The sequence below is a fragment of the Eubalaena glacialis genome, chromosome 1, assembly GCF_028564815.1.
Source record: "Eubalaena glacialis isolate mEubGla1 chromosome 1, mEubGla1.1.hap2.+ XY, whole genome shotgun sequence".
NCBI classification, from domain to species: domain Eukaryota; kingdom Metazoa; phylum Chordata; class Mammalia; order Artiodactyla; family Balaenidae; genus Eubalaena; species Eubalaena glacialis.
The window spans coordinates 37,023,586-37,095,674 of NC_083716.1; positions in this window are offsets into that span (position 1 = coordinate 37,023,586).

The window sequence follows — 72,089 nt, forward strand, 5'->3', positions numbered from 1 at the left end:
TCCCCTTTGGTAACCATAAATTTGTTTTCTATGTCTGTGAGTCTGTTTCTGTTTTGTATATAGATTCATTTGTATTATTTTTTAGATTCCACATGTAAGTGATTTATGATGTTTGTCTTTCTCTGACATTTCACTAAGCATAGAATTTTCTAGGTCCATCCATGTTGCTGCCAGTGGCAGTATTACATTCTTTTTCATGGCTGAGTAATATTCAATTGTATAAATATATACCACATCTTCTTAAACCAATTGTCTGTTGATGGGCAGTTGGGTTGTTTCCATGTCTTAGCAATTATGAATACTGCTGCTATGAATATTGGGGTGCATGTATCTTTTCAAATTAGAGTTTTCATCTTTTCCAGATATATGCCCAGGAGTAGGATTGCTAGATCATTTTCCATAGTGGCTGCACCGATTTACATTCCCACCAGCAGTGTGGGAGGGTTCCCTTTTCTCCACACTCTCTCCAGGGTTTATTATTTGTAGATGTTTTGAGGATGGCCATGCTGACCAGTGGGAGGTGATACCTCATTGTGGTTTTGATTTGCATTTCTCTAATAATTATTGATGTTGAGCATCTTTTCATGTGCCTATTGGCCATCTGTATGTCTTCTTTCAAGAGATGTCTATTTAGGTCTTCTGCCCATTTTCTTATTAAAGTAGAGTTGATTTACAATGCTGTGCCAATCTCTGCTGTACAGCAGTGTGACTCAGTTGTACACACAGAGACATTTTTTTGTATTATTTTTCATTACTGTTTATCCCAGGAGACCGTATATAGTTCCCTGTGCTATACAGTAGGACCTTGTTTGTCCATTCTAAATATAATAGTTTGCCTCTACCAACCCCAAACTCCCAGTCCATCCCTCTCTGTCCCCTACCCCTGTTCTGCCCATTTTTTTAATTGGGTTGGGTTGTTTTTTGTTTTTTTTTGATATTGAGTTGTATGAGCTGTTAGTATATTTTGGAAATTAATCCCTTGTTGGTCTCATCCTTTGCAAATATCTTCTCCCATTTCATAGGTCTTTTTGTTTTATTGATGGGTTCCTTTAATGCAAAAGCTTTTAAGTTGGATTAGTTGCCATTTGTTTATTTTTGCTTTTAATTCTTTTGCCATGGGAGACTGATCTAAGAAAATATTGCTATGATTTATGTCAGAGGTGGTTTTGCCTGTGTTCTCTTCTAGGAGTTTTATGGTGCCATGTCTTATATTTAGGTCTTTAAACCATTTTGAGTTTATTTTTGTATATGGTTTGAAGGAGTGTTCTAATTTTATTGATTTACATGCAGCTGTCCAGCTTCCCCAACACCATTTGCTGAAGAGACTGTCTTTTCTCCATTGTATATTCTTGTCTCCTTTGTCATAGATTAATTAACCATAGGTGTATGGCTTTATTCCTGGGTTCTTAATTCTGTTTCATTGATTTATATGTCTGTTTTTGTACTAATACCACACTGTTTTGATTACTGTAGCTTTGTAGTATTGTCTCCAGTCTGAGAGGGTTACGCCTCCAGCTTTATTTTTTCCCTCAGGATTGCTCTGGCAATTTTGGGTCTTTTGTGATTCCATATAAATTTTAGGATTATTTGTCCTAATTCTGTGAAAAATGGCATGGGTATTTTGATAAGGGATCACAGTAAATCTGTAGATTGCTTTGAGTAGTATGGTCATTTTAAAAATTCAAGAGCATGGGATTTACTTTCATTTCTTACAATCATAGTCAATTTCCTTTATCAATATTTTAAGAGTTTTCAGTGTATAGGTCTTTCACCTCCTTGGTTAAGATTTGGTTAAGATTGTTCCTAGGTATTTTATTATTTTTGACAGTTTTAAATGGGATTTTTTTAACTTTCTGATATTTAATTGTTAGTATAAAGAAATGCAACAGATATCTGTATATTAATCTTGTATCCTGCTACCTTGCTGAATTTATTTATTAGTTCTAATAGTTTTTGTGTGGAGTCTCTAGGGTTCTCTATATAGAGTATCATGTCATCTTCAAACAGTGACAGTTTTACCTCTTCCCTTCCAATTTGGATACCTTTTATTTCTTTTTCTTGTTAATGATTGCTGTGACTAGGACTTCCAATACTATGTTGAATAGAAGTGGTGAGAGTGGGCATCCTTGTCTTGTTCTAGATTTTAGTGGGAAGGCTTTCAGCTTTTCACCATTGAGTATTATATTGGCTGTGGGTTTGGCATAAATAGGTTTTATTATGTTGAGATATATTCCCTCTATACCCATATTATTGAGAGTTTTTATCATGAATGGATGTTGAATTTTACTGTTTTTTTTCTGTGTCTACTGAGAATGATCATATGTTTTTTGTCTTTTGTTAATGTGGTGTATCACGTTGATAGATCTGGGTATGTAGAACCATCCTTGCAACACTGGAATGAATCCAATTTGATCATGGTATATGATCCTTCTCACATATTGTTGGATTCAGTTTGCTAATATTTTGTTGAGGTTTTTTGCATCTGTATTCATCAAAGATATTGGTCTATAATTTTCTTTTTTTCTGTAGTATCTTCTGGTTTTGGTATCAGGGTGATGGTGGCTTCATAGAATGAATTTGGGAGTGTTCTCTCCTCTTCAATCTTTTGGAATAGTTTGAGAAGGATTGGTATAAGTTCTTTGTATATTTGGTAGAATTCCCCAGTGAAGCCACCCAGTCCTGGACTTTTGTTTGCAGGGAGTTTTTTGTTATTACAGATTCTATTTCACATCTAGTGACTGGTCTGTTCCAATTATCTATTTCTTCTTGACTCAATTTTGGCAGGTTGTATGTTTCTAGAAACTTGTCCATTTCTTCTAAGCTGTCCAAATTGTTGACATATAGCTGTTTATAGTATTCTTTTGTGATTTTTTTTATCTGCAGTATAGGTCGTTATTCCTCTTCTTTTATTTCTTATTTTCTTTATTTGGTTCCTCTCTCTCTTCTTCTTGGTGAGTCTGGCTAGAGGTTTGTTGATTTTCTTTATCTTTTCAAAAAACTAGCTCTTGGTTTTATCTATCTTTTCTATTGTTTTTTGATCTCTAGTTTATTTATTTCCTCTCTGATCTTTATTATTTCCTTCCTTCTGCTGACTTGGGGTTTTGTTTGTTCTTCTTTTTCTTTCAGGTGGTAGGTTAGGTTGTTTATTTTTCTTCATTCTTGAGGAAGGCCTGTATTGCTATGAACTTCCCTTTTAGAAGTGGCTTTGCTGCATCCCATAGATTTTGTAAAGTTGTGTTTTCATTGTCATTTGTCTCGAGGTATTTTCTGATTTCCTCTTTCGAGTCCGTCATTGACCCATTAATATTTTAGTAGCATGTTGTTTAGTCTCCATGTGATTTTTTTTTCTGTTTTTGTGTGTGTGTGTGTGTGTGTGTGTGTGTGTGTGTGGTTGATTTCTAGTTTGATGCCATTGTGGTTAGGAAAAAATGCTTGAAATAATTTCTATCCTCTTCAATTTGTTGAGGCTTATTTTGTGTCCTAGTATGTGGGCAATTCTAGAGAATGTTCCATGCACACTTGAAAAGAATGTGTATTCTGGCTTTTTTGAATGTAGTGTCCTTTAGATATCAACTAAGTCTCACTGTTCTATTGTGTCATTTAGGATCTCTTGCTTTATGTCTGGAAGATCTGTCTGTTGATATCAGTGGGGTGTTAAAATTCCCAACTGTTATTGTATTCTTGTCAATTTCAATTTCTCCCTTTATGTCTGTTAGTATTTGTTTTGTATATTTAGGTGCTCCTATATTGGGTGTAATATCATCCTCTTGTATTGATCCCTTTATCATTACATAGTGTCCTTTTGCTTTCTTTATGGCCTTTGTTTTAAAGTCTGTTTTGTCTGATATGAGTATTGCTACCTCTGCTTTTTTGTCATTTTCTTTGGCATGAAATATCTTTTTCCATCCTCTCACTTTCAATATATGTGTGTCTTTCACCCTAAAGTGAGTTTCTTGTAGGCAGCATATTGTATATTCTTGTTTTTTTAATCCAATCTGCCACTCGTGTTTTGATCAGAGCACTTAGTCCATTAACATTGAAGGTAATTATTGATATGCATGTATTTATTGCCAAACCTTGTTGTCCAGTTGATTTTATAGTTCTTTCTTCATTTGTTCTTTTTGTTTTTCCTTTCATGGTTTGATAGTTTTCTTTTGTATTATGCTTGAATTCCTTTCTTTTTGTTCTTTGTGAATCTACTGTATGTTTTTGATTTGTGGTTACCCTGGTTTTCATGTATATTAACCCATAACTATATCTATTTCTTTAGACTGATGGTCATATAAGTTCAAACGCATTCTAAAAGATCTACATTTTCTTTACTCCCTTCCCCCACATTTTGTGATTTTGATGTCCTATTTTACATCTTCGTGTTTACTTTCTGCTGTTAATTGTGGTTACAATCACTTTTACAAAAAAAAATTTATTGGCTTTTAATCTTTCTACTGACTTATTTGATACTCAATCTTTTTTATCTATTTGCCTTTCCTATTGTGATTTTTCCTTTCCTATAGATTCTTACTTCTTTTCTATTTAGAGAAGAAATAGAATATTTCTTTTAGGTTAGGTTTAGTACTGCTGTAATCTTTTAGTTTTTGCTTGTCTGAGAAATTCTTTCTCTCTCCTTCTATTCTAAATGATAATCTTGCTGGGTAGAATATCTTAGGTTGCAGGTTTTTCCTTTTCAGGACTTTGAATATATCATGCAACTCCCTTCTGCCCTGCAAAATTTCTGCAGAGAAATCAGCTGATAGCCTTATGGGAATTCCCTTGTAACTGACTCTTTGTTTTCTCTTACTGCCTTTAGAATATTTAACTTTTGCCTTTTAAATATAATATGTCACGGGACTTCCCTGGCCATCCAGTGGTCAAGACTTCGCCTTCCAATGCAGGGGGTGCAGGTTCGATCCCTGGTCGGGAGCTAAGATTCCACATGCCTTGCAGCCAAAAAACCAAAACATCAAACAGAAGCAATAGTGTAAGAAATTCAATAAAGAGTTTTAAAATGGTCCACATCAAAAAAAAAAAAAATATATATATATATATATATGATATGTCTCAGTGTGGGTCTGTTTGGGACCCTCTGTGTTTGCTGTACCTGGATATCTGTTTTCTTCAAGTCCATTTTTAATCCCTTTCTCTCTCTCATCTCCTTCTGGAACACCTATTATGCAGAGGTTGGCATGCTTTATATTATCTCATTAATCTTGTATGTTGCTTTCTTTTTTTTCCATTTGTCTTTCTGTTGTTCTGATTGGGTGCTTTCCATTATCCTATCTTCCAGATCACTTATTCGTTCTTCTCTGTTATTTAGTGTGCTATTCATTGCTTCTAGATTGGTTTTTATCTCAGTAATTGAGTTGTCTAATTTTGATTGGTTCCTAGAAAGATAGTTTCTAGTTCCTTGTTACACTGATCTGAATTTCTATCAAGAATTCTTAATTCCTTTAGCATTTTATTACTTCCTTTCTGAACTCAGGGTCTAGTAGACTGGCAAGGTCATTTTCATTATTCTTTTGGGGTATTTCTCTTGTTCTTTTAATTGGAAGTAGTTTCTCTGCTTTTTCATTTAACTTAACTATTCTTCCTAAATTCATAGAAACAGAGACAGTTATCTACTATGGTCTTAAAGTGTTGTTATTATGTGGGCGTGTCCCTGTATAGACTGTGTTAGTCCAATATTTTTATGCAAGGGCTGTTTTTGGTATGGATGCTGCCACATCTTTCCTCAGAGTATGATGGCTGTTATCCCCTTGATAGGGGATGTGATTGATGTTGTGGTGTCTAGAGCCTGCAATGGATATTGGGCGGGGCCTCCTCTTTGTTCCATGAGTGTCACAGCCCTGGCAGGGTCTGCTCTCCAGTTGTTGAAGTAGAAGCCCTGGGAGTCAGGTTCAATAAGGGTCCCTTAAGTGTGTGCTTAAGTGTGTGTTCTGTCCCCAAGGAGGTTAGTGCTGAAGCAAGTGATGCCCATATGGTCACAGTGAACCTGTGCAGGTATCCACAGTTCTGCCCAGAAGCAGCCCAAGGTCGCATCCCTTTCTCTACTGTGTTCATTCCAGACCTAGTTCTGGGCTGGCACCAGAGCCTGGGGCATGGTGCCTGCAGGAATCAAGGCGGTTTTGCTGTTGCCTGGGACCTGGGCTGCCTCTGTGTTAGGGCTTTCCCAGGACCTGTCTGCCCCAGATCCGTCTCCAAGCTGCAGTGTGAGGTAGGTGGAACCAGAGTGTTCCCATCAGGAAAGGAACCCCTGCATACTCCTCTCCAGGGGCTTTCCACTGGCCTTGTGCAAATCTGTGATGCTGTCGACTACCCGGTGTACATGCCAACAAAGTCCACAGGTGCTGGACCCACCCTCGGATCTCCCCTCTGCCCCAAGTCTGTGAGTGCTGATAATGGGCTCAGATGTCAGCCCTGCCCCAGCCATGTGCATGCTAACAAAGTCTGCCACCTCAGGAGCCGTGCCCTGCTCTAGGCACCTTGACAATGGGCTCTAAGGTTCGGCCCCGACCACAGGGTTTGTCTGCCCAATTTTCAGCACGTAGGTGCTGTGCGTATTAGCAGTCCCACAGGGCTCATGTTTTGGGCTAGGTGGCAGCCATCAGCACTGGTCTCTCTCTACCCTGATTGCTAGCAAGCTAGTGCACAGGCACTCCTCGTGGACAGAGTCCAGGCTCCTACAACCCCTCTATCTGTCCCAGGCTACAGGGAGGCTTCCCAGGATGAGGGCCTGCCTGTGGGGACCCTCCCTCCTTCACACATCCCTCCTAGGGATGCCAGTCCCATCCTGAAGCCTTTTTTTTTTGCCTACTTGGATACATGGCGGGGGGGCGGGGCGGTCTTTCTTGCAGCTTTGGTTGTATAAGAGATCTTCTGCCAGTTTCCAGCTGATTTTCTGTGAAAATTGTTCCACTTGTGGATGGATTTTTGATGTTTTTTGGGGGGAGGTAAGGTCCACATCCTCCTACTCTGCCATCTTGATCCCATCCACTGTTGAGTTTCTGTTGTTACCTGTACACTTGACTTATCCCTTCTCCTAAACTGCAAGCTCTTAGGAACCAAAGATTAAGTAGTCTTATAATTGAGCTTTGTTTTTTATTTTATACTAAAGCAGAGTGCTGATTAAGGCTTTATTTTGTATATCTTCCTGTTGCCCACCACCACTCCAAAATCTACTCCTCACCTTTCTCCATGCTGCCTTCTGACCCAGGGGACTGATCTGGATAGGCTACCTCAGCAGTTCTCAAAGTATAGTCCCCAAACCCCTGGGTTTCCTCAAGACTTTTTCAGGAGGTACACAGGTCAGAAATATTTTTATAAGAAAACTAAGACAGTACTTGCCTTTCTCAATTTGAATTGATGGTGCAAAAATCAAAGGTGGCTAAAACTTCTGGAGCCTTAGCAGGAATCAAGGCAGTGGCACCAACCAGCTGGTAGTCACTGTGTTCTTCACTAACCCAATTTTTTAAGAAATGCCAGTTTCATTTAAGAATGCCCATGACAAAACAGCAAAAAAACAGTATTAATTTCATTCAGTCTCACATCTTTTGCGTCCATGTCTTTTTAATATTCCATGTAATGAAATGGGAGTATGCATAAAGCATACTTCTGTGATATACCAAAGCATGATGGTTATTTCCAAGAAAAGCATCGACAGGGTTGTTTCAACTGCAGGCTGAATATCTGCTTTTCTCATGGAACACCATTTGGAAATAAGACTAACAGATAAACTGTAGTTATTCAGAATTGGCTTTTGGCAGGTATTTTCTTGAAAATAACACAAGTGAGTCTGTCATTTTGAGAAAGGCATATTTGTTGCCAATGATAAAACTTGAGCTTTTAAGCAAATATTAGAATTTTTGAAACATATCTGCTACAGTGAGATTGACAATTTCCCAAAGTTTAGAGATTTTTCAGATGAGATTGGTGGTGATGTTAACAAATGTTATTTTTTTTTGATATTGTATATTCAACTGTGTCAATATGTAGTAGATCTGCCTAATTCACTAAACCAATATTTTCCAAACGACCAAGGACCAAGGCATAAAACTACAAAATCATGCATGGGTAAAAGGTACATTCAAAGTGCAATATAGACCAATGGATTTTAATGTAACCAAATACAAAAAGTTCATTGTTATAATTTCAGATTCCACATTGCACTAACCTTTAAGAAACTACTTGCTGAGCTTTGGTGCATTATTAAAGAAGACTATACATGATTTTTGGAAAAGATACTTAAAAGACCCCTTTTCTAACTGCATGTAGTTATGAGGCTATACTTTCTTCATACACTTCAACCAAAATAATATGTCACCATATTTTGAATGCAGAAATCAATATGAAAATCCAGTTGTCCTCCATGAAGCCAAACATTAGCATTTCTCCAAAATGTAAAACAATGCCACATACTCACTAGTTTTTGAAACAAGGAGCTGTTTTTCATTGAAATGTTTCTTATATTAACATACAATGGGTTTATTATTTTGTAATTGAATTAATAATTTTTTTTAGTTTCTTAGCTTTCATTTCTAATATGGTAAGTATCAATGGATATAAGCTACATAAACAGAAGTTCTCAATAATTTTTAAGAGTGTAATGGAGTTCTGAGACCAAAAAGATTGAAAATTGGTAGGTTACATAAATGGATCCTCTTACCTCTGACTTCCAACTGGGTTTGACCAATGGGGATCCCCTGCAAGAGATCAGAGAATGAGGGAGAGAGAGGTAGGGATGTTTATTCCCCCAACTCTCTCCCTGCAGGGTCACTTGTGCTGCTTGTACCCCTCCTCCTAAGCCCTGTCTCACAACTCTGGCCTCTAGTTTGCACCCCAGTCCTTTGACCAGTGGTGGCAAAGGCTTTGCTGTTACCATTCCCAGGTCACAGTACTATTCCACTACCCCTGTGTTTCCCTACCCCATGTGTAAATAGCCTCTTGTTGAGTCTTAGCTGATAGAAACTGATTTAGGCATTTTTATCTTCTACCCACATAAATTGAAAAACATAAGTGAAATAAAAACTCTTTTTGAAATTTCTTCACAATGCAAACCTGATTCTTCCTAAGCACTGTCTGTGTAAGAGCCACTCATGTTCTTTTCCACCCCCTGTGCCATCAATGTCATGGCGAGTTCACATTTCTTAAAACAGTTATTCACATTTGTCTCCAGATTTTCTCCCAATGTGCTGACCCATTTTGCAAGTTTTTTGGTTTCTTTAATTGGGATATAGTTGCTTTACAATGTTGTTAGTTTCTGCTGTACAACAAAGTGAATCAGCTATATGTATACATATATCTCCTCCCTCACCCCCCCCATCCCACCCATCTAGGTCACCACAAACCAAGCTGAGCTCCCTGTGCTATACAGCAGGTTCCCACTAGCTATCTGTTTTACACATGGCAGGGCACATATGTCAATCCCAATCTCCCAATTCATCCCACCCTCCTCTCTCCACCGTGTCCACATGTCCATTCTCTACATCTGTGTCTCTATTCCTGTCCTGTAAACAGGTTCATCTGTACCATTTTTCTAGATTCCACATATGTCCATTAATATACCGGTATGTTGAACAGGGAACCCTCTTGCACTGTTAGTGGGAATGTAAATTGATACAGCCACTATGGAGAACAGTATGGAGGTTCCTTAAAAAACTAAAAATAGAACTACCATATGACCCAACAATCCCACTACTGGGCATATACCCTGAGAAAACCCTAATTCAAAAAGACACATGCACCCATTATGCAAGTTTTGATGCTGGCACTTTTGACTTTATGTGTATGCAGATTTTAACAAGCCACATCTCGACTGCTGCCCGGCCAGCATGATAATAAGACACCATTGTCTAATACATATCATAATTTTGGAGATATGAAAATGTGATAGTATATGTATCTTAGAAGTAATGAAATATGATCGTTTAATTCCATGCTCAGCCAGCAACCTCTAATTATTTGGCTTCATATGAAACTTTATCCACTCCCAAATCCTTCCATGATTGCAACCTTGGTTCACTCATTTCACAGGTGCTTTAGAAATGAAGATCAACTTGCAAAATTATACGGAATTTGGAAATTCCTGGCTCTAGGGAAAGAGGGAGATGACTAGTCCACAGCTGTCACCAACTTGTCCTTAGCATGTTTTTACAGGTGAGCAGGACTTTTCGGTTTGAGGCTATTTCACTCCCAGAGAAGATAGGACCCCTCTTCCCTGAGCTTTGAGGATGCCTGGTCCTTTCTGGTGAGATCTGGTGTGAGTCTCCTGTCCCAGGCACAGCTTGAGGCCGCTAAGTGGGTTGCTCAACCCTCAGGTATCCATACATAGGAATTCCTGGTCCCTCTCCACCGCAGCTATGCAGCCTAGTCCTAGGACAGACTCCACAGGGAGATTTTCTCTTTGAATTTTTCTCACTTTTTACCTCATTTTTTCTTCTGACTCTTTCCTCTTTTTTTTTTTTTTTTTGAAAAAACACTTGTCATTCTGGACAGCCCGTCCAACTGCTTGTCTTAATTAAATTTACTCTGTTTACCTCAGGCCTTCTCTTCATAATTAGTTTGCAATTTCTGCTTTCCGATAGCAGTCACCTTTTCTCCCTATTCCTCAAAATCTAAGATGCCAAATCCTTGTTTTCCAATTTTTGTCAGTACATTTCTGGTCCATCATAAAGCCATCATTCACAAAGCCCCATTTTTCATCAACACGCATAAACTCATTTTTCAGATAATGAAGAAAGGGATTGGCTACAGTGGGCATAGAATGCAACACGAAGCAACATAGTTCTTAACATTTAACACTGATCCAGGCAACAGGTATTATTATGCTGAGAACTGTGTGCGAGTTTATCATATAATCCTAAAAACAAACAACTAATAATAAACTCTGAAATTTGGAGAGGTTGCTAATTCATCCAAAGTGACATAGCTAATGGGTCCAGCAGCCCAGACTGTGTCTGTGTTTCTGGACACAGAGCCTAGGCTTTTTTACCTTATTTCCTGAACACCTGATTGACAAGACACTGTTCTAGGCACCGAGAGGGAGACAGAAAAGCAGGGAGAAAGTGATCCCTCCTCCCAAGCGGCTTATGTTCCAGCAGGGGAAAACAGACTATGTATAATAATACCAGTGCCTGGTAGAATGCAGTCTGCACCCAGTGAAATCCAAACCAAACACAGAGCCCAGAGAATTCCAACTGCAGAGACAGGAGGGCTTCGAGGAGAAATTGGCAATTGAACTGCACTTGAGTGATGGGTAGAATATAATGAGAAAGCTGTTAAAAGGAGCAGAAAGTAGGCTGAACGCCTAAGGGTCTAGGGGAGGGAAGAAAGGGAAGCTGGGAAAGAGTTATTTATTACCGCCTGTCACTATTTGTGATTCTGCTTCTTAGGTTCACGGTCAGTCCAAAGTCAAGCTCGGCGAGGACAGCCTGCCCCTCCCTGCAGCCAGTCAGGTAGGTCTGTGAGCTGCTGCCTGCCATTCCCCAAGCAGCGGCAGCTCTGCCCTGGTGCCGGAGGCTGTCAATGAATTCTTAAAAGGTTTCTCCTGTCTCCCTGCCTGCGATCCCCACTCTGGCTGTCATTTCGTTCTTCACACTTGCCTAGCCTGAAAGAGGTGGTCTGTGCTAACAATGGAATTATCACCACGGAATGACAGAACCGCAGGACCCTGCAGGATCACTGGGACCAGGGGTTATACAAAGAAAAACAAAACATCTGACAGCCTCTGGGCAAATCTGACCCCCACTGCTTGGTATGCCTCAGGTGGGGCAGGGGCTCTCCATTCCCCGAAGTCCCCACCTCTGCCTTTGTCTTACAGAGTTCCTTGGACCCCTGAAAGCACTGAGCTCTGATTTCTGAACTGATCAACACTTGACTTTTAAAAGAACAAATGCCCCCAAGCCCTGATCAAGGTAATACTGTTAGTTAACACCAAAGCTAACAATTAAAGCCCAGAATTTCCTCTCACTCCAGTGATTTTCCCAGCTATACCACACCTATCCACCTTGTAAGGGAAGCAGGGGCTTACAGGATTTGCAGAGAAATCTTGACACAATATTCAAATGGCCAGAGAGCTTACACAAGGAATCAACAAATATATACCTCTGTCCTTTTGCTTGTGTCGACTTGCCACCCTATAGACAGCAGCCACTTGTTTATTGATATCCAGCTATATTCCAAAAAAGATTTACGTTATCTTTCAAAGACATATATGTCAAGATAAGAAATTAGAGATAGATGATGATGAGAAAGCACGGGAATACAATAAGTAATGAAATGAGGCTGATATAAAATACCTTTCATGAAGCACTATTTGCCAGTTATAGGAAAGTGGCACATTTGCCTCCAAATTTTCTAACGGTTAAATTTTTTTGTCCATCATATGATTCTGCTTCCCAAAGATAAAATCAAACTATTTGCCAAGAAGAAAAGCAATAGTTTTTCATAAATAAAGTGAAAAATTTCACTGAAGGGGTCTGGCATTGTGTGATATAACAAACCAGGCCCTCAGCACCCTCCAAGAGATGTTTTTGTTTTTCATCTGGTGATCACACAGCATAGTTTACTTAGGTTACTCTGTGACTTCTAACTTCTGCACAACAAATTCCTGGGGAAACTTAAAGTTTTTGCAAAGGTAGTGCCCATATATTTATGCCATAAATAATTGTCTCACTCACTGATATATGAACAATGTTCAAATATGTATAGATATTATTATGATTGTAAAATACACTTAAATTTGGTACAGAATTCGTGGAGGCTTGTTTTCTCATGCTCTACTTGACAACAGACACTAGAAGTAAAACTATTATCATGTGGAAGTGGTGGGTGAGGGGCTCCACATGATTTCACAATACGCAAACGAACTCCATCTTCAAAGACACAACCCGTACAGTATAGTCCTTTACAGCCACCATCCATCCCGACTGGTCAGTGCATGTGCTGTACCAGGTGTCAAAGAGCAACGTTGTTTTTAATAAATACTAATTTTATTATCTCCTTTGTTAAGAGAAATTGAGAAGCACTCATTTGGAGGACTTAATAGATTGTCTGTCCTACAAGCCCTTCTCTACAAATATTTTTCTCTTGACTAAGTGTTTGAATAGAGCTCAAGAGAATTCAGATTTGTAATCCTTGACAATTACCTGGCTTGGGCACTTTTAACTTGAAGCTGAGTTACAGGATCAGTTGACATTCTTTTGTGAAATTTGAGAAGCCTAACAAGGATATACCATCTCACCTCCATTCTGCGAGGGGATTCAGGCAATATGTGGGAAGAAAGTTGAGTTTGTATTCATCTTTATATCTGCATCCCTCTACCTTAACCTCACAGACTAAAAAGCAATCTACATTCCAGAAGGCTCTAAATAGAATGGCCAAAATTGCTTAAGCCAGAATATGCCACAGCCAAATGACTGCTCCACCATTTAAAAATGTCATTCACGGAATGCCTAATTTTGAGGAATGTTATTTCCTGATATTTCTTACATGAGAAACATGGACCAAGGGCACTGAGGTGACTTGCTATGCAAAATTATTAAATATGAATTAATTAAAAAGTAATTCTCTGCAGAATAGTTTTCCTTTTAGGATACACAATCTGTAGTTTTTCTCTTCTGTAATCATTAGATGGCATGTTATAGGCTGTCTACTAAGCTGTCTCCTAGATCACAATATTGAAAACACAGCAGCCTTACATAAAAGAATGTTCATCCCAGTGTGTTATCAGATGATAAGAAACTAATTAAAATGAAGGGAAGTCAGGACATCGCCATGCTTTGTCTCACTGAAAAACCTTGCCTATTTGATTAAGGGGCACCCCTACTCACTTGGAGTCTTGTGGAATATTATTTTCAGATTCTTCATAAGCATCAGGAGGTGAGCATTGGGAGGGAGAGAGAGAGAGAAAGGTAGTTTGAATTGATTTAATCAATTTTTTGTTCACAACCAAAAGCTGACTGAAGGTCAATAAAAATGACAAATAATTCTATATTATTCCTGATAGAATCCTGTATGAAGTGATTATTATCCCCATAGAACAGCAGTGGCTAAATCCCACAGGCCCTTCATCTAAAATATTAGCTTGAGAAACTCATAGTTTCAAAAAGTTAAGTGGCCAGTATTTTGAACAGAATGTGTTTTAAGTAACAGGTTTTAGTTAGGAACTGTAATGTTTATCTTTTCAAAAAATGTAGTCTATTATACTTCGGTCGTAACCAAATTGTGCCATATCTATAAACAATCAAAGGCAAATAAATCAGCAAGAAACATGGTCCACCATTCAGCTTGTGCTCTGAACTTAGGCTGGTGCAGGCGGCATTTCCTAGGTGATTTATTTACTTTGAGCTTCATGCTCACAGGTACTGGGGAAGAAAAGTGCGTCAGCGATTAAGTAACTTTATTTTTCTTAACTATTTTTTTTTTTAATTGCAGTATAGTTGATTCACAATATAATAGTTTCAGGTATACACATAGTGATTCCAAGTTTTTATAGATAATACTCTAAAATATTGGCTATATTCCCTGTGCTGTACAGTATATATCCTTGTAGCTTATTTATTTTATACATAGTAGTTTGTACTTCTTAATCCTCTACCACTATCTTGCTCATCCCCACTTCTTTCTCTCCACTGGTAACCACTAGTTTGATCTCTGTGAGTCTGTTTCTGTTTTGATATATTCATTCATTTGCTTTATTTTTTAGATTCCACATATTAAATGATAACATCTAGTATTTGTCTTTCTCTGTCTGACTTATTTCACCAAGCACAGTACCCTCCAGGTCCATCCATGTTGTTGCAAATGGCAAAATTTCACTTTTTATGGCCATGTAGTATTCCACTGCATATGTATACACATCTTCTTTATCCAGTTATCTGTTGATGGGTACTTAGGTTGCTTCCATATCTTGGTTATTGTAAATAATGCTATGAACATTGGGATGCATGTATCTTTCTGAATTATTGTTTTTATTTTCTTTGGATATACACCTAGGAGTGGTATTGCTGGATCATAGGGTAGTTCTATTTTTAGTTTTTTGAGGAACCTCCATGCTGTTTTCTGTAATGGCTGCACCAAATTTCTTTCCCAGTGTACGAGGGTTCCTTTTTCTTCACATCCTCACCAACATTTGTTATTTGTGGTCTTTTTGATGATAGTCATTCTGCAGGTGTGAGGTGCATATCTCATTGTGGTTTTGATTTGCATTTCTCTAATAATTGGCGATGCTGAGCACCTTTTCGTGTGCATATTGGCCATCTGTATGTCTTCTTTGGAAAAATGTCTATTCAGGTCTTCAACCCATTTTTTAATCAGATTGTTTCTATTTTTCATATTGAGTTGTATGAGCTTTTTATATCGTTTGCATATTAACCCCTAATCTGTTATGTCATTTGCAAGTATTTTCTCCCATTCAGTAGGTTGTCTTTTCATTTTGTCCATGGTTTCCTTTGCTGTGCAAAAGCTTTTACGTTTAATTAGGTCCCATTTGTTTATTTTTGCTTTTGTTTCCTTGCCTTAGGAGGCAGTTCCAAAAAATTACTGCTATGACTTATGTCAGAGTGTTCTGCCTATATTTTACTCTAGGATTTTTATGGTTTCCAGTCTAACATGTAAGTATTTACTCCATTTTGAGTTTATTTTTATAGATGGTATAAGAAATTGTTTTAATTTCATTCTTTTACATGTAGCTGTTCAGTTTTTCCAACATCACTGATTGAAGAGACTGTCGTTTCTCCGTTGTATATTCTTGCCTCCTTTGTCACAACTGCATGGGCTTATTTCTGGGCCTTCTATTCTATTCCACTGATCTATGTGTCTATTTTTGTGCCAGTACCATAGGGTTTTGATTACTATAGTTTTTTTTAGTATACTCTGAAGTCTGGGAACATGATACCTCTGGCTCTGTTCTTCTTTCTCAAGACTGTTTTGGCTATTCAGAGTCTTTCGTGTTTCCATACAAATTTTAAAATTATTTGTTGTAGTTCTGTGAAAAATGCCGTTGGTATTTTGATAGATACTGCATTGAATCTGTAGACTGCCTTGGGTAGTATGGTCATTTTAAAAATATTAATTCTTCCAATCCATGAACACAGTATATCTCTCCATCTGTTTGTATCACTTCAATTTCTTTCATCAGTGTCTTATAGTTTTATAGTTTTCTAAGTACAGGTCTTTTACCTCCTTAGTTAGATTTATTCATAGGCATTTTATTCTTTTCGATGTGATTATAAATGGGATTGTTTCCTTAATTTCTCTTTCTGGTAGTTCATTATTAGTATAGAGATACAGTGGACTTCTGTATATTAATTTTATATCCTGCAACTTTACTGAATTCATTGATGAGCTCTAGTAGTTTTTGGTAGCATCTTTAGGATTTTCTATGTATAGTAATGATGTCATCTGCAAACACTGATTGTTGCTTGGACTGAGGTGTCCCGGTACTGGTGCCTAGAGACTGGTGGGCAGGGGTGGGTCTGGGTCCTGAGGCTAATAAGCTAGAGGGAGGATTCCAAAATGGTGGTTGTTAGCACCAGTGTCCTCCTGTTAGAAGAGCACTCAAAAAGGGCTACCACCAGTGTCTATGTCCCCAGGGTGAGTCCCAGTTGCCTCCTGCCTCTCTGGGAGATGCTCAAGATCGGCAGGTGGGTCTGACCCAGGCTCCTTTCAAATCACTGCTTCTGCCCTGGGTCCCAGAGCATGTGATATTTTGTGAGCCATTTAAGAGTGGAGTCTCTATTTCCCACAGCTCTCTGGGCCTCCCGAAAGTAAGCCTCATTGGCCATCAAAGCCAAACGTTCTGGGAGCTCTGCCTGCTGGTGCAGGAACCCCAGGCTGGGGAGCACGGCGTGGGGCTCAGACCCCTCGCTCCTTGGGGAGAACTTCTGCAATTGTAGTTATTCTCCCATTTGTGGGTTGCCCACCTAGGGGTATGGACCTTGACTATACTGCGGCTCTGCCACTCCAGCCTGTCTTGTTGTGGTTCCTTCTTTATTAGCTTCAGTTGTAGAAGGTCTTTTCTAGTAACTTCCAGTCTTTCTCATCAATAGTTTCTCTCTAAATAGTTGTAAGTTTGGAGTGCCTGTGAGAGGAAGTGAGCTCAGGATCTTCCCGCTCCGCCATCTTGAGAACTCGCCAAGTAACTTGCTTTAGATGGACCTCATAACTGCAATGTAGAACTTGCCTCTTCTGGGATATAGTCAATGGCTAAATTTCCAAGCAAAAGTACTCTTCCTATTCCTTGCTTCCCTTTGCTCTATCGAATATACAGCACTACCACAGTGAGATACCACTTCATACAATTAGCATGGCTAGTATCAAAAACAAAAAAAACCAGACAATAACAAGTGTTGGCAAGGATGTGGAAAAATTGGAACCCTCATGCACATCTGACGGTAACATAAAATGGCGCAAACTTCATGGAAAATAGTTTTATAGTCCCTCAAAAAGTTAAACATAGAATGACTGTATGATCCAGAAATTCCACTTCTGGATATATACCCAGAAGAATTGAAAGCAAGGACTTAAAAGATACTTGTACACCAATGTTTATAGCAACATTATTCACAACAGAAAAAGGCAATGACCCAACTGTCCATCAACAGATGAATGGATAAACAAACTGTAGCATATCATATAATGGAATATTATTTAGCCATAAAAAGAAATGAAATTCTGATACATACTATGACATGGCTGAACCTTGAGAACATGTTAAGTGAAATAAGCCAGACACAAAAGGACAAATATTGCATGATTCCACTTATATGTGGTACTTAAAATAGGCAAATTCAGAGAAACAGAAAGTAGAATAGAGGATACTAGGGCCTGGGAGAGGAGGGAATAGAGATATTGTTTAATGCGTACAGAGTGTCTGTATGGGAAAGTTCTGGAAATGGACACTAGTGATAGTTACATAATTTTGTGAAGTATTTAATGCCACCAAGTTGTACACTTAAAAATGGTTCAGGGCTTCCCTGGTGGTGCAGTGGTTGAGAATCCGCCTGCCAATGCAGGGGACACGGGTTCGAGCCCTGGTCTGGGAAGATCCCACATGCCGCGGAGCAACTGGGCCCGTGAGCCACAACTACTGAGCCTGCGCGTCTGGAGCCTGTGCTCCGCAACAAGAGAGGCCGCGATAGTGAGAGGCCCGCGCACCGCGATGAAGAGTGGCCCCCGCTCGCCGCAACTAGAGAAAGCCCTCGCACAGAAACGAAGACCCAACACAGCCAAAAATAAATAAATAAATATATAAATTAAAAAAAAAAAAAAAAGGTTCAAATGGTAAAGGTTGTTATGTATACTTTACCACAATTTTTTTTTTAGAAATACAGCACTAGAAGCCACTATGCCCATTCCTGACTCTCCCCCATGCCAGATATTGTACAAACCATGATTCTATTAGCCTTTGCTGCATCCTATCCTAGGACCACTGAAAGCATCCCATCCTAGGACCACTGAAAGCATCCCAAACTGTCTGTACTGGGCAACCCTGATAAATCCCCTGTGAGGACAAGTATGTCCCTGATAGGAAATACTGGGATGCCTCCCAGGTGATGGTTTCAGGAGGCCACTGCACTCCTGGGTCCTGCAGTTTTAAACAAGTTATTATGAAACAATGGCTTGAATTGTGTATTGGCAAGAATTGTATGACCCTTAAAATTCAATGGGTTTAATTACGTTATAAGAGAATTAGTACTATGAGTATACACCTGATAGAATAATTTAAATCTTTAAAGCATTTGAATGTTACTTGTTGAAAAAGTGGGCATTTGAAATAGAACCCCCACTGCCAGAAAAATTTGACCCTAAGGAAAAAGTTATCCATTAATAAAAGAAAGCTTCCATCAAGGAGCTACATTGGCCTAAGCAAAATGATGCTTTAAGCATATCTGGAAGGACAGGTAATGAGTGCCTGAATCTAAAGAAAACTTCTCTGCTATCATCCAATTTATCATCCAACTAGCAGTTAGAAACCAACCCCATCCCTCAGACAGGTGACTGCTCCACCACATCCCTGCCACAGATAAAACATTTCTATCCTCTCTGCCTTCCCCATTTCTCCTCATCCTGAGGTAAGGGGCAACGTCGAAATCCAGGAATCATAATAGCAAAGCACACAAAAGTGCAGTGGAACTACTGGCTACTGTGCTTTCCTTTGCCATGACAAAGGAGGTTTCCTGGTAAGACACTAGGTAAGTAAGAACCTAGTGACTCCCTCTAAGGTACAGAAACATCCTCGTGCAAATTAAAGTATTTACCACCCTAGTGATAACTCTGTATCTTCTACCTCTCTTGGCCACAGTGGTAGTTGAACCAGGAACAACTCTTCAGCACCTGCTGTGCTCTGAGGTGTCCCTTACTCCACGCATTAGCTTTTCTCAATGGGTTAGAAAATACCTGGAAGCAATAACATCACCAGTACTGGAGTAAGATGACCAGAAATCAACAATTCTTAGAACCAGGAGGACCTCTAAGCCTATGTGGTCTAACTCTTTCATTTTACAAATGAAGAAACTGAGGCAAGGAAAATTGAAAAGACCTGCCTGGGGTCATAGTTTTCATTAGTGATGGATAAGGGACTGACCTTGAGAGGTCCCCACTCTTCATTTGATGAACTCTCCTTAAGAATAGGTTTCTGTTGGAGACACGATAGAAGCCATCCAGTTCTGGAAGGTAGTCATGACGTGGGTAGGTTCATTTCATTTGAATAATGGCTCCAAGTAGAGAGAAAATATGTTTTTCTCTCTTCAAGCTATTTATTCTGAGTCACTGCTCAGGACGGTGGCCTCCCTCTGAATGATTCATGTCATGACAGCCACTACAGACTTGAAACTCTTAAAATGTCATTGGGCCTATGATGTATTGGATTTTACTTAAAACAGGGAAAACGCAAGTTGTTCAAAAGTGATATTTTTCTATCCCTCTGTGGCTGGGATTTGGTGAATAGCACATAAGAAATTCCAAATGGCAGCTTTCAGTTTTGGGGTTTTTTTTTCCCCCTACTAGCACAATTTGACTAGGGATACAGATTTGGCTTTCTAGTTCATTTTGTAAATTAGTAAAATAAATATGGTCACAATTGAGTTTGTGGCCTAGACTCCACCAGTTTACCAATGCTCTACGATTTGTTTCTTATCCCAATGGACAGCCTTCTCTACAAAGTCTCATATGTTACCAAGAAGAAAAAGACTAGATTCAAGTCCAAGTTTTACCTCTACCACCCCTGCAGCCTTAGAAGAACCATCAGCTTTTCTGTATCCTGGGTTTCTCATCCCTGAATTTTTGATAGCAATTCTGATCTTGGGCTACGTCATTAGGGATATTGTATAGGCTAGCTGAGATTAACACATTCACAATTAAAATCCCAATTTATTTCTGATCTGATTCTTGTACTTAGTCGCCAATACCAGAAATGTTGTCAGAACATGACCCTTAAATCTGGCCTTAGGTAACAATTTCTTTACTTATCAGGACACTGAGTTTTAAAAGTCAGAAGCCCATTTAAACATGGAAACTATGGTTGTGGCAGCCTTTTCTGCTGACTTCAGCTGACTCCCTCTGTCCCAAAAATAAATGTACTTTAATCAATACATTAGGCAGATCTCATTCAGTTGCAAGACACAGAAATCAAACTCATATTGACTGAAAGAAAAAGTATTTTATTGGCTTCCTAACGAAACTGTGTGCTGTGGAAGGTCATGGCAGCGAAGAAAGATGTGCAGGAATCAGGATCTTAGGCTCTATCTGAATTTCTACTTGGCTTCCTGATTGGCTTCATCTATAGACTCTCTGTGAGACAGTAGACGAGATGGCTACCAGTGGTCTCAGACCCAAATCCTCTGATGCGATAACCCATTAGGAAAAAAATATGTTTTCTTCCAATTTCAATCCTGGTGAAAAGTCACAGCTGGTTAGTCCTGGGTTCTGTTCCCACTCCTCTGGTGGTTATGAGGCAAGTGGAGGAGAAGAGGGACAGAGCAGGTTAGCAGAAGAAGGATTAAGGGAAAGTTTGTTGGACAAATACTTTAGCCACCACTGTCCACTGTATTCACAAAACTCATCAATCAATTAGCCACAACTACACAGTAGAAAAGATATTGCTGTCTTTCACAATTAGAAACAGACATTGCCACAGAGTTAGGTGAGCTTTTCTGAGCTTCAATAGGACTTTAAATACCAAAGCAAAGCCTGAACCCCCATCACAACTTCCTATCAATCAGTTATTCATTCATTCATTTATTATTTTATTCAACAAATATTTGTTAAGTGGCTACCATCTCCCAAGCATTGAGTTAGGTGCTGGCTGTGCATCAGTAAGCAGCATAGCCGTGATCTTCACCTTCATACAATTAAACAAGTAATCCCATTAAGTGAAATAAGTGGTCTGATAAGTAATGTACCTTATTCTACCAGACGATACTAAGGCGGTGCATAACATATTTTGGGGTTGAGGATGGAGGTGAAGTATTCAGGGAAGACTTCTTGGGAGAAATAACATTTAAAATGATATCTATATGATGAGTAACAGTTATCCAAGTCTGAGGGGCGGAGTGAAGTCCCTTTAAACATGCAAATGTCCCGTGTTAATAAGGTCATGACACGTGGAAAAATGAACGAGTTAAAGACAGCCAGCCTTTCTATTTCCATTCAGTAGCATTGTTTTCACTTACTTTCTTCTGAGAAGGATAAAACACCCCAGCACATTTCTACTCTACTGCTTTCCCTCCAGGTCCCTTTTTATTATCCCTAAAGCTAGAAGTGGCCCAAATGGGGAAATGCTGCAGTTTAGGAATCAGTGGAAGTGACCAAACAGGTTTCTTTTCCATTCACCTTCAACCCATAGTTTCAAGTAATGTCCTACTGCCTCTAAGTGTCACTGCTCCTCCTGTCCCATGAAATGGCCTCTGAGAATATGACAGACAGGCAATAACAGCTGGCATTTTCCCTAGAAATAGTTGGCCTTGCCTCAAATGTGATTTTTCCTCATGCAGCTTGATGCTCGTAAGAGCAGTTGACCTGCATCAGAATTATGTCCTTGCCTGTGTCTTCTTGTTAGATGTGAGATGGGCTGTTACTAAGCTCTGTCCAAGTAATGGGGGCCATGCATAAAAAATAAATAATTGAGCATGACTAAAATGAATAATTTATTATCAAGTATTAAATATTTGCATATTTAAGCTTGCTCCAAAAAATTGGCAGAGCACAAACCAGCAAAATGGCATTGCATAATATAGACCACAAAGCCCTGGAATGTGATTCTAGCAAAACACAAGGAAGTCAAAGCTCTGTGTGTACAGATTAGATAAACGCCTCAGCTCAGTGACTGGAGAACAAACAACATGCTTAGAATTTTTTTTAATGTAGCTTCTTTTCGTTCAGGATAATCGGACTTCTGACCAAGAATGGAGGCTTGGGAGAGGCAACTTATACCAACAGCAAGAAGCCAGGTTGGTTGTCAGAAGACCTGGGGCCTAGGCTCAGTTGCATCTCTGATGTGTTTCTGATGTCCTCTAGCCAGACACATAGCCATGCTTTGCTTCCACTTCATTTCTAAAATGGTGTAGCAGTAGATTCTCCACCTACCTAATGGACTATAAAAGGCACAAAGAAAACACAGAGATATCTGCCCTGGCTCCCATCCCACTGTAGGAACACAAGCAGCCTCTGAAGGCCCACATCTTCACCCTGGAGTTGGTGGTGGGCATGGGTTTGCTGTATGCTCTACGGCAATTCATCTTGAACTGGAATAGTTGTCCTTCTGACCTTTCGTCTGCCTGCTTCTCATATTGGAAAGAAGTATCAGAACCAGCAGCAAACAAAGGCCTAGGGCTCTAAATCAGTATTTCTTTTAAAGGAATTTCTAAGAGGGAAATACAGTTGAGAAAGGCTGTGTGGTCTCTTCTAATAACCTAGAAAGGCAGAAGTTGGAAAGTCAAGGAGTATTTATCAGGGTATCCTAGTATTGAGAGAAAAACTATCAGCTTAAAGAAAACCCCAGACTTCTGTTTTTTTCTTTTCAACATCAGCCTTTTTACAACACCCAGAAGAGAAAGCAGGCCACAGGCCAACATTTATATTGCCACTGTTCCTGTTTGGTTTCGTGAGAAGAAATTCTACTCAGAAGCGTGATCTGTCAACGACATCTGTCACACACTGGTTACCAGGCTGATTTGATTTCTCTCTCCTTTCTCATGCTTCCTACTAAAGCTGCCTTCTAGGTCAAAGAAGACGACCTTCTGAAATAATGAGGACCAAATTCTATCAATATCATATGATATTCACATGTCACTAATTTAAATGGCACCATTTTATTTATTATACTCTGCTAGGAGGCCTCACATCAGTTAAAATGGCTTCATAGAGATCATTTCAAAGGCCTTCTTTCCTTCAATATCTGATGAAATTCAATTATCCAAATCAAGTTGTGGTCTCATGGAGTGGAAATGTATGTCCTTCAGTAGGGTGAGTAACTGTTGGGGATATTGCAGTAGATCTAAGTGAAGAACAAGAAATGAGAGAGTGGAGGGCAGTGATGACAGGGAGTGGGGGTCTGTTCAAACCATGCAGAACCCTGGGGTGAGGTGGGGCAGAGTCAAGGTGGGAGGAGCCTCTTCCATGGGACCAGAGATCAACGGTCTGCCCTGTGAGTCCTTCAGAGTGAGACTGTCTCGTTGAGAGTGAGAGAGTCTCTCAGGCGCCTCTGTGTCAGCCTCTTAAAAGTGGCCAGCAAGATACAACTGAAGAATTGGAATGGGAGAAGTCAGAGTAGAAAAGGAGAGGTGAATGTGAGAAAGATGGGAAAGAAAGAAACTAACATCACTGATTTCTCCATCATGCCTTTCCTACCAGCTACAGGAGTTGAGAAGGAAGGCAAAAAAGTAAAAGGGAGACCTCTTGCAGAGAAGGACACCATTATATAAAGATACACTGGGATGATCTAAATAAAAAGGGATACAAAACACTGCCTGGCACGTTGTTACATGGTAGAAATGCCTATTATTGATTTCACTAGGATGGACCCAAGAGACCTGCTTGCAGCTATTCAAGTCTCTGGAAATAAGTGATTCAGTGTGAGCCACAAAGCATTAGAAAAATTGGATTTTGAAGAGTATTAAAAGAAAAAGAATGAGCCAGTGAGAGAGCATACTTTGAAAGCTAAGATTAAAAACATGTTTTTTTCTCTCCAGGGAGGAAACAATTGCTGTAGGAGGCATTGCGATTGTTTTCAAAGGCATTATGACGGACTGACAGTCTCAATAAAAGGAGTGGCAGACTTGAAGTCTGAACTTGGAAACGAAAAACTGAAAGGCAACAGTGGAAAATATTCGCCACATACTTTCATCTTAGGGGTCCAATATTAAAGCTTTATTAAGGACAGTAAATATATGCTAGAGCTGGGGCTTGAAGAAAATCTGAGTGCTTTGTACGGACAGGAAAAATGTTTCTGGTGTAAAAAATATTCCTTCATGTTTGTACAAAATTCCTTCTCTCCTTGACACTCTTAGATTCCGGCTATTGCACCATTTACCCTTTCTCATCTCCGATCCTCATGGTCTACTCACTATGTTCACTAAAGACCTTGCCTGTGGCTCATGATCTTTCTATCTGCCTCATGACTCCTCTATCATCCTGAACAACTTCAATCCCTCCAGACACCTACGAGGTAGACAAGTCTTTGGCCTTCTCAATTCTGGTGACTTTCAACTCCACCTCTATTCTGCCACACAGAACCATAAACACACCATGGCTTTTACCATCACTGGAATTTTCTACCTGTGAAATTTCAATCTTTCATTTACTCATTCATTTTACAAATGCCTATTGAATACCTTCCTTGTGCGACCATTGTGCTAGTCACTGTAAAAGTAGTTACAGTTAAAAAAGACAATATTTCTTCCTTTGTGGAACTTACAAACTAATGAAGGAGACAGAAAAACTAACAGGCAATTACAATAGAATGACATAAATGCTTTGCTGGCAAACCCACAGGAAGAACATCTGATCTGGATATAGGTTGTCATGCAAGTCTTCCTGTACAAGTGAAGTCTAAGCTGAAACTTTAAGAATGAGTATAAGCGCTAATTATTAGAGAAATGCAAATCAAAACTACAATGAGGTACCACCGTTAAAAAGTCTACAAATAACAAATGCTGAAGAGGGTGTGGAGAAAAGGGAACCCTCCTACACTGTTGGTGGGAATGTAAGTTGGTACAGTCACTATGGAAAACAGTATGGAGGTTCCTAAAAAAACTAAAAATGGAGCTACCATGTGATCTAGCAACCCCACTCTTGGGCGTATATCCAGACAAAACTCTAATACGAAAAGTGAAATGCACCCCTATGTTCAGAGCAGCACTATTCACAATAGCCAAGACATGGAAACAACCTAAATGTCCATTGACAGAGGAATGGATAAAGAAGAGATGGTACATATATACACAGGAATACTACTCAGCCATAAAACAGAATGAAATAATGCCATGTGCAGCAACATGGATAGACCTAGAGATTATCATACTAAGTGAAGTAAGACAGACAGAAAGAGAAATACCATATGAGACCACTTATACGTGGAATCTAAAATATGACACAAATGAATTTATCTATGAAACAGAAACAGACTCACAGATATAGAGAACAGAATTGTGGTTTCCAAGGGGGAGGGGGTGGAGGAGGGATGGATTGGGAGTTTGGGATTGACAGATGCAAGCTGTTATGTGTGGAATGGATGAACAACAAGGTCCTACTGTATAGCACAGGAAACTACTTTCAACATCCTGTAATAAACCATAATAAAAAAGAATATGAAAAAGAATATATATATGTATAATGGAATCGCTTCAGAAATTAATATGACATTGTAAATCAATTATACTTCAATAAAATAAAAGAAAAAAAAGAATGAGTATGAGGAGGCCAAGAGGAGGGACAGGATCCAGATCAAGATGGTGGAGTATGGCGATCCTGAGCTCACCTCTCCCCACAAACACATCAAAACTACAACATCTATCTCTGAAAATGACCTGAAGAACAGCAGAACAGATTTTTAAAACTAAGGATATAAAGAAAAGGCCACATCAAGACAGGTGGGAGGGACAGAGACATGGTCTATTCAGAACCCATACCCCTGCTGTAGCAATTCACAAGCAGAAGGGATATCACAACCATGGAGGTCCCCCCTGAGGTATGAGGGGTCCAAGCCTCATGTCAGGCTCCCCAGCTTGGGGGACCTGCACCAGGAAGATGAGCCCCCGTAATGTCTGGCTTTGAAAACCAGTGGGGCTTACATCCAGGAGAGCCAGAGGGCTGTGGGAAACTGAGACTGCACTCTTGAAGGATTCTTGCACAAACGCACTCATTCTAAGTCCCAATGCAGAGGCTGCAGCTGAGCCATACAAGCACCTGGGCCATGCAAGAAAATTTACTGACTAATTTTAGGGTGTGTGACAGAAGGATAGTGATCTGGTAGAACTTCTTCCAGAGACAGAAGCACTAGCAGGTGACATTTTCTTTTTTTTTTTTTAACTCTTCTTTCAGCTAGCTGGTCCTACACTGGCAGGTGCCATTTCTGTCATTCTCCATCAAATTAGCTAACACTGGACACCTTGTGTTCCCCTGAGAAATAACCGACTCAACCCAGCCAGCCCCTCCAAAGCGGCTCCCACCCTCCTCCACCCAGTGGGCAGCCCTGGCTGGCACTGGCACCTCTCCAAAGTGGCTCCTGCTCTGAGATTCACTTCAGATCTAATGACACACACAAGACTGAAAGTGAAATAATGGAAAAGATATTCCATGAAAATTAAAATTAAAAAAAATAGGCTGCAGTAGCAATAATTAACATCAGACAAAGTTGACTTTAAAACAAACACTATAACAAAACACATATATAAGTGCATTACATAATGATAAAGGAATCAATCCAACAATAAGATATAACACCTGTAAATATCTACGCATCAACCTAGGAGCACCTCAATACTTAAGAAAATATTAATAAACATAAAGAGAGATACTGACAAGAATACAATAATAGTAGGGGACTTTAACCCCACTAACATCAATGAACAGATCATCCAGATAAAAATCACTAAGAAAACATTGGCCTTGGGACTTCCCTGGTGGTCCAGTGGCTAAGACTCTGCGCTCCCAATGCAGGGGACCCAGGTTCGATCCCTGGTCAGGAAACTAGATCCTACATGCTGAAGCTAAGAGATCACACTATCCTGCGTGCCACAACTAAAAAAGGTCCTGCGTGCCACAACGAAGACTCGGTACAGCCAAATAGATATGTAAATATTTTAAAAAAAGAAAGAAAACATTGGCCTTAAATGAAATATTTGACTCAATGGATTTAATAAATATAAACAAAACCTTCCAGCCAAGACAGCAAAATACACATTATTTTTGACTGCACATGGAACATTATCCGGGATAGGTTACATATTATGCCACAAAACAAGTCTCACGGTAGGAGGGGCGCAATCAGAGTAAAATCAAATCCCATAACTGCTGGGTGGGTGACTCACAGACTGGCAAGCACTTATACCACAGAAGTCCACCCACTGGAGTGAAAGTTCTGAGCCCCACGTCAGGCTTCCCAACCTGGGGGTCCGGCAACGGGAGGAGGAATTCATAGAGAATCAGACTTTGAAGCCTAGTGGGAATTGATTGCAGGACTTCGACAGGACTGGGGGAAACAGAGAACCCACTCTTGGAGGGCGTACACAAAATAGTGTGTGCATCGGGACCCAGGGGAAGGAGCAGTGACCCTGGGGGAGACTGAACCAGACATAACTGCTGGTGTTGGGGGGTCTCCTGCAGAGGCGGGGGCTGGCTCTGTTTCACCGTGGGGACAAGGACACTGGCAGCGGAGGTTCTGGGAAGTACTCCTTGGCATGAGCCCTCCCAGAGTCTGCCATTAGCCCCACCAAAGAGCCCGGGTAGGCTCCAGTGTTGGGTTGCCTCAGGCAAAACAACCAACAGGGAGGGAACCCAGCCCCACCCAGCAACAGTCAAGTGGATTAAAGTTTTACAGAGCTCTGACCGCCACAGCAACAGTCAGCTCTACCCACCTCCAGAGCCTCCCATCAAGCCTCTTAGATAGCCTCAACCACCAGAGGGCAGACAGCAGAAGCAAGAAAAACTACAGTCCTGCAGCCTGTGGAACAGAAACCACATTTACAGAAAGATAGACAAGATGAAAAGGCAGAGGGCTATATACCAGATGAAGGAACAAGAAAAAACCCCAGAAAAACAACTAAATGAAGTAGAGATAGGCAACCTTCCAGAAAAAGAATTCAGAATAATGATAGTGAAGATGATCCAGGACCTTGGAATAAGAATGGAGGCAAAGATTGAGAAGATGCAAGAAATGATTAACAAAGACCTAGAAGAATTAAAGAACAAACAAACAGAGATGACCAATACAATAACTGAAATGAAAACTACACTAGAAGGAATCAATAGTAGAATAACTGAGGCAGAAGAACGGATAAGTGACCTGGAAGACAGAATGGTGGAATTCACTGCTGCGGAACAGACTAAAGAAAAAAGAATGAAAAGAAATGAAGACAGCCTAAGAGACCTCTGGGACAACATTAAACGCAACAACATTCGCATTATAGGGGTCCCAGAAGGAGAAGAGAGAGAGAAAGGACCAGAGAAAATATTTGAAGAGATTATAGTCGAAAACTTCCCTAACATGGGAAAGAAAATAGCCACCCAAGTCCAGGAAGCGCAGAGAGTCCCATACAGGATAAACCCAAGGAGAAGCACGCCGAGACACATAGTAATCAAAGTGGCAAAAATTAAAGACAAAGAAAAATTATTGAAAGCAGCAAGGGAAAAACGACAAATAACATACAAGGGAACTCCCATAAGGTTGACAGCTGATTTCTCAGCAGAAACTCTACAAGCCAGAAGGGAGTGGCATGATATACTTCAAGTGATGAAAGGGAAGAACCTACAACCAAGATTACTCTACCCGGCAAGGATCTCATTTAGATTTGATGGAGAAATCAAAAGCTTTACAGACAAGGAAAAGCTAAGAGAATTCAGCACCACCAAACCAGCTCTACAACAAATGTTAAAGGAACTTCTCTAAGTGGGAAACACAAGAGAAGAAAAGGACCTACAAAAACAAACGCAAAACAATTAAGAAAATGGTCATAGGAACATACATATCGATAATTACCTTAAACGTGAATGGATTAAATGCTCCAGCCAAAAGACACAGGCTTGCTGAATGGATACAAAAACAAGACCCATATATATGCTGTCTACAAGAGACCCACTTTAGACCTAGGGACACATACAGACTGAAAGTGAGGGGATGGAAAAAGATATTCCATGCAAATGGAAATCAAAAGAAAGCTGGAGTAGCTATACTCATATCAGATAAAATAGACTTTAAAATAAAGAATGTTACAAGAGACAAGGAAGGACACTACATAATGATAAAGGGATCAATCCAAGAAGAAGATATAACAATTATAAATATATATGCACCCAACATAGGAGCACCTCATTACATAAGGCAATTGCTAACAGCTATAAAAGAGGAAATTGATAGTAACACAATAATAGTGGGGGACTTTAACACCTCACTTACACCAATGGACAGATCATCCAAAATGAAAATTAATAAGGAAACAGAAGCTTTAAATGACACAATAGACCAGATAGATTTAATTGATATTTATAGGACATTCCATCCAAAAACAGCAGATTACACGTTCTTCTCAAGTGCGCATGGAACATTCTCCAGGATAGATCACATCTTGGGTCACAAATCAAGCCTCAGTAAATTTAAGAAAATTGAAATCATATCAAGCATCTTTACTGACCACAACGCTATGAGATTAGAAATGAATTACAGGGGAAAAAGCATAAAAAACACAAACACATGGAGGCTAAACAATACGTTACTAAATAACCAAGAGATTACTGAAGAAATCAAAGAGGAAATCAAAATATACCTAGAGACAAATGACAATGAAAACACGACGACCCAAAACCTATGGGATGCTGCAAAAGCAGTTCTAAGAGGGAAGTTTATAGCTATACAAGCCTACCTAAAGAAACAAGAAAAATCTCAAGTAAACGATCTAACCTTACACCTAAAGAAACTAGGGAAAGAAGAACAAACAAAACCCAAAGTTAGCAGAAGGAAAGAAATCATAAAGATCAGAGCGGAAATAAATGAAATAGAAACAAAGAAAACAATAGCAAAGATCAATAAAACTAAAAGCTGGTTCTTTGAGAAGATAAACAAAATTGATAAGCCATTAGCCAGACTCATCAAGAAAAAGAGGGAGAGGACTCAAATCAATAAAATCAGAAATGAAAAAGGAGAAGTTACAACAGACACCGCAGAAATACAAAGCATCCTAAGAGACTACTACAAGCAACTTTATGCCAATAAAATGGACAACCTGGAAGAAATGGGCAAATTCTTAGAAAGGTATAACCTTCCAAGACTGAACCAGGAAGAAGCAGAAAATATGAACAGACCAATCACAAGTAATGAAATTGAAACTGTGATTAAAAATCTTCCAATAAACAAAAGTCCAGGACCAGATGGCTTCACAGGTGAATTCTATCAAACATTTAGAGAAGAGCTAACACCTATCCTTCTCAAACTCTTCCAAAAAATTGCAGAGGAAGGAACACTCCCAAACTCATTCTATGAGGCCACCATCACCCTGATACCAAAACCAGACAAAGACACTACAAAAAAAGAAAATTACAGACCAATATCACTGATGAATATAGATGCAAAAATCCTCAACAAAATACTAGCAAACAGAATCCAACAACACATTAAAAGGATCATACACCACGATCAAGTGGGATTTATCCCAGGGATGCAAGGATTCTTCAATATACGCAAATCAATCAATGTGATACACCATATTAACAAATTGAAGAATAAAAACCATATGATCATCTCAATAGATGCAGAAAAAGCTTTTGACAAAATTCAACACCCATTTATGATAAAAACTCTCCAGAAAGTAGGCATAGAGGGAACCTACCTCAACATAATAAAGGCCATATATGACAAACCAACAGCAAACATCATTCTCAATGGTGAAAAACTGAAAGCATTTCCTCTAAGATCAGGAACGAGACAAGGATGTCCACTCTCACCACTATTATTCAACATAGTTCTGGAAGTCCTAGCCACGGCAATCAGAGAAGAAAAAGAAATAAAAGGAATACAAATTGGAAAAGAAGAAGTAAAACTGTCACTGTTTGCAGATGACATGATACTATACATAGAGAATCCTAAAACTGCCACCAGAAAACTGCTAGAGCTAATTAATGAATATGGTAAAGTTGCAGGATACAAAATTAATGCACAGAAATCTCTTGCATTCCTATACACTAATGATGAAAAATCTGAAAGAGAAATTATGGAAACACTCCCATTTACCATTGCAACAAAAAGAATAAAATACCTAGGAATAAACCTACCTAGGGAGACAAAAGACCTGTATGCAGAAAACTATAAGACACTGATGAAAGAAATTAAAGATGATACCAACAGATGGAGAGATATACCATGTTCTTGGACTGGAAGAATCAACATTGTGAAAATGACTATACTACCCAAAGCAATCTACAGATTCAATGCAATCCCTATCAAATTACCAATGGCATTTTTTACGGAGCTAGAAAAAATCATCTTAAAATTTGTATGGAGACACAAAAGACCCCGAATAGCCAAAGCAGTCTTGAGGGAAAAAAACGGAGCTGGAGGAATCAGACTCCCTGACTTCAGACTATACTACAAAGCTACAGTAATCAAGACAATATGGTACTGGCACAAAAACAGAAACATAGATCAATGGAACAAGATAGAAAGCCCAGAGATAAACCCACGCACCTATGGTCAACTAATCTATGACAAAGGAGGCAAAGATATACGATGGAGAAAAGACAGTCTCTTCAATAAGTGGTGCTGGGAAAACTGGACAGCTACATGTAAAAGAATGAAATTAGAATACTCCCTAACACCATACACAAAAATAAACTCAAAATGGATTACAGACCTAAATGTAAGACTGGACACTATAAAACTCTTAGAGGAAAACATAGGAAGAACACTCTTTGACATAAATCACAGCAAGATCTTTTTTGATCCACCTCCTAGAGTAATGGAAATAAAAACAAAAATAAACAAATGGGACCTAATGAAACTTCAAAGCTTTTGCACAGCAAAGGAAACCATAAACAAGACGAAAAGACAACCCTCAGAATGGGAGAAAATAATTGCAAACGAATCAACGGACAAAGGATTAATCTCCAAAATATATAAACAGCTCATTCAGCTCAATATTAAAGAAACAAACACCCCAATCCAAAAATGGGCAGAAGACCTAAATAGACATTTCTCCAAAGAAGACATACAGACGGCCAAGAAGCACATGAAAAGATGCTCAACATCACTAATTATTAGAGAAATGCAAATCAAAACTACAATGAGGTATCACCTCACACCAGTTAGAATGGGCATCATCAGAAAATCTACAAACAACAAATGCTGGAGAGGGTGTGGAGAAAAGGGAACCCTCTTGCACTGTTGGTGGGAATGTAAATTGATACAGCCACTATGGAGAACAATATGGAGGTTCCTTAAAAAACAAAAAATAGAATTACCATATGACCCAGCAATCCCACTACTGGGCATATACCCTGAGAAAACTGTAATTCAAAAAGACACATGCACCCGAATGTTCATTGCAGCACTATTTACAATAGCCAGGTCATGGAAGCAACCTAAATGCCCATCAACAGACAAATGGATAAAGAAGAAGTGGTACATATATACAATGGAATATTACTCAGCCATAAAAAGGAACGAAATTGAGTCATTTGTTGAGACGTGGATGAATCTATAGACTGTCATACAGAGTGAAGTAAGTCAGAAAGAGAACAACAAATATTGTATATTAACGCATGTATGTGGAACCTAGAAAAATGGTACAGATGAGCCGGTTTGCAGGGCAGAAGTTGAGACACAGATGTAGAGAACAGACATATGGACACCAAGGGGGGAAAACTGCGGTGGGGTGGGGATAGTGGTGTGCTGAATTGGGCGATTGGGATTGACATGTATACACTGATGTGTATAAAATTGATGACTAATAAGAACCTGCAGTATAAACAAACAAACAAAACAACTAATACTAAACTTTCATTGGGTTATTTGTATGGAAATATGTTAATATAAATGTTTCAGACATTACATGAAATTTCTAAAAATCTTATATGTTCTGGTATAATGTTATAAGTCATAATCCTAGTTATTACTTTAAAATGTATATCTCAGAAATAACTAATTTTCTTGTCAACTGCATTATTATGAACTTTCATCCAATCTTTAACCGTGGTCATTTTTAAGTCTTTTGTCATTTACAGACAGTTCTGGGTGTACTCTGATGCTTTTGTAAATATGTTCCTATAAAAGGGTTTCATCTTCAGGAAATTCATGGAAAAGACTCTGACAAGTACAGGTTTCTGGTACCTGACTGTACTGCTGAACTGAATGAATAAGCATTTTCAGAACTCTAATGAAAAACTGATGAGCTCATAAAAGTGCTAACAAAAGATCAAGATGAAAAAAAAAAATTAATTACATGGGACTGAGTGAACTGATGAGGATGAGTATAATTTTTGTGACTTTCTGGTTGAATTTAAAAAAAGAAAAAATCCCACAAGAACTCAGAGGCAAAGAATATACAAATCAATTTTCACTGCAAAGTAAAGGAGCTGTTGCAGTGGAGGATTACTGGACTGAATGTCAATATTATGACATAGTATGAGTGTGTTTCATGTTTGGTAATTGCAATCATTGTTGCTTTTGTTGTGGTCATCCATGTACAATGCTTGGTGTCAGTCTATTTATCTCTTATAAAAATAAAATACAGTGTGTGTGAAAAAAAAAAAAAAAGTCTCAATTCATTAAAAATATTGAGATCATATCAACCATCTCTTCCACCACAATGGTATGAGACTAGAAATCAAGTGCAAGAAGAAAACTGCAAAAACCACAAACACGTGGAGGCTTAACAACATGCTACTAAACAGCCAAAGGGTCAACAAAGAAATAAAAGAGCAAGTCATAAAATACCTTGAGACAAATTAAAATGGAAACAAAATGTTCCAAAATCTATGGTATGCAGCAAAAGCAATTCTAAGAGGGACGTTTATAGCATACAGGACTACCTCAAGAAACAAACAAAAATCTCAAATACATAATCTAACCTTACACCCAAAAGAACTGTAAAAAGATGAACAAGCAAAGCCCAAAATTAGTAGAAAGAAGGAAAAATAAAGATCAGAGCAGAAAGCAATGAAATAGAGACTAAAAAAGTAAATAAATAAAAATAAAAACAGAAAAGATCAATGAAAGTAAGAACTGGTTGTTTGAAGAGATAAACAAAATTGATAAACCTTTAAACAGCCTCATCAAGAAAAAAGAGAGGATCCAAATAAATAAAATCAGAAATGAAAGAGAAGTTATAACCAACACCACAGAAATACAGAGGATCAAAATACATCACAACAATTATATGCCAACAAATTCAACAACCTAGAAATGGATAAATTCCTAAAAACATACAATCTTCCAATACTGAAACAGGAAGAAATAGAAAAGCTGGACAGATCACTAGTAATGAAACTGATTCAGTAATCAAAAAACTCCCAACAAACAAAACTTTAAGACAAGATGGTTTTACATGTGAATTTTACCAAACATTTAAAGAAGATTTAATACTTATCTTTCACAAACTATTCCAAAAAATTGAAGAGGAAAGAATGCTTCCAAACTCATTCTACAAGGCCAACATCACCCTGACACCAATACCAGGTAAAGACACTAAAAAAAAAAAAATTATGGGCCAATATCCCTGATGAACATAGATGCAAAAATCCTCAACAAAATATTAGCAAACTAAATTCAACAATACATTAAAAGGATCATAAACTATGATCAAGTGGAATTTATTCCAGGTAGGCAAGCAAGAATGACTCAAAATCTACAAATTAATTAACATGATATACCACATTAACAACACAAAGAATAAAAATCATATGATTATCTCAATAGATGCAGAAGAAAACATTTGACAAAATTCAATATCCATTTATGATTAAAACTCTCAACAAAGTTCGGATACAGGAAACATACCTCGACATAATAAAGGTCATATATGACAAACCCACAGCTAATATCACACTCAATGGTGAAAAGCTGAAAGCATTTCCTCCATGATTAGGAACAAGACGAGGATGTCCACTCCCACTACTTTTATTCAGCATAGTATTGGAAGTCCTAGCCATGGCAATCAGAAGAAAAAGAGATAAAAGTCATCCAAACTGCAAAGAAGTTAAACTGTCACTATTTGCAGATGCCGTGGGGCAACTAAGCCTGTGTGCCACAACTACTGAGCTCACGTGCCTCAACTAAAGCCCACGTGCCACAAACTACAGAGCCCATGCACTCTGGAACCCGCACACCACAACTACAGAGCCCACGTGCCCTGGAGCCTGCACTCCACAACTAGAGAAGAGAAAACCCACACACCACAAGTAGAGAGAAGCCTGTGCACCACAATAAAGAGCCCGTGTGCCACAATCCTGCAAGCCTCAATGAAGATCCTGCATGCCGCAGCTAAGGCCCAACACAGGCAAAAATAAATATAAATAAATAAATAAATAATAAATAGATCTTTAAAAAAAAAAAAAGACTTATGCACCCCTATGTTCACTGCAGCATTATTCACAGTAGCCAAGTTATGGACACAACTTAAGTGCCCGTTAATAGATGAATGGATAAAGAAGATATGGTTGATGCACATGCATGAGCACATGCACACACACACACACACACACACACTGGAATATTACTCAGCCATAAAAAAGAATGAAGTCTTGCCATTTGCAACAACATGGATGGACATGGAGGGTATTATGCTAAGTGAAATAAGTCAGACAGAGAAAGACAAGTACCATATGATTTCACTTTTATGTGGAATCTAAAAAATGAAACAAATGAACAAACAAAACAAAAGAGAATGTGACTCATAGATGTGGAGAACAAATTGATGGTTACCAGAGGGGAAGGGGGTGGGAGGTTAGGCAAAATGGGTGAAGGAGTTTAAGAGGTACAAACTTACAGTTATAAAATAAACGTCACCAGGATGTAATGTACAGCATAGAGAATATAGTCAGTAATGTTACAATGACTTTTTGTGGTGATAGCCAATTACTAGACTTGTCGTAGTGATCAATTCACAATGTATATAAATCTCAAATCACTAGGTTGTACACCTGAAACTAATATAATATTGTATGTCAACTGTAAGTCAATTAAAAAATAAAAAGAAACCAAAAAATGAGTATGAGTTAGCCAAGCTAAGGTGGGTGATGTGTGAGAGAGGAACCCTGTTCCAGACGAAGGAAATAAACATTCAGAGGTAAAAGGAGTTACGACATATTTAGGATATTGAAAGTTGTTCAGAATGGCCAGACTTGGTAACTGATGGACTATATATGTTTGTTGAGGGACAGGATGTACTAAGATGTTGCCCAACTTTTGGTTGAACAGTTAGGTGAGTGTTCGTGTCATCTACTGAGGAGGGAATGGTAGAAGAAATGCAGAACTAGAGAAAAAGATAATAGTTTAATTTAGGATATGTTGAGCCCTATCAGTATGACATCCCTGTGGAGATGTTGACTCTTCCTCATCATCACGCCCCACCTCTACTCACCTCTACCTGCCAATACACAAGAACACACAAATACTTCATTACCAGCCTATGTCTTCTCAACAACTAAAACTCAGTTTAGATGGTACCATTTCTAGAAAATATACTATGATGACCACTGCACATGCATGCCATCCCATGTTTACCTCTGTTGTATCACACTGTGCTACAATTTGCTCTTTGCTTATCTGTCTCTGCTACTAGTCTGTAAATTCTCTAAGCAATGGAAAGGTTGTTGTTGGTGGTGGTGTTTTTCAAGCAGTAGCCTTAACAAATGTGATTTCTTTCTTTTATCATTCATATTTTAGTTTTATTTTTTAGCCCTTATGCTAGCGGGAATTCCTAAAGCTATGAGACAATTCATTTCTTTCCTTCTTATTCTAAATCTTCCTTCTTAATGCAATAGATACTAAATCATAACACATAATAGCTAATAGCACCACTTAAAAAACTATTTGACACAATTTTTGCCTTTCTTTTGCTTCACCATGTTTAACGGACACTAAATAGGTACTTGTTAAAGATTAATGAATGAATGATTACTTGCATAAACAAAGCAGAGTGAATAAACTATCATTTTAATAGCTTTTTAGGAGGGAGCTATCTTTGGGTAGGAAAAGTGAACCTGCACATTACACTTTGGAAGGCTGTACTGCAACAACGAATTAACTAAACTGCTGTCCAAATGAATCAAACAGGAATTGTGGGTTTCAGAATAGAGAGGAGGAGATAGAGTAAGAAGAAGAGGACACAGCTGAGGCATCTGGTGGGAGAAAGATGCCCAGTGAGAAAATTCTGAAGGTGGAGTGACTGGGTATTTTTTAAAAAATAGAACTATCTACTATATAATTTTGATTTATGGCACTGATATAGTGTACAATTTCTCTGTTTCCCATCCCATCTGTAGGTCTAGCTATCTTCAAATGCCTTATGTGAATTTGCACAAAAAAGGTTCATTCTTTCTCTGTATCAGCATGGCAGAGAAGTTTAAAAAAAAAAAAAAAAAAAAAAGTAAAGAGTTCACTGAGAACAAGACCTCAGATCCATAAAACACCAAGGGAAGGTGAGTCCTGAGGGATTCACCAGGTGTTGGATGCCTACCAGATATGGGTGAGCAGTTGAGGTAATTTTATTTAACTCTCTGAGATGGCTAGTTTTATGTGTCAGTTTAACTGGACCACAGAGTGACCAGATATCTAGTTAAACATTATTCTGGGTGTGCCTGTGAGGATGTTTCTGGATGAGATTAACATTTGAATAGACAGACTGTGTAAAGCAGATTGCCCTCCCCAATGTGGGTGGGCCCCATCCAATCTGTTGAAGGCCTGAATAGAACAAAATTGCTGAGTGAGACTCCATCTGGCTATCTTGTCTTCAAGCTGGAACATCAGTCTACTCCTGCCTTCGGACTTGACTAAAACTGAAGTTTACACCATTGGCTCTCCTGGATTTACAGCTTGCTGACTGCAGATCCAGGGACTTCTCAGCCTCCAAAACCACATGAGCCAATTCCTTATTTTTTATTAGGAATACATACCTATATCCTGTTTCCTTGGAGAACCCAGACTAATACATTCTTCCCCTTTTTAACCTCTGGAACGACAAAGGACCTACTCAGACAAATTTCCTAAGAACTGGCCATATTCAGACTGCCTGACTAAGCTGGGATCTCAGCTTGAATGAATGCAGAAGAGACACATGGGCCAATAAGAACACAGTAAGATACGACTCCAGGAACAGCTCAATGAATATAAAGAAGAAACTTTATGTTGCAAGAGGAAAATAAATAAAAGGAAACGGGGAAGAGTCTAGCGATGAAAAAGAGCTACCATGAGAAAAGTGTAGGAAGAAAATTGTTCTTGCAGAAGAAAACAGACAAAGGTACCTGCCTCAGTAGGAACAGCTCTGTCAAAAACCCAGGGAGAATGAATGCAAGTGAGGAGAAAAGATGCAAGGGGATTAATGTAGAGGGAGACCAAAGCCAAAGAGAACAACAGGCCCATTGCAGATGGAACTTGAGTCCAAAAGAATGTGGACTACCCCAACCTAAAAGAGGGCAAGAAGCACAGCAAGAGACAGAGAAGAAGAAAGCTTAGAGGAGTACTTGACAGAGTAAGAAAAATCACGTGAACTTGGGACAAAAGCACAATTCACAACAGGAACATGTAACAGATGTGCCAAAGGAACTCAAGGCACAGTATGTTCCTATAGGTCTCTGAGGGAAGATGATACTAATGTAGACTTTGTGAGAAAAACAAGATGGAACATGAAGAAGGGAATTTGCTGTTTCCAAAAGACTATATTGGAGGCTCTTCACTTCTTAATAACATGACTTTGTCACAGTTCTTCTAGTGGTACCAGAAAGTAATTGAAGCTGCCTTAAGAAAGGGAAGAAAAAGTTACTAGGAGGATACTGAGTAACACACCAAGCTCAAGGATAGCCAGACCTCAGGGGCTTTGGAAACAGGAAAGTTACCAAGAAAACCAGCCAGGCTTTCTCTCCATCCCTACTTCTGAGAGTTCACTTCCTTTCCCCAGCACAGAAGGTGGTGGAAGATGACTTTCTCACAGCTTTATGTCATTTCAAGACACCCACACAGGCTCACTCACAGAGAGAAAATATGACTGGACATCCAGATCAGGTGTTTTGGCAAAGGGACAGCGTCATGCAAATTGTCTACAAAGACCCTTCCCTACTGCTGGGGACAGTTCTCAGAGAAATGAAGTTGTTATGAGCTAAGAATCATCCTGAAGTCACTAGTGCATTAGAAAATGGAAACATCAAAATGAGAAGGTAAATAGAGATATATTTAAATATATATATATATATATACACACACACATATATACGTGTATATATATACGTATATATACACACATATATATACGTGTATATATACACACATATATATACATATATACATATATATACACACACATATATATACATATATATATAAATGATATCACATAGATGAGATTTGAAAAAGGGATACTGGTAATTAAAATACAGGGGGAAAAATGTAAGCATCTAAAACCACATCATGTGACAAAGATAAAGTCTAACCAATAGTTAAGAGGCATAATTATTTTTCTGCTTATGCTCCCTAGTTAGCTGTGGATCTTTAGCTGTAAAACGATTCTACCTGGTGAAATGGAAGCTATAATTACCAAACAAGAAAAGACTGAATACTTTCTAATGCCAACTGTTAGTCTCACTGAGATCCTAGCAGTGAGGCTGGCATGCTGTGAACTGGGGACCCCTGCCATGTCATCCTCATGAGGCCACAGCGGAGCCTTCACCTCAAGACAAACTATTCTAAAAACAAAGTCATAAAATAAATAAAAATTGATGCAAGACTGAGTGACAAAGTTCGCATCCCTAAACAAAAAAGGCTCAGAAGAGAATTATGCAAAGAATTATTTTAAACTATACTCATAAAAATAGAAATTGATGGATTTCTTAATAAATAAATTTTTAAGAGGATGTGTACCAGACGAATTAAGACAAAACAAAAGGCCATGGGGTATTTTACAAAATCAGGTGCTGGCTAAAACATTGTACATGAAATTGGAGGAGGAATATACCCTTACCAAAGGAAAGGAATGGGGGAGAAGGAAACAAACAAAAGACTTGATAGTCATTGGACAACGTAATGGAAATAAATGGCAGGGGCGTACCCAGAAGTATCATCTTAGAAGAGGTAACAAAAATAGTTTTATCTTCTTATACTTCATTATTTTCCAATAAGAATTTAAATTTATAATATTCATGAACCAAAGGAAGATAAAATAGATTATAAGTAAGTGGGTAACCAGAAGGCATGGATATAAGCTGAATCCAAGAATGAGGTTAATTACAAACTAGAAATGAGGTTAAATTTTATAATTATGCATTTTCTATAAATGGGAAACAAATTTATCTCTACGATTTTTAGCTAACAACAAAAATGGGGAAACGTGATCAATTGCATAACCCATAATGTTCACAAGATACAAACAGAACAATTTTCCAAGAGAAGTTCAACCATTCCTAGTAGAGTGTAATTGCATTTTATGAAAACTTCAAGTAATGCAATATAAAACTAGTAATAAACTCCCACTTTTGCACAAATTTTGAAATAGTGGTTCCCCCAATTTTTTTTTTTTTTTAAATCATCACCTTTTTTGACCAGGATTCTTTATTTATTTATTTATTTATTTATGGCTGTGTTGGGTCTTCGTTTCTGTGCAAGGGCTTTCTCTAGTTGCGGCAAGTGGGGGCCACTCTTCATCGCAGTCCGCGGGCCTCTCATTATCGCGGTCTCTCTTGTTGTGGAGCACAGGCTCCAGACGCGCAGGCTCAGTAATTGTGGCTCACGGGCCGAGCTGCTCCGCAGCATGTGGGATCTTCCCAGACCAGGGCTCGAACCCGTGTCCCCTGCATTGGCAGGCAGATTCTCAACCACTGCGCCACCAGGGAAGCCCCTCCCCCAATTTTTTAATGCATAACTTCATGATTGTTGTGTCAAGTGAATTATAGACTGTGGTCATGCTACTGCCTCCTAGTGGTGCCAAGTGAGGTTGCAAACAGAAATATCCACCATCTTCTCTCTCATTCAATCTTAAGATATGAGTACAGTATATTAAAATAGACATTGGATTCACAGAACACATTACTGCCCCTGTCATCTACTGAAGTTGCCTTATACCAAGACAAGACAGGAATTTCTAACTAGGGTCCACATATAAAGACACTGAGTAATGAAATAGACACTATCCTAAATAGCATCCTTTCCAGCACAAATGTCAATATATTATGTGGGCTCTTTCTTAATGGGTCCCAATATATCTGCTGATTCACTCACTCCAAAGTTTAGATTCTAAAAGGGGCCAACGCAAAATAATCGAGGATTATAGCACTCTGCTCCTGTAACTAAATTCGGGGATAGAAATAAGATTTTCTAGAAGAGAATTTTTTCAGATCATTTTCTATAAGTAGCCAAGATTTTTCACTGACCTCACGTAGTGCAAAACCATACGTAAAAGTCCTTGGTGTTTATATTTTTGCAGATTCTTTTGGTTATAAGGCCTGAAACCCAATTCCAACCAATTTAGGCTCAAAGAAGGGATTTGGATTAACTACCATGTGGCCACTTATAACATTTTGAGCAATACTTAACGGTACTGAAATTGCTCATGACATTAAGTGCAAAAAAAGAGCAAATTTCAAATAAAAGTTCATACTGTATATCCCAATATACAGATTTTTAAAATAAATATATATTGGGGACGCCTTCAAGATGGCAGAGGAGTAAGACATGGAGATCACCTTCCATCCCAAAAATACATCAAAAGTACATCTACATGTGGAACAACTCCTACAGAACACCTACTGAATGCTGGCAGAAGACCTCAGACTTCCCAAAAGGCAAGGAACTCCCCACATACCTGGGTAGGGCAAAAGAAAAAAGGAAAAACACAGACAAAAGAATAGGGATGGGACCTGCACCTCTGGGAGGGAGCTGCGAAGGAGGAAAAGTTTCCACACACCAGGAAGCCCCTTCACTGGCGGGGGACGAGGGGTGGGTTGGGGGGAAGCTTCAGAGCCACGGAGGAGAGCCCAGCAACAGTGGTGCAGAGGGCAAAGCGGAGAGATTCCTGCACAGAGGATCGGTGCTGACCAGCACTCACCAGCCTGAGAGCCTAATCTGCTCACCCGCCCAGGCAGGCGGGGGCTGGGAGTTGAGACTCTGGCTTTGGAGATCAGATCCCAGGGAGAGGACTGGGGTTGGCTGCATGAACACAGCCTGAAGGGGGCTAGAGCGCCACAGCTAGACAGGAGGGAGTCCGGGAAAAAGTCTGGACCTACCTAAGAGGCAAGAGACCATTGTTTCAGGGTGCATGAGGAGAGGGGATTCAGAGCGCCGCCTAAACAAGCTCCAGAGACGAGTGCAAGCCACGGCTATCAGCGCGGACCCCAGAGACGGGCATGAGACGCTAACGCTGCTGCTCCAGTCACCAAGAAGCCTGTGTGCGAGCACAGGTCACTCTCCACACCTCCCCTCCCAGGAGCCTGTGCAGCTCGCCACGGCCAGGCTCCCGTGATCCAGGGACAACTTCCCCGGGAGAACACACAGCACACCTCACGCTGTTGCAAGGTCACGCCGGCCTCTGCTACTGCAGGCTTGCCCCGCATTCGGTACCCCTCCCTCCCCCGCGGCTTGAGTGAACCAGAGCCCCCTAATCAGCTGCTACTTTAACACCATCCTGTCTGGGCGGGAACAGACGCCCTCAGGCGACCTACACACAGACGTGGGGCCAATCCAAAACTGAATCCCAGGAGCTGTGCAAACAAAGAAGAGAAAAGGAAATTTCTCTCAGCAGCCTCAGGAGCAGCGGATTAAATCTTCACAATCAACTTGATGTACCTGTATCTGTGGAATACCTGAATAGACAACGAATCATCCCACAATTGAGGCAGTGGACTTTGGGAGCAACTTTAGACTTGGGGTTTGATTTCTGCATCTAATTTGTTTCTGGTTTTATGTGTATCTTATTTAGTATTTAGAGCTTATTATCATTGGTAGATTTGTTTATTGACTTGGTTGCTCTCTTCCTTTTTTTATTTTATATATATATATATATATATATATTCCTTTTTCTCTTTCTGTGAGTGTGTATGTGTATGCTTCTTTGTGTGACTTTGTATAGCTTTGCTTTTACCATTTGTACTAGGGTGCTGACTGTCTGTTTTATTTTTTTGTTTTTTTTTTAGTATAGTTTTTAGCGCTTGTTATCATTGGTGGATTTGTTTCTGGTTTCATGGCTCTCTTCTTTCTTTCTTTTTCTTTATTACTTTTTTTTTTAATAATTTTTTTCTATTTTAATAACTTTATTTTATTTTATTTATCTTTTCTTTCTTTCTTTCCTTCTTTCTTTCTTTTTCTCCCTTTTCTTCTGAACAGTGTGGCTGACGGGTCTTTGTGCTCTGGCTGTGTGTCAGGCCTGAGCCTCTGAGGTGGGAGAGCCGATTTCAGGACATTGGTCCACCAGAGACCTCCCAGCTCCATGTAATATCAAATGGCAAAAGCTCTACCAGAGATCTCCATCTCAACACTAAGACCCAGATCGACTCAATGACCAGCAAGCTACAGTGCTGGACACCCTATGACAAACAACTAGCAAGACAGGAGCTCAAAACCACCCATTATCAGAGAGGCTGATTAAAATCATAATAAGTTCATAGACACCCCAAAACACAACACCAGACGTGGTCCTGCCCACCAGAAAGACAAGATCCAGCCTCATCCACCAGAACACAGGCACCAGTCCCCTCCACCAAGAAGCATACACAAACCACTGAACCAACCTTACCCAATGGGAGCAGACAGCAAAAACAACGGGAACTATGAACCTGCAGCCTGCAAAACGGAGACCCCAAACACAGAAAGCTAAGCAAAATGAGAAGACAGAGAAATACACAGCAGATGAAGAAGCGAGGTAAAAACCCACCAGGCCAAACAAATGAAGAGGAAATAGGCAGTCTACCTGAAAAAGAACTCAAAGTAATGATAGTAAAGATGATCCAAAATCTTGGAAATAGAATAGAGGAAACACAAGAAACGTTTAACAAGGACCTAGAAGAACTAAAGAGCAAATAAACAATGATGAACACCACAATAAATGAAATTGAAAATTCTTTAGAAGGAATCAATAGCAGAATAACTGAGGCAGAAAAACGGAAAAGTGACCTAGAAGATAAAATAATGGAAATAACTACTGCAGAGCAGAATAAAGAAAAATGAATGGAAAGAATTGAGGACAGTCTCAGAGACCTCTGGGACAACATTAAATGCACCAACATTCGAATTATACGGGTCCCAGAAGAAGAAGAGAAAACGAAAGGGACTGAGAAAATATTTGAAGAGATTATAGTTGAAAAATTCCCTAACATGGGTAAGGAAATAGGCAATCAAGTTCAGGAAGCGCAGAGTCCCATACAGGACAAACACAAGGAGAAACACACCAAGACACATTACTCAAACAATCAAAAATTAAATACAAAGAAAAAATATTAAAAGCAGCAAGGGAAAAGCAACAATTAACATACAAGGGAATCCCCATAAGGTAAACAGCTGATCATTCAGCAGAAACTCTGCAAGCCAGAAGGGAGTGGCAGGACATATTAAACTGATGAAAGGAAAAAACCTGCAGCCAAGATTACTCTACCCAGCAAGGATCTCATTCAGATTCGATGGAGAAATTAAAACCTTTACAGACAAGCAAAAGCTAAGAGAATTCAGCAGCACCAAACCAGCTTTACAACAAATATTAAAGGAACTTCTCTAGGCAGGAAACACAAGAGAAGGAAAAGACTTACAATAACAAACCCAAAACAATTAAGAAAATGGTAACAGGAACATACATATCAATAACTACCTTAAATGTAAATGGATTAAACGCTCCAACCAAAAGACACAGACTGGCTGAATCGATACAAAAACAAGACCCGTACATATGCTGTCTACAAGAGACCCACTTCAGACCTAGGGACACATACAGACTGAAAGTGAGGGGATGGAAAAAGATATTCCATGCAAATGGAAATCAACAGGAAGAGGGAGTAGCAATTCTCTTACCAGACAAAATAGACTTTAAAATAAAGGCTATTACAAGAGACAAAGAAGGACACTACATAATGATCAAGGGTCAATCCAAGAAGAAGATATAACAACACTAGAGACTAGATATCAATTACAGGAAAAAATCTGTAAAAAATACAAACACATGGAGGCTAAACAATACACTACTAAATAACCAAGAGATCACTGAAGAAATCAAAGAGGAAATCAAAAAATACCTAGAAACAAATGACAATGAAAACACGATGAACCAAAACCTATGGGATGCAACAAAAGCAGTTCTGAGAGGGAAGTTTATAGCAATACAATCCTAACTCAAGAAACAAGAAACATCTCAAACAAACAACCTAACCTTACACCTAAAGCAATTAGAGAAAGAAGAATAAAAAACCCCCAAAGTTAGCAGAAAGAAAGAAATCATAAAGATCAGATCAGAAATAAATGAAAAAGAAATAAAGGAAACAATAGCAAAGATCAATAAAACTAAAAGCTGGTTCTTTGAGAAGATAAACAAAATTGATAAACCATTAGCTAGACTCATCAAGAAAAAAAGGGAGAAGACTCAAATCAATAGAATTAGAAATGAAAAAGGAGAAGTAACAACTGACACTGAAGAGATACACACGATCATGAGCAATTACTATAAGCAACTATATGCCAATAAAATGGACAACCTGGAAGAAATGGACAAATTCTTAGAAAAGCACAACCTTCTGAGACTGAACCAGGAAGAAATAGAAAATATAAGCAGACCAATCACAAGTACTGAAATTGAAATTGTGATTAAAAATCTTCCAACAAACAGAAGTCCAGGACCAGATGGCTTCACAGGTGAATTCTATCAAACATGTAGCTAAGAGCTAACACCTATTCTTATCAAACTCTTTCAAAATACAGCAGAGGGAGAAACACTCCCAAACTCATTCTATGAGGCCACCATCACCCTGATACCAAAACCAGGAAACGATGTCACAAAACAAGAAAACTACAGGCCAATATCACTGATGAATATAGATGCAAAAACAGTCAACAAAATACTAGCAAACAGAATCCAACAGCACATTAAAAGGATCATACACCATGGTCAAGTGGGATTTATCCCAGGGATACAAGGATTTTTCAATATATGCAAATCAATCAATGTGATAAACCATATTAACAAATTGAAGGATAAAAACCATACGATCATCTCAACAGATGGAGAAAAAACGTTTGACAAAATTCAACACCCATTTATGATAAAAACCCTCCAGAAGTAGGCATAGAGGGAACTTACCTCAACATAATAAAGGCCATATATGACAAACCCACAGCCATCATCGTCCTCAATGGTGAAAAAGTGAAACCATTTCCACTAAGATCAGGAACAAGACAAGGTTGCCCACTCTCACCACTATTTTTCAACATAGTTTTGGAAGTTTTAGCCATGGCAATCAGAGAAGAAAAAGAAATAAAAGGAATCCAAATCGGAAAAGAATTTGTAAAACTGTCACTGTTTGCAGGTGACATGATACTATACACAGAGAATACTAAAGATGCTACCAGAGAACTACTAGAGCTAATCAATGAATTTGGTAAAGTAGCAGGATACAAAATTAATGCACAGAAATCTCTTGCATTCCTATACACTAATGATGAAAAATCTGAAAGAGAAATTAAGGAAACACTCCCATTTACCACTGCAGCAAGAAGAATAAAATACCTAGGAATAAACCTACCTAAGGAGACAAAAGACCTGTATGCAGAAAACTATAAGACACTGTTGAAAGAAATTAAAGATGATACAAACAGATGGAGAGATATACCATGTTCTTGAATTGGAAGAATCAACATTGTGAAAATGACTATACTACCCAAAGCAATCTACAGATTCAATGTAATCCCTATCAAACTACCAATGGCATTTTTCACAGAACTAGAACAAAAAATTTCCCAATTTGTATGGAAACACAAAAGACCCTGAATAGCCAAAGTAATCTTGAGAAAAGAAAAACGGAACTGGAGGAATCAGGCTCCCTGACTTCAGACTATACTACAAAGCTACAGTAATCAAGACAGTACGGTACTGGCACAAAAACAGAAATATAGATCAATGGAACAGAATAGAAAGCCCAGAGATAAACCCATGCACATATGGTCACCTTATCTTTGATAAAGGAGGCAAGAATATACAACGGAGAAAAGACAGCCTCTTCAATAAGTTGTGCTGGGAAAACTGGACAGCTACACGTAAAAGAATGAAATTAGAACACTCCCTAACAGCATACACACAAAAAAAACTCAAAATGGATTAAAGACCTAAATGTAAGGCCAGATACCATGAAACTCTTAGAGGAAAACATAGGCAGAACACTCCATGACATAAATCACAGCAAGATCCTTTTTGACCCACCTCCTAGAGAAATGGAAATGAAAACAAAAATAAACAAATGGGACCTAATTAAATTTAAATGCTTTTGCACAGCATAGGAAACCATTAACAAAATGAAAAGACAACCCTCACAATGAGAGAAAATATTTGCAAATTAAGCAACTGACAAAGGATTAATCTTCAAAACATATGAACAGCTCATGCAGCTCAGTATCAAAAAAACAAACAACTCAATCCAAAAATGGGCGGAAGACCTAAATAGACATTTCTCCAAAGAAGATATACAGATTGCCAACAAACACATGAAAGGATGCTCAATGTCACTAATCATTAGAAAAATGCAAATCAAATCTACAATGAGGTATCACCTCACATAGGTCAGAATGGCCATGATCAAAAAATCTACAAACAATAAATGTTGGAGAGGGTGTGGAGAAAAGGGAACCCTCTTGCACTGTTGGTGGGGATGTAAATTGATACAGCCACTATGGAGAACAGTACGGAGGTTCCTCAGAAAACTAAAAATAGAACTGCCATATGACCCAGCAATCCCACTACTGGGCATATACCCTGAGAAAACCATAATTCAAAAAGAGTCATGTACCACTATGTTCATTGCAGCACTATTTAAAATAGCCAGGACACGGAAGCAACCTAAGTGTCCACTGACAGATGAATGGATGAAGAAGATGTGGCACATATATACAATGGAATATTACTCAGCCATAAAAAGAAACAAAATTGAGTTAGTTGTAGTGAGTTGAATGGACCTAGAGACTGTCATACAGAATGAAGTAAGTCAGAAAGAGAAAAACAAATACCGTATACTAACACATATATATGGAATCTAAAAAAAAAAAAAAAAAAAAAAAAGGTTCTGAAGAACCTAGCGGGCAGGACAGGAATAAAGATGCAGACGTAGAGCATGGACTTGAGGACAGGGGGAGGGGAAGGGTAAGCTGGGACCAAGTGAGAGAGTGGCATGGACATATATGCACTACCAAATGTAAAATAGATTGCTAGTGGGAAACAGCTACATAGCACAAGGAGATCATCTCAGTGCTTTGTGTCTACCTAGATGGGTGGGATAGGGAGGGTGGGAGTGAGATGCAAGAGGGAGGAGATATGGGGATGTATGTATATGTATAGCTGATTCACTTTGTTATACAGCAGAAACTAACACACCATTGTAAAGCAATTATATTCCAATAAAGATGTTAAAAAAATAAACAAATTCATAGAAAAAGAGATCAGATTTGTGGTTATCAACGGTGGGGGGAGGGGGAGGGAGATTGGATTAGGTAGTCAAAAGGTACAAATTTACAAGATAAGAAATACTAGGGATATAATGTACAACATGATAAATATAATTAACACTGGTGTATGTTATATATGAAAGTTATGAGTAAATCCTGAGTTCTCATCACAAGGAAAAATATATATTCTTCTATTTCCTTCATTTTGTATCTATATAAGATGATGGATGTTCACTAAAGTTATTGTGATAATCACTTCATGATGTATGTAAGTCAAATCATGATGTTGCACACCTTAAACTTATACAGTGCTGTATGTCGATTACATCTCAGTAAAACTGGAAGAAAAAAAATTCATAAACTCTTCTTTTTGAGGTAACTAGTTCTATGCATCTGGATACTGTTCATGCTAGGCATTTGAAACTGGGGCTAATGTTTGTGGGTGGGTTTTTTTTTAGATTATTATATTGTACTATTTTTATGACTTTATTGAGGAATAATTGATACAATAAAGTGCACATGTTTAAAGAGTACAATTTGATGAGTTTGACACAAGTCTATACCCATGAAACCATCATGACAATCAAGATAATAAATATCCTTCACCAGTCAAAAAAATAAAAAATAAAAATATATATATATTACACTAAAAGCCAGAGATAACGCAACTTATATTAATGACTTGCTGACTGATGGTCAGTAGTTTTATACTTTCTTTGCCATATTTATTTTTTCCAAATTCTCCACAATATGTACTACAACTTTAAGAAAAAATTCAGATTTTTATAAAATATTTAAATTCACATTAACAGAGACAGATGAACAATTGAGTTCCCAAACTTCTACTCTACCAAGCACAGATTCAATAAATTTACCATGTAGTTTAAGTCAAGCTAATTCCTAATATACCCATATATCCACAATGAACTAAGTTAAAGATATATATACCAAGCTAAGTAAATGAGATTAAATTGCTATGAAGGCTACTGTCTGTTTATTCAGCATGTATTTGTTGAGCATCTACTGTGTTCCAGGCTTCAGCTAAATCATAAAGATGCAATAATGAACAATTCAGACGTATTCCCAGCCTCATGAAAATTATATTCTACTATGACAACAAAAGCAAGAGAATTGAAAAACACAGTGGCAAATTCTAACAAGCACCTGAGGGAGGGAAAAGTTCATCATACAGTGTAACATATTTGATGGTTCATGAGGGCCTCTCTTAGGAGGTGGCATTTAAACTAAAGGGGGGAGATGAAAAGAAAGGAACAAGATATGTGAAAGCTTGGAAGCAGGAACATGTTTGTAGAACCGAAAGAATATTAATGCCAAGTGAGTGATGGGAGAAGGGGATGGATAAAACTGCAAAGAGATGACACCTATAACATCTATAACCAGGCAAAATCTGAGTACAGCTACCAAAATCATAACTTTTCAGATTCATAACTCTGAATCAACTTCTAGAACAGCTGATCTGTGACCCTTCTCCAAAGCAGGGCCAACTCTCGGTTGAAGCTGCTGCTTGCTTTAACAATGAAACCACCTTCTATCTGCAAATACAGTGTTTGTCAATAGCGTTGATTCTTGATCTTGAGGGAGAGTCCCCATGCGTGGGCAGAATGCAGAAGCCTAGCATAGGGTAAGAAGAGTCAGAAGAAGAAACAGCCAGAAAATCAAACCAAAATTAGAGAGAGGAACAGAAATAAAAGTAAAATAATGAAACTTTAAATAAATTAAGTATATGAGAAATGACAGGTAACATTGCAAGGGTAAATGGTGTGCACAATTCTTTGTAATTTTTCTCATATAATGCTTTCTATCATTTATTTAATGTCCCCATAATACATTTGTTCTATTATTAGGAGAGAGGCATAAATACTAAATATGTGATATACAATGTGTGAACTTCTTATATACCTGGTGGTACAGAAACGTTGAGTATATCATATGTTAAGTGTCTTCTTTTAATCCTCTGAGGATCTACATAAAAAATATAATTATCAAATGAAAAGAAAGATAAAAAAAAAGGGACTGAGGAGACAGATTTTTCCACCACAGTCCTCCCACCGCAACCACAAACCCTCTCAGGGATTTGAGAGAACAGAGCCTACCCTCTCTGATATCCAGGTAAGGTGTGCAAAATTCTGAGATAGAAACCCCGTGCCTTGTTACGTGTTATATTAAGATTGCCCCAAGCTGTACAAACGGTTGTTCAGGATCTGGTATTCTCTCTCAGTCTGGTTTTTTTTGTTGTTTTTTGTTTTTTTAAAAAGGAAGATGAAATAAGCAAGTTAGTCAATTATATATAAAGAGCTCATCTATTCATTGAAATCAAAAAAAGCTTATTACTGAAAAACACTGGAACACAATGAAACTGATCTTTCTTTATTGGTGCTGCCAAAAAACTTAGCATGAGCTCTGAAGTCCTGGGCCAAAGAGGATTCTGAATTTGTTGGAAAGGAAATGCGACACAGATCTAAGGCTTAAGCTGCACATTCTATGGCTCCTTTGTGGAATGGGTAACACTCTGTTTGCAATGAAACCTTCCTGTGAAAGCCCCCCAAAAGTAAACAGAAGAGGGGAGACAGGACATGGGCTAGTGACTCTGCAGCCACTCCCACTAAACTGAAATCTCTTAAATGGAATAAGAAATTATTATTAAGGAATAATATTAAAAATCCTGCAGATGTTAATGATAAGAAAGCCGAATAGGCCCTATAACAAAGAACTTTCAAACCTTCCGTCTTCCCTCCTCTCTGCCAAGGCTCCACAAGGCAGACGACCTGGAATGGTCAGGCATTTATATAATGTTCTTCCTTTTGCCTCAAATAATTGCTTTAAACACTACCTTTAATATCACCTCCCTGATGAAAATCAGTCTAGCCGATAATTCGGAACCTATTGGTGATTTTGCAAATCATAGAAAGATCTCAGGATGTGACAAGATTCCCAATTAAGATAGAATCTGAACCCATCTCTTTCCTCTTTTATTATATGGATCACCACGTGTGGGGAGGGATAGAATTGGTAGAAGAATTGGGGATGGTGAGTCGTTGGGGTATTTTAACATGCTGGCTTGAAGCTGAGCATTACCCAGCCCCTGTGCACAGGAGAAAGTCGGGCCAAAGACATCTCTTAAGAATCTTCCATTTCATTCACCATAGGATGCCAAATGGCCACAGCTACTAAAACGGGAGGAACAGGGCTACTAACTAAAAGGATTCATGTTTCTATATCTTCATTTCCCCTTCAGTACTTAAGACAAGGCTCTGCAGAAAGGAACTCATTAAGTGTATGTTGAATGAATTCGTTAAACAAAACTGACAGCCAAATTGCAGAATTCATACCAGACACCGTTGGTTGCCTCAAATGAATGACTTACGGCCCTTGGAATATGGATAATTATTTCTACCCCCATTTTTTAGCATTAACATGCCTCAAATGGAGTTGCCACAGGCCTGGACTTGAGCCTGGTAATGCAGGTAACTTTGATGAGGGGAGACACACACAGGAAACCCGGGCCAGGCCTGTGTCCTCAACTTTACGATCAGCTGAGAATGCTTAAGGCCTTGAAGGTTGTATCTCCTTGTGGGCCTTTAGGGGAGCATTATTTAATTAATGCCTTATATTGCTGGAATCTCTACTTGGAAAACCAGCATATCTGGTGCTTAGATACCATTGGATTCCTTGAAATAACAGGCTTCTGCCATGCGTCAAAAATAGGATTTCACAATTTCGTAACTTTGAAAAATGATTACATAATATTATAAAATACCTAAATGTTACATAAAATAACAAATAGATAATCAGCGTCCCAGTGATCATCCACCTTCAGGTCAGTCTGATGTTTACTTGTCAAACATCTCATATATACACAAAGAGAAACACCATGGGATTAACCATGTTTGAGCAATTCCCCAAGTTTTGATAACTTTTGGAGGACACCGGTATGCCCATATGACAACTTCTGAAGCTACACAGATTTAGTCTGTATCAAGCCTCTGAGGGATTTGTTTTATTCTTAGGTTCACCCACTGATAGGAGAATCAGGGGATATGTTTGTTTTATTTATGTTTTTATTATAAAAAGCAGTCCTTCATTGAACAGTAAAATATAAAACTCCTTAAAATGATTACATGAAGACAAGAACGAGGACCCTGAAAACTTACTCTGCTGAAGGAAGAGACCCCTCTCAGTGGAAAGGATACTGGATGGGTCCCAAATGTTGGAAGTTTAGCATGTAGTGTCACGTGATGCAAGCAGCATCATAGAAGGTTCAGCCTTTCCCCTGAGAGAGCCCAGGGTCCAGCACATCACTTCCCAAGGGGTGCTCTCTTTCATGCTAATTCACTGTAAATCATTCAAATTCACTCTAAGGAGAAATTGAATTTTTAAGGTCTATGAAGTGGGCCCCAAGCTTCATAGACGGATCCCTTCAAAAGTATTTTTCCTTTGTTCTAGATTCATTTTCTCTTGTTCTGCCTTGGGTCCCCGAATTTGACCAAAGAAGGTTGGAAGATGCTGCCCAGAGCTCTGTGGCATTCCTCTGCCATTTGGGATCAGGTTAGACTGTGCGGAACTTAAAGGGCTCACCAATCCAGTAGCTTCTACACCAGAGTACTTTTGCTATTTTTTCCTAGTGAACAATCACTTCATTGCAAAGGGTCAGTTGGTTTATGAAGGAAAGCAGTATTGACTTAGGTTCTCAGGGTGAAAAGCAGTTAGAGGAAGGAAAAAGGAGAAATTCCAGAAAGTTTCCTTCTAGCCCATGATCTGTAGAATACAGCCAAGCCAATGGTGTTCTGCACGTTTAGTTTCTCTGTGCCTCATGTTTAGAGCTCATAGCTGCCTTACCCCGTGAGATGTACCCTACCAAATTATCAGGCACAGTTTAGCCTGATATTTGCTAAATGGGTTTTCTCTACTAGCCTGCAGCTAAATATAAATAAATGTAATAGGATGCATTTATTTATGAAATGGGAAAATGCCAAAGAAACTAGTGCAAAATGAGTTCCAGGGGATTTACATTCATTTGCATCTGCTCATCCTGTGCCGGCTATATACTCAGAATGTCTGTCTTATCTATAGCAAAATAAATAAATAAATAAATAAATAAATAAATAAAAACCCTAAAAATTATATTGAAGTATTTGATGTACTTATTACTTTCTGAATACTCAGAGACTTGTCACTTTTTTAACTGCTACATCTAAATAATCAAATGATCATTAATTTTTTCTAATTATTTTATATGTTATATAAAACATATGTTATATATATGATCTTATGGCTGAGAACTTTATATTTTCAAACTTCAACAACAATACACTATCAATAAATTAAAAAGCACTATGGAAACAAACTGTTCAAGTTAGTTCCCCTTGCCAAAGCATATACTGACATTAATATACCAACGTTAACTTGGTATTTAAATTGGTATCTGTGCTCTTTTCTTGAGACAATATCTTGCTTTTACCTCTATACTCAAAAGTGTCTTTTCCTCAGAGCACATGGCTTAATTATGCATTGGCATTGTTGATGGAAAAGGAAAAGATGGCAAGTAAATTCCTATATAATCACAGCCTAGTAGCTCTTAAAATGGCAGTGAATTGAGGAAAATTAATAGCAATTTCACAGATGCAATAGAGTGCATAGAAAATACCCTGCTAATACTCATATCCAAATGCTTTCCTTTTTGAGGCAGCCTTTGAATTAAAGAGGAAATATTCTTAGACTCCATTGACTATACAATACTGAATCCAATTGAGGATTTAATGAAAATTTCAATAAAGAGTTTAGTAAAGAAGTTCTCTACCTAGGGGCATGTTATTCATTCATTCAGGGAATATCTATGTAGCACTTAATTATACCAGACTGTATTCCATGAAGGTTCAAGAACCAACTTGTAGTAAAATCTAGAACCTAGAATGGAATCTACTTCTGTGGCCAGTCTCTTTCCTCAGAGGACAGTGGGCATATTCTCAAAGTGTCACATAAAATTGTGAGGTGGAATTCCAACAAAGGCAAAATGACTTGGGGATTAATATTGTTGGCATAGATTTGGACTGCCTGGGTTCAAGTCATTGCTCTGTCACTCACCAACTGAGTGACCTTGGGCAGCTTACAGAAACTTTCTGAGCTTCAATTTTCTCGTTTGTGTCATAATAAAAGTACCTACCTCTTACTGTTCTTGAGCATGAAAAATGACAGCATACATTCTAAGTTGTGTTAGCTTTAGTTATTCTGAATGCTTAATGTTATCCCATTGGATTCTGGGACAAAGAACCTGAGCCTCTGAAGCTGTCTTATTTTCCTGGTAGGTCTGTGTGTAAAGACAATTCAGGCAGACTCAATAATGTATGTCATATGCATCCTTCAGATTCCGACTTTAAACCCCTCTGGCACATTGGGGAACAAGGCTGAAACCAGGCTATTAACATCAGTAATTTTTATATGACAAAAGGAAACGCTTGAACTGATGGTTAAGTGTAGAAAATAATGAGATGCTCTATCATTTCGACCCCTGAGCAGTCTTCTGCACAAACTCTTTTAGTTTTTAATCTCCAAAGCTTTCTGATTTTAAAAGATGTTAAGAGCTAACACACATATAACAAACAATTGAAACCCCATGAGTTCAAAATTATATATCTTTATATAATTTTCTACCAAGGTTATATTTCATTGTCTTTGGAGAATAGTTTGAAATAAATTTCAAAACCATTTTCATAAAAACTAGGTATTAGAATAGACCGGGCTGTGCCCAGGAGACATTACAGAGAACAGAGAACTTCAAGATCTATCCATCTGATCATTTTATTTTTTAATCATCTGAAATATAGCTCATGGAAGTTTGACCATGGTGGTGGTATCTGTCATGAAGAAGACAAATGACTGAGACAAAGACTACTTATACACACAAATACAAAGTAAAGATTGGACAATTACCTAGCTCATTTTAGTCAATAAAGTCTTCCTAAACTCCCACTCTGTACTAAGGATGGGGCTGAATTAAAATAAAACACAAAACCATACCTGCCCTCAAGGCACTTATAAGCCAAGTACATAAATGAAACACATACACAAATATCCACAGTCCTAGGTACGTGGTTTGTGCAAAATAATCATCACCAATTAAGTAGACCAGAAATGCAAAGAAGAAATCTTTGCTGAGATGTTCCTGGAAAGCTTAAATGAGATGGTAGCATTGATTGAGCTGTAAAGGTGGAATAGAGTTTTTCACAGAACATCATAGGCTTTCAAATAGTATTTGATAAAATAATGATTCATTCACTACTTTTTATCAACCAAAATGTAGGGTAGCCATTCTAAGTGGAGAGACCTGCATGAGTCAAGGCTTATAGAAATCTTATCCAGCCTTCAAGATCCAACACAAATGACATCTCTTTTGTGATTATTTCTGATTCCCCCGATACTATTTATAACGGATTTCCACTGTTACAGTCTACTTGGCATGGTAGAAATGCCTGTGCTTATTTTATGCCCCATTATTCAGTAAGCCATAAGCTCCTTAAGAGCAGCATTCTCTTCCTATTCTTCATCCATAAATACCCCCTTGACACCAGCAATAATTTGTTTAAAGAATGAAGGAACCCAGGAACAAACTTCAAAGAGTGGTGAATACTCTAAAGATAACCCAAGGCCTGCACATTTTGTGCTACGATGTAGCCAATTTCAGAAAAGTACAAAATTGAATTGGAGCCCACTACAAGAGCAGCTTAGAGAATGGATCTGTTTATTCTCAAGCTTTCTCCTCAGAGATAAAATCTCTGAATTGAGTCATATCGTTTGAACTAGTTGATCCTGATTTATCTTTATGACTCTTGGCTCCATTTATATAAAGAAAAGAGAGGAATTGGGCAAAGACCCAATAGGTTGAATCAATGTCAAAAATCAATTTTGAACACCCTTTTCTTCCCCTTCAGTAGCAGATTATTTTTATTTTTCCCTGAACTGCTCAAATGACAAGGTGAAATTTCTATTTCAGTTTTCCTGGTGATATACAACCTATTAGCTGAAGCTAAATCTTTGCTACATGTACACACACCTACCCAGAATCCCAAGGTCCGAAAACATAGACAGAAATGAAGTGAGAATTATTGGTAACTATAGATCATATAGACCAAGAATCTGAATTATTCAAGCCAAAAATACTATCTGTTTCCATTATTACAGTGTGAAAAGAGCCACTAGAAGTTGGGCAACCAGGGGTTTTATTTGTGTACTGCCATTTTCCACAATCTGTAGGACCTGGGACAAGTCATCTAGTTATATATTCACTTAGTTTCCCCATTTATAAAACCTATTTCCTTTCCAACGCTGAGATTTTATGACTCTAAAGGTGAAGCCTCTTCCCTGCAGCTGTAAAAATCAGCTAAAACACTGGGCTTACAGTATCATGGTCCAACCCATTATAGCAGTTCCTACTTTTTAATATCTCCCATATGAGGCTTCATTTTATAAGTAAAAATACACTTCACTATTCAGCCTTTTCATCTGGAAAGTTTTAGAAACCAATCAGCAGTTTTTGTCTTTTCTTTATTTTGTAACTTTTTTGCAATTTGAGTGAATAGAACAGGAAACAATGTTATGTAGCAGATAACAGAGAGCAGTGTTGGCTTCAGCAAAACTATTAAATAGGCCAAATTAGTTTCACCCCAGTTTACCTTTCTCCTGTCAGTGCACGTTTGTGCAGATTCAGCTCTCAAAATATATTTCCTGGGCTTCCCTGGTGGCGCAGAGGTTGAGAATCTGCCTGCCAATGCAGGGGACACGGGTTCGAGCCCTGGTCTGGGAAGATCCCACGTGCCGCGGAGCAACTAGGCCCGTGAGCCACAGCTACTGAGCCTGCGCGTCTGGAGCCAGTGCTCCGCAACAAGAGAGGCCGCGATGATGAGAGGCCCGCGCACCGCGATGAAGAGTGGCCCCCGCTCGCCGCAACTAGAGAAAGCCCTCGCACAGAAACGAAGACCCAACACAGCCATAAATAAATAAATAAATAAATAAACAAACCCAAAGTTAAAAAAAAAAAAAAAAAAAAAATATATATATATATATATATATATATATTTCCTACGCTGAATAATTCTTCACTTAACCCATTAGTAAACCAGGGGTTTCCATCTCAAATGTCTACCAGGGCCAGAAAGTCAACATTATTGGGTTGAGTATCGTACAAGAAAAGGAAGTAGTAGGGTGAAACAGAGTATATACCATACCTAAATACATTTAAATCAATTTAAAATAAAAAACAGAACAAAAATAAAAACATGTCAGCCAAATAAAATAATTCTTCCTGTCCAATTTAGCCAGAGTTCGTAATCCTTGTTATAAACTTTTTAAAATCAGGGACCATACTATTCAGCTTTATAGCTCCAGCATCGTCTAAGAGAGTGTCTTACCTATATTAAGTACTCAATAAATATTTGTTGAATTGAATTAATTTACCTGAGGAACATCCCTGGAAATTTAGATATACTGACCCCTGGTGGTGGGGAATAGGGATCGCTATGACTGTAGGGTTAGAAGCCACAGAACTTTCTTAGAGCCAACATTTGCCAAATGTTTAAGTAAGGGTTTCACATGGATCTCATTTGATTCTCACAAAAGCTCCAAGAACTAAATACCATAATTACCACATTTAAAACTGATGAAACCAGGTCTTCAGTTAAGACATTGCCCAAGGTCATTAGCAAAGGGACTGAGATTTGGTTGGAATTCTGTCTGAATTTGAGCTTTAGGATTAAGGGAAAAAATATTTAGACTTTTTTCCTGTGTCATATGAAAAATAGCGGAAAAATGTTTATCAAACAACTTCACCTTAACACCTTAAGTTATTAGAACTTTCATGGAATATTCAAAACCAAATGTGTTTCTCTTATTCTTTTGTTAGATAAAGCTTTGTTTCTATAACTGCCTACTCTAATTCTTATAATTCTCTCTAGTGCTTAACAGGGTGTCAAAAGTCCCCCCAAAAGTTGGTTCTAAACTTCTCCTCAGACTTATTTCATACCACAGTTGAAAGTGCAGAGAGGAAGAATAGTATTCAGCCATGCGAAAGAAAGAACTCCTGCCATTTGTAACAACGTGGATGGAACTTGAGGGCAATATGCTAGAAACACGCCAGACAGAGAAAAACAAATACTGCATGGTATCACTTACATGTGGAATATGAAAAAAATATCAAACTCCTAGAAAGAAAGGTAGAAAAGTGGCTGTCGGGATCCAGAGGGTGAGGGAAATAGGGAGAGGTTGGTAAAAAGGGTACAAACTTTCAGCTATAAAACGATTAAGGCCTAAGAATCTAATGGGAAAACATGGTGACTATAGTTGACAACACTGAACTGCTTAAATGAAATTTGCTAAGAGAGTAGAACTTAAATATTCTCACCAAAAAAAAAAAAAAAAAAGAGATAAACATGTGAGGTGATGGATGCATTAATTAACTGGATGGGATGGGGGGAATCTTTTCATAATGTCTGTATATATCAAATCGCCAGGATGTACACTTTAAATACCTTATAACTTTATGTGTCAATTATACCTCAATAAAGCTGAATTTAAAAAAAGGACAAAGTGGAGGGAGGAGAAAAGTGGAGCCTTCTATGACTTGTCTGATTTTCCTTTTAGGCTAAAACTAAAATGTTGGTCCTCCAGACACCTCCTACCTGCTCAACATCTGTTCACTCCTGGTCAGGATGCCTTTTCTTGGTTCTTTTTCCTACCGAACTCTATTTATAGAAGTGTTATTTCTGTTCCAGAGCTCACATCTCATTTGTAGATTCCAACAGTCACACTGACCCTTCTAGTTTATTCATCCCCATCTTCCTCCTCCTGCCTACTAGTTAATCAACAGACAATGACTGTAGGTAATTTAACAGCCTTCCTTAGCTCCAGAGCCCCCTCAAATGAAAACCACAAAGAGTTTTTTCCTAGATATCCCAAAGGAAGGCAGTATAACATCATGGGCATGAAAATAGACTTTCATGTGGAGAAAAGGGAACCCTCCTATACTGCTGATGGGAATGTAAATTGATACAACCACTATGGAAAACAGTATGGAGGTTCCTTAAAAAACTAAATATAGAACTACCATATGATCCAGCAATCCCACTTCTAGGCATATATCCAGAGAAAACCATAATCTGAAAGGATACATGCACCCCAATGTTCATTGTAGCACTATGTACAATAGCCAAGACATGGAAGCAACCTAAATGTCCATCTACAGAAGAATGGATAAAGAAGATGTGGTGCATACATACCACATGTATTCCACAATGGAATATCACTCAGCTATAAAAAAGAATGAAATAATGCCATCTGCAGCAACATGGATGGACCTAGAGATTATCATACTAAGTGAAGTTAAGTCAGACAAAGACAAATATCATATCACTCATATGTGGAATCTAATTTTTAAAAAGATACAAATGAACTTATTTACAAAACAGAAGCAGACTTATGGATATCAAAAACAAACTTGTGATTACCAAAGGGGAACATTTTGGGGGGGGGCGGGGATAAATCAGGAGCTTAGGATGAACACACACACACTACTATATATAAGGTAGATAACCGACAAGGACCTACTGTATAGCATAGGGAACTCTACCCAATGTTCTGTGATAACCATATGAGAAAAGAATCTTAAAAAGAATGAATATATGTATATGTATGACTGAATCACTTTGCTGTACACCTGAAACTCACACAACATTATAAATCAATATACTCCAATAAAGTTAAAATACTAAAAAAAAAAGAGTACAATTCTAGTTACAAGAGACATGGATTGGGGTCTTGCCCTGCACCTCAGATGTCTCAGCTGCAAAACCCCATGTGGCTACAGCCAGCATGCATGAATCTGTTGTGAACTGGGAAAAGGCCCTTAAACCTCCCAGTGGACAGAGTTTGGGGAGTGGAACAGAAGCTGGATTTCATGCCCCACTTACCCCTTTGCCCAACTGTATGCAGCCACCCTGGAAATAATCCAGTACTTATTTCATAGGTGTTTTGAGATACAAAGAGCTTAGCCTAGTGCTTGGCACATGGTAAGCACCCAACATATAGTAACTTTTTCTTTCTATCCATCAGACACAGCACTGCCAGGGCCCTATTCTCTAATCTTGTTCTTCCATTTCACAACAAACAAATATTGAAACCTTCATATAAGTGGAATGTTTTATCAACTCATCTGAAAAACTCACTGAAAATATTTTGAATGTTAGGAAGTGAAACTGGAAATATTTATAAAAAGACTTCATCAGTATTTCCCCAAATTAAACGGCAGTGGAGAATGGATAAAGAATATTCTTTTTATCGCTTTCTGGTGTTAAAACAAGACAACAGCCCCTAAATGGAGTCACTTAGGAGACACCTGTCACAAACTGAGACTTAACTACAACTTCAGCTCTCCCAGAAATGGAATCTTAAACCAGACAATCAAGAATCACCAGATTAGTACTAGTTAGGTAATCTGCCTGATACACCCCTGCCATCCCCTAAAGGAAAGTAACTTTGCAATAACCAACCTGCTTTTTTGCCTACTATAACTTCCTGGTTCCTGCTCCCTTCTGGCTATAAAAGTCTTTCATTTTGTGTGGTTCTGTGGCGCTCCTTTTTCTCTGCTAGATTGGATGCTGCCTGATTCAAATTTATTTTTGCTCAAATAAACTCTTCAAGTTTTTAATATGCCTTAGTTTATCTTTTAACATTGGAGAGTGTCAAATAACTTGACATTTCCCAAAGAAAATCATCTACAGAACATTCAGTGGTTTCTTGAAACAAAGTTTTCTTGAACAAAAGTTTTAAAATATGAGCTTAATATTATGTGATGTTAAGAAACTACTGTTGTTTGTTAGGTGTGATAGATACTGGTATTGTGGTTATGTAGGAAAATATTATTTTTGGAGATGCATGCTAAAAAATTTAAGAATGAAGTATATCATTAATTTACTTTAAAATAGTTCAGCAATAATGTCTGTCATGTCAATAGAAAGTTTACATAAAAATAATTCAGCTGAGAAATGAAGTAAATATGGAAAAAATGTTAATATTTATTGACTGGAGGAGATGGATATTGCACATTTATTGTGGTATTCTTTCTACATTCTGTGTCTGAAATTTTTCATTAAACAGGAAAAAATAATAAGGTGAAAAAACCAAGTCCCTGGCAAAAAAAATTTTTTAAGAAATCAGTTCTTAATATCCAACTCTATCTCAGAAAGTGTTTAAATAACATTTGGCCTTTTTGACTATGTGCACAGAGGAATCAAAATTCTCTATCAACCAAAAAACAGAATTCTCTCGATAATGAATCCTCATAATTATCCAAAGTAAGCAACAGTGACCAGATTGCTTCTATTACTATTTGATTATTATTGGCTCCTTTCTTCTCAAGAGGGACTTATCCTCAAGCATGCATTTTTATACATCAATTTAATATTGAAGGAGAGCAGAATATACCACCACCTCAAATATGCCTCTTTGGCATAAGGATTATTGTAGGCTGATTATTTTTAGGAAACAGCAGACATAAGAAGAGTTCTGAAAACTGAGTAGAAGTTACCCTTTTGTGAGAGACATTTACATCTACAAGGGAAATCTCTATCTGTAAGGGGGTCTCCCTCTCTTAACCAGGAGGAGATGGATGACTCTAAATCTCTAGAAACTCTTATCAATGAAGAAGGCAATGACTTAGACCTGCACAGCAACCTTACCCTTGTTTACTGTGCTTTTCCGGGTAACCTCCCATATTTGATTCCTCTCCCTCCCCAGTATCTTCTTTCGTCTTTAGCTAGAGATGTTAAGTGAGGGGTTGGACCATTTTAGGGAGTTTCTCAGTTTCCCTAGGCACCTTCCATGTTACAGGAGGTACACGTGTTATTAAATTTCTGTTTGTTTTTCCCCTGTTGGCCTGTCTTTTTATTACAGGGGTGCCTCAGCCAAGAACCTAGATGGGTAGAGGGATAATTCTTTTTTCTCCCTCACAATATATAATTGCCTGTATTTCACTATTTATTTTTAGTTTATTTTTGAATTTATTTTATTAATAACTTTGCTTCATTCTACTGAATTTCATGATTATTTTCTATTTATGGCAAGTGATCCTTATTTTCCCTTTACAATAATTTCCTTTTCAAATAAGTTTATTTAAGTAAAAAATGTTCCATAAAACATTAGTCTCAAAATATGTTCCCAGAAGAAAAAAAATGCTTCTCAGTAAAATGAGTTTGGGAAAAGCTGTCTACTACATCACCCTCTAAGAAATTCACAATGCACATTAGCATATTAAAAGTTTGGAGAAGGTCTGCAATAAAGAAGCTCATTTAATTTTGGAAACTGCTCACGTAAATGTATTTGACCAGAAAAAATTTTTTTTCTTAAATAAAGCTATTAACATTGAGATACATTTTAGGAACCGCTAGTGGTAAAGGATTTCATGTTTAGAGAAGAAGGGCTTGCCTGGATTAATGAGGGATAGACATCACCTGGGGCCTGCCTTTCTCCTTCTCCTCCCAAGCTTGGTCCTTTCTGAGGACCAGAGGCCAGATAAGCTGACAAAACACCAGGGGCTGATATGGAAGAGAGAAGACCCAAATAAGAGACAAGATGTTGACTAGCTCAGCAGCAGGTCAGATCCCATAACAGAAATAACTCAGCAGGAATCTCAGTGGTAGCTGACTCTGCATAAGCAGACCGGATGGGAGGAGGATTGAAGGCTGAGTTAAGGGAAAATGAAGTTGCTCTGTAAGTTACAAAAGTAAATCAGTAGAATTCAAGTTTGAGTTTTAGGAGTCTTGCTTGCTTTCAAAATGAATTCTAGACATTAACCCTCAAATACGGGTTACCATTTGATTTTCTGACATCTGCCTACTCTGTGCCATGTACTTGAAAATAATCTAGGTGATGAAAACTCCTGGCTAAATGGTGAAAAAGTGCTCATAAAATTAAAAAAGAACTTTAAAGAATTATTTTCAATGTCTGTTTAAGGTTTGTTCAAATCTGCCTGTTTAGTAAAAATGCTTTTAAAAAGTATCAAAAGGTCCAAAATTCAGAGAGAAATATATGAATGGAATGAAGAAGAAGAAGATCATCTGAAATATCTGGAAATGGGTTCATTTTGTAGGCTCAAGATGCAAAATGCAAAGAAGACATGGAAAAGAGTTTCATCTTATAAACCCTGAAATGGTAAACACAATAGCATTGGACCAGGAACACTTAGACTCCCTGGGATGAACAGCACTCAACTAAGAAAGGCTTGATGCATTTCCAAAGAAAAGAAGAGAAGCCCAAAAGACATCTATGTGCTAACACATAGCAAGCATGTTGTAAACATCAGCCATTAATTTCTTCACAGAAACCATTTTGTCCATTTTTTTCCCCAATATCTCTCGGTGTGATATGCCTGGGAGGGCTTATATTCTTCCATTATGTTGGAAAGAAAAAGGAAATGATATGACTTGAGAAATTAAAGCTGATTCATTGCAGTAGACAACAGCTGAAGAATTGGGGAAGGAAGCCAACATTTTCCCAAAACACGTAAATTAAAGAAATCTGAAAGAGAAGAAAAAATTCCTAAGTTTCCCTTGTTTTTCTAAATATGAATGTGCTAGAAGCAGACTATGAATTACTGACAGTGTGAGAACCAGCAATGTCAATCATTTTCAGATACTGGGAGCTCTACATGATGTCTGCTTATCCCCATAAAACCTTATAGTCTTTCCGTAACCAACCAGACTTGTTTTCTCCTGGAGTGGGTATGAAGGCAGAGATGTCATGAGTAAGCTTGGTGCGTAGTGACATGGCATGTGACACTGTTACAACACAATGGGATTTTAGGGCCCACCAACATCACATCATCCATGCTCAAGTTCACTTAGGAGTGAACTGCAGAAGTAAAGAGAAAAATACAGTTCAAGTGGAGTTGAACAATCTTATAGATCTTCTGGAATGGTCTGAGTCTACAAGCCAAGATCACTTTCTCATCCTTCAAGGCTGTTCACCCTGCCTCTCAGAGCTGAGAACACATTCTCTGTTCATCCGTTTTCCCATCTGCAAAATGAAAGTAGTGAATGGATGATACCTCTCAGGCATTTCCAGGTTTTTAACGCTATAGAAGTTTCTTTGTCTAGATTCATTTTGCTTTTCTTTTTTATTAGGCCTCCCAACCTCAGCCAGAAACTCTCCTTGGATGTCACTGTCTTCTGCAATCACCACCAGCAAAATGACTTCACCACAGTTGCTTTACATAATGATCAGTGAGGAAGCAGTTAACACACAGCTGAGAGAACACTGAATCCCAAATGCAATTGCTCTGACATGGCATTTCCTAGATTCCACAATCACTAGAGACCAGAGACAGAGTATCTGGGCATGGAGCTTCCTCTATGAAAAGAAATAAGCTACTTGTCTCCTCTCTCCTACTCTAGACCCTAACACTTACCTCAGCTGGGCTGTGTCCTTAGGTGAATATTGGACTGTGTGTTCTTTAAGGCACCTTTGGGAGTCAACAATCTGTGATTCTAAGCTGACTTCATCATTTCTGGACTCTTATTCTAGTTCCATGGGATATAGTAACACATCTAGGGCTTGCTGATTAGCCTAGAGCATGAGTCCTCAGAGCCAGGGGAAGAAGAGGCTCACCCTTTGGGTAATGTTTGGGGAACTTGGAGCCAAAAATTTAAAACAAGCTTATCACATACTGACAGTATGGTCAGAAAAATCTGCTTCCCTCCAATGGATTTGAACTAAGATCATGAAGGCATTTTCAGCAAGCCCAACTCTCCAAAACCATCACATCACATCCTTCTTGTTAGGAAAACAAGGTTTTCTGTTTTGTTTTGTCTTTGTCTTTATTTCCAAAATCAGCTGCCTATATCTGAATGGTGTAGAGACAAATATAAATTACATAAAGTAAGAGGCTCAATTCTCCCTGTTGAAAATAAGGGAATAAATAGACTTCCCCCTAGAATTTCCTTTACCTAGGGCATTTACCTTAGAAAATGTATAATTCTAAGTTCTTTCTCTGTCTTTTTGAAATGTATATAAATCTTTTTAGACACTACATAAGGCTGGGCACAGCATGACCCATGACCCTAAGTGTCTGCTATGATTAAGTGTGATCATGCCCCAGGAAAACTCGGCTTCACATGCTATGCTTTTGAAACCAAAGAGTTCAAATGACTCAAAGTGCCTAGAACAGTGCTTGACACTTGCTAGCTATTATTTTCATCATCCTTGAAACCAGCAGTTTTCTCCCTGCTATACCCAGTCTTTGGGCTCTGAGAAGCCTGTTAGAAAATCCAAGCTGTGGATCTGGCACAGCTGAGGACCAGACCCTAAACTCCAGTGACCTCCACCAAGGCTCAATCACCCTAGTGCATCCAAAGAAACAGCACATTCACATCCACGACTTTTTTGGTCATCTCCTTAACTTTAATATATTGAAATAAAGAAAAACACAGACTTAAGACCCAATTGATCTAATTAATCAGACTGTGCTTAGCTATATTTTTTCATATATAATGAAATCATGGAAAAATTCCCTAAGACATTAGGACTGAGACACTGAAAAAGTCTTTTCTGTAAGATGACATAGGTCAACTTTTTGGCCAAGACCTAAGCAACAACAATTCCCTGGCTTCTCTCAAAGCCCCTGTCTTAGTCAGTATCAACTTATTCTCTTTCCAGGGTGGAGTTATCATTAGGGTGACCATAAATTGTATTGTCCAACCACAACAAGCATAAGGGGAGCTATAAGTAATTATGCCAAAACAACAGGCATGAGCCACGATGGTTCTTCCGCAGATATATGATTATCCTACCCTCTGAAAAGTTTGTCTGAACCATCCCCCATTTAGGACATTCGCTCTCCTCCATGCGTTGGTCAAGTCCCTGTCTCCAGTTCAGTAGAAGAGATGGGTTTTTTGAGATAAGAATACAATAAGCAATTCCACATCAAAGGGTCATTCTCCATTTCCGTGGCTATCACACAATGAACATATTAATTTATAATTTACTCCTGCCTGTTCCAAAAATATTTAAAGGTGTCTTATGGCCACCTAAAATTGAACAAGATACATAAATTCCAAGTATGTAAGAAAAAAATAATAATATTTGTAGAGTGGTTACTCTGGAATGAGCACAGTGCCAGTCACTTTATATACACGATCTCAATTAAACCTCCTAGAATCAATACTTTCCGCATGAGGAAAGCAGAGCATAAAGAGGGTGAGCCCTTCAACCAAAGTCACATAGCTTGTAAATGTCAGAACCTGGATGTGTTTTACTGCAGTGATGTGTTCTTTAATAAAAATTTCTAATTTGGTTATCTTTGTGTTCTGTTTCATTTTTATCAGTATTTAAAACTGGATATGCTCTTACTTCTAAATAAGTCCTTTTTTTCTTGAGATGAGTAAATGTATTATGATTGAATTAAGCGATAAATTAGCATTTTACTTCTTTCACTAACACAAGGGCCCATGGGATATTTTACTTAAAGGATTGTTAACGATCTTTGGTAGTTCCTACAATGATTAGTGATAAAATGCCTCAAAATGTTTTGGAAAAAAATTAATTTCTTTTTCAAAAAAAATTTAATTGTATAAGCTGTCATTAAGTTCTATAAAATCCTCAAATTGCTTTCCTAAGATTAAGAGCAACTTGGAAGTATGTATACTCAATTTAACGAATTTATATAACATAAATCATATTCTTTATTTCTGTGTTCCTGAAAATCAGTAACTTTGTTGATATCCATAGCCTCAAAAAATGATGAATTTGCAGATTGTGTGTTTTTGCCTGTGAAAATCTAATTCATCCACAATACTGAACAAGGAAAGTCATTAACCTGAAGTTGGAAGATGAAATGGGAAATGTTAAAAGCATAAATAAACCATCTTTCCATTTATCAAGCACCAACAGTCACATCAGAAAGATGTACAGAGTCTTCAAGAGCTGTCCTGGCTGTCCAAAAAAAAGTGACATCACTTTTCCAAATCCTGATCTCCTGGAGTTAAAGTGTCACCTCATCCATAAATACCCCTGATCTCTAATAACCTCTAACCCCACTCCCGGAGCCTGGTAATGTAAAAGTAAGTGCTTTTTCCTCAATGTCCGAAAGAGCTTATCTGCTCCCTGGATGTGCAATAACCTTGTTACAAATGTCACCTGTGTTAGTAAGGAATTGATCCTGGATGACTTTAATCCTTTTTACTTCAACATGGTCTGATCAAATTGAGCATTTTAAAAGAGGAAAGTGGACAGAGAAAAAACGCAACGCCAATCATCCATCTCTCCCATTCTTTTATCCTAGTCTCAGGAAAGGATATACCAATGACCTAGGCTTTCTGAAGATGAAGATGGATGGTGATGGATACAGTATCTCCACCCCACCCCCAACCCCACCCCACTCCTAAACTGTGATTAGGCTGGATTGAGCTTTACCTGACAAAGCACTTGGTTAGGAGAAAGTTGGAAGAATAGGGTGGCATCTCAGAAGACCAGAGGATGGATCTGGTTGACCTCCAAGTCCCACCATGTGACTGCGGTATAGTCCTTTCATGGTCTGGTCCACATTCTCTGTTCCACTGGCTCCTTCCATTAGGCCCAGTTTGTTTGTCCACCCCCACTAATGTGTGAGAAATTGAGGTTTACTGCTCACTGACTTACTCAATGACTGTTCAAAGAAGGTCCAGTGATTAGTAGTTCAACTGCTTTATCTTGCTTAGAAAGACCTAGTTTATTAGGCAGTAAAACCTAAAGCAATTGTGGCCGTGATAGGCTGACCAGTTAAAATCTGTATTTACTTCTAGGTACTTAAAAGGGTATGTTATCAACCAACACATATTCAACATCTAAACCCAAACCTATGTAGTGAGGGATCTAATTTTACCTTTCCTCAAGGTATGATAATCTCAACTTTTTGATAGAAATATTCTCCTATAAACATTTAGGATCTTCTGCTTTATTCTAAAATTTCAGTCAGGCATATGTGTACCCAATAGTGTCCTGAATGAACAAAGATGAGATAGGTATCAATGTTTAATTTTCCCATGTTCAACAGCAATGGCTCACATTCCCAGAAGTCACTGTGTTGAAGAAGGAGGTTCTTCGGTTGCAAAGGAGCTTGTGCTTCTTTTCAGGAGCTCTGAAAGCTCCCACCTGTGCCAGACTTACTCTACCACTAGAGTCTTTGCATGTCATTTCCCTGCCCTGCCGTGGTGCTGTGAGGAGGCGCTATAGCAATCCATATGACAGTCCTTTGATTCTAGGAATGGAGAAAACATGGAGCCCAGCTCTGCCATTACTTTTCTGAGCCCTACTTACCCCATTAGTGAGCTAGAATGTCCAATAATGGCCAGCATTCACTAAGTGCTATGTGTTATGCCCAGATCGAAATCTTTACTGCCATTGTCTCAGCTAACCCTTCTAAACAACTCCATGAGGTTGCTCTTATTATAAACCTGTCCTATGATGAGATCAACAAAGCCAAGAGAAATTAAACAGTTCACCCCAGGTCACACAGCCAGTGAGAGGGAGAGCTGGGATTGGAACCCAGGTGATCTGACTCCATGGATGAGCTTTCGAACCCTACACTCTGTGTCTACAGTGGTTCCTTCTAGCAGAGTCAACCCAAAAGCCTAAAAGATGTACTATACTGTGTTTTTAAATCTTGGAATAATTTCCTTTATATCATCTATCATCTCCAGGCAGGTATTATTTGCCTGCTAATTCTCACTCTGCCCTGCTGACTTCTCCACCTTGGCCCAGTCCTACGCCCTGACAACATCTGTGTTCGGGATCCCTAGCCTCAGATAATCCATGAGCACACATTCATCAGAACCCAGCAGCATCTCTGAGCCTGAAGGAACCTGCTCACCACCAGGAAACTCTGTATTCCAAAAGGCCGAAGATCTTCCAGGGACATTCTATTTGAAGAATAAGTGTCTTGCCCTGGATCTGAAAAGTCTACAAATCCTGAACATCTTTTTCCTGCAGTTCAAATATTTGAAACTGTTTTTGCAGCTTAAATTGCCTCTTACCCCAAGGCAAGAGCAAGATTAGTCAGAGAGCTAATTATGCAGATATCTCTATTAGATTTCTTCAGCCTAACAGATTCTGAAAGCCCTTGCCTATCTACTATGGAGAAAACATTGATTTCCGTGGTTAGGCACGCACTGGGCAGAAATTTCAGAACAGGCCCCACTGTATTACACGTGGATTTGAATAATAATGCTGGCTGGAGTGGCCACTGCAAAGACCCAATTTGAGGCTGTCTGAAGCTGCTTTATTATAGTCAGGCAGCTACTTACCCCCTTACCCACTGGCCCACCAGCAGTCAGAGTATGCTAGGAATAGCACAGAATCCTCACTGGATTTTTTGTCTTCCTTTCTACTTGCTGGTGGGAGGATGGGTTGGCTAAACATTTGAGTGGGTTGGAATGCTTTCATAATTACGTAGCAGCAATCCAAGGGTCTGTTTCTTTCCAATATTAAAAAAAAAATTTTTAACTCTCGGTATGTGTTTGAGAGTTAATGGACACAAGTTTAAAGACCCTTTTATACCCAAAAGCTAAACTGTACAAATAAAAGTGTAACATTCGAAAAGAGAGAAAAAACTTAAGACCAGCAACACAGCCAAAGTCACTGTGAATGTGCTTTTCATTTATCAGCTGAATCTCCACTTCCCATGACCAGCTTGTTTAAGGATGCCTAAGTTGTAGCACAACCTCTGCTACAAATTAGTTATATAATTTTGACCAAGTCACTAAACTGCCTGACTTCTGCTTACTTATTAAAAATGAGAGACGGGACAACCTCAAAAACATCACTCATCTGAAAATAGGGGCTTTGAGTCAATATAGGTCTGGTGTTTTTTTCTGACATCTTTATTGGAGTGTAATTGCTTTACAATGGTGTGTTAGTTTCTACTGTATAACAAAGTGAATTAGCTATACATAAACATATATGCCCATATCTCCTCCCTCTTGCGTCTCCCTCTCACCCTCCCTATCCCACCCCTCTAGGTGGTCACAAAGCACTGAGCTGATCTCCCTGTGCTATGCAGCTGCTTCCCACTAGCTAACTGTTTTACATTTGGTAGTGGATATGTCAATGCTACTCTCTCACTTCATTACAGTTTACCCTTCCCCCTCCCTGTGTCCTCAAGTCCATTCTCTACGTCTGCGTCTTTACTCCTGTCCTGCCCCTAGGTTCTTCAGAACTTTTCTTTTTTAGATTCCATATATATGTGTTAGCATACGGTACTTGTTTTTCTCTTTCTGACCTCATTCAAATCCTGGCTTCCACATGTATTACCTATGTGACTCTAGTAAAGTATAACTGCTGTAAGCCTCAGTCTTTTCACCTACGAAATGGGCACTAATACATCTGCCTTGCAGGGTATTGTAAGGAATGAACTAGATAACGCACATCAAGTGTCTGGCACAGTGGTTCTTACCAGGGGCAACTGTGCCCCCACCCACACAGGATATATTCAACAATGTCTGAAAACACTTGAGGTTGTCACAATGGGAGATGCTAATGGCATCCGGTGAGTAGAGGCAAAGAATGCTTCTCAACATCCTATGTGCACAGAAAAGCATCCCACAGCAAAATGTCAATCTTGTGAAGGTTGAGAACCCCGGAACATAACATCTGTCTGGCTCACCACAAGCGCTCAGTAAATGGTGGTGATGATGGTTCTTGTTGGCTCCAGAGACCAACAAATTGGAAAGAGTACAAATATCTTGGAGCAGGTAAACACTCTATGAGGGTACATTTTCCTTTTGAAGCAAGACAGTTTTGCTTTAAGGGCTCTTCTCTGAACAGATCAGAAAAGCTCTGGGTCTGGCACGAGGCCTGTGTCCTCACATCTAAGTCCTACAGACACCAACACAGCATTTATCCCATATCCCAAGTCCAAATTCAGCCAATAAAATAAGGCCCTGGAATTTTCCACTATTCTATCAACCTAATCAGAAAGGGCTCCAAATTTAATTAATTTGCATTAAAATTCCTCCCTTTTCAAATTAATAAT